This window comes from Homalodisca vitripennis, chromosome 8 (genome assembly GCF_021130785.1).
Source record: "Homalodisca vitripennis isolate AUS2020 chromosome 8, UT_GWSS_2.1, whole genome shotgun sequence".
NCBI lineage: Eukaryota > Metazoa > Arthropoda > Insecta > Hemiptera > Cicadellidae > Homalodisca > Homalodisca vitripennis.
In genome coordinates, this window is record NC_060214.1 from 39,219,988 (window position 1) to 39,283,832 (window position 63,845).

General features: G+C 32.1%; 3 protein-coding genes across 7 annotated transcripts; 2 read left to right on the forward strand and 1 right to left on the reverse strand.

Moving 5' to 3' along the window:
• Positions 1-1,221: 1,221 nt before the first annotated feature.
• Positions 1,222-31,396, reverse strand: LOC124367577 (glyoxalase domain-containing protein 4). Of its 4 annotated transcripts, none has more exons than XM_046824517.1 (6): positions 31,249-31,396; positions 21,149-21,198; positions 15,980-16,245; positions 5,160-5,315; positions 3,267-3,442; positions 1,222-1,596 (listed from the first exon to the last, which is right to left on the reverse strand). In XM_046824517.1, the coding sequence occupies exons 1-6, from the start codon at positions 31,321-31,323 to the stop codon at positions 1,474-1,476; spliced, it is 846 nt and encodes a 281-aa protein (XP_046680473.1). In that variant the 5' UTR covers positions 31,324-31,396; the 3' UTR covers positions 1,222-1,473. The 4 variants fall into 4 exon arrangements, with proteins under 4 accessions (XP_046680473.1, XP_046680476.1, XP_046680472.1 ...); XM_046824520.1 differs by having other exon boundaries at positions 15,980-16,258; positions 31,249-31,366; XM_046824516.1 differs by lacking the exon at positions 31,249-31,396 and adding an exon at positions 25,497-25,955.
• LOC124367575 (rRNA methyltransferase 3, mitochondrial) lies at positions 26,102-43,038 on the forward strand. 2 transcript variants are annotated; one of them, XM_046824514.1, is made up of 5 exons: positions 26,102-26,252; positions 31,742-32,195; positions 34,963-35,207; positions 37,279-37,431; positions 42,449-43,038. In XM_046824514.1, exons 2-5 carry the CDS (start codon positions 31,792-31,794, stop codon positions 42,934-42,936), a joined length of 1,290 nt encoding a protein of 429 aa, XP_046680470.1. In that variant the 5' UTR covers positions 26,102-26,252; positions 31,742-31,791; the 3' UTR covers positions 42,937-43,038. The 2 variants fall into 2 exon arrangements, with proteins under 2 accessions (XP_046680470.1, XP_046680471.1); XM_046824515.1 differs by lacking the exons at positions 26,102-26,252; positions 31,742-32,195 and adding an exon at positions 33,054-33,331.
• Positions 43,039-51,367: 8,329 nt separating this feature from the next.
• On the forward strand, positions 51,368-60,484 carry LOC124367130 (neuroglobin-1-like). Its single transcript, XM_046823784.1, has 4 exons — positions 51,368-51,646; positions 54,705-54,799; positions 57,511-57,742; positions 60,327-60,484. Exons 1-4 carry the CDS (start codon positions 51,599-51,601, stop codon positions 60,465-60,467), a joined length of 516 nt encoding a protein of 171 aa, XP_046679740.1. The 5' UTR covers positions 51,368-51,598; the 3' UTR covers positions 60,468-60,484.
• Positions 60,485-63,845: the final 3,361 nt, after the last annotated feature.

Below are 63,845 nucleotides of genomic sequence, written 5' to 3' on the forward strand. Positions count from 1 at the left end.
ATCAGCAAATAAAATAGGCCTAATCAAAATGGCAAACTACCCAATTGGGGATGATAATATCCCCAAAATTAAAAGTTGTAGATAATAAAAAAACAACATCCTAGCAAATTTTGTAAGTAAAGTTTTAATTTTACATACCTTAAAAAACACAAAAAACCAAAATAAAGAAATGTATAGCCACAACTCTAGTAGTTTGCCATTAATAAGTACAAACATATGTTAACAATGAAATTTGAACTGGTCCTATAGAACTTGAATCTTATGTTTGGAATTTAATTAACAGAAATATTCTACACAGTGATGTAGCTCATGTCAATTTCAAATTAAATTTACTGCACTGAAATGAGAGGATAAACCTCCCTTATACATATGTTCTGTCGATGAGGACGAGTAGTGACGACAATCTAATGCTTGTATCTCAATTTAATATATTTGTGGCATAGTTATTACCTATTATTAAATAATATATATATATATATATATATATATATATATATATAATATTATATATGAAATTAAACTGTGGAACAATCTTGATTAATCTGATATAAAGTGTTATAATTTAAATGTAGTTCTAGACTGGTAGTTTTCTGCGTTTTGTAGAATTGCTGAAACTGTTAACGGATAGGCCTCATGGATATACTTCTGGGGTGCACAATGGACCCTTGAGGCTTAAGTGCATAGTAATAGGCTGCTCTTTAGAAGATGGGCGGGTGCTTTTATTTCTCATTACGAAGACGAAGACGATCTTGCTCACACTATTTTTAAAACAATGACCTTGATAAAACTGATATCAGTGTTCTTGTGTCAGCTTTTGAATGTGCATTGGGGGCCTTGCTGAAGTGGTAGGTTATAGGTATATAGTTGAGTTTATAGAATGAACTTCTTTTGTATAGTCAATATTAGAGAAAAAACATCTTTTGTACAGTAAAGTTGATAACATTCAACAGTGTTTGTGTAATATTCAACGTTTTCATAATCACTAATGCCTTTAAAAAATAAATTGTAGCATTTGTAGTGCATTTGGTATAAATAACATGATATTACATTCTTCATATCACAATTCCATACCCAGCTTAGGCCGCATATGACAAGTTTTGCTGTATATAACATAAAACAAGCACTATGACATTAATTAATCTTTCCTATTTTACAATGGGTCTTAATTGCTATTGAATTGAATTTGAAAAATGAGCAAAAATCGGGTAAGTGATAAAATTATTTTTATAAAACTAATAATATTTATTATTTATGTGCAAATAACAATAACGTGCATATCATTGATAGTGACATATTACGGTTCATAACATAATAGTAATAATATAGTAGACATTGCACCAGTTTTCTTATTTTCTTATAAAATAACATCTTACAGTAAAGGCAATCCCATCCTGTCACAGTAAAGATCACATAAAGTTATTCTATCTCTCCATCACCATAAGGGATAAGTTTAATTCATCCAAACTTTTAACATTAAACCTTTTTTCTGTTCTCATCTTTCTCAATGTATTTGAAAAGCGATGGCTCTGCTTTCGGGTCCACTTCCGACAATATTCTGAAGCTTTCGTCATCCACGAAGCAAATCTCATGATCATCCTAAAACAAAAATTTAAAAAAATGAATTGGTTAAATTTTCTAAACTTATTTTTTACAATACTTTAGTCACTAGGTCATTTGATTACATAATGGATAACATTAGTAACAATACTTTAGCTCATATAATTAGACGTTTGTTGTCAAAAATAAATATTGTCAGATTTTTTAAAATAATAGCTGTAACTAAACGAAAACAATAATGCATGTATGTATATATACAGGAATTTGTCTACATGTAATTAAGGCATGTAAATAACATTTTTAGATTAACATCACAAAAGATTACCTACGAGTCAAAAGTTACACTAACTTACAGTTAACTATATTCTTAGTTAAAAAATAAAAAGTTATCTGTAAGTCATCTTCCAGCAGTTTTCTTAAGTATAGAAATAATTTATATCATACATAGAACAATGAAAATTAACCTGCCAAATTTTATTGGTATTGATATCCATCATATTATCTTTTTCAACAATATTACAATGCTATATCATTGATAAAAATAAAAACATTTTTCACAATCAAAAAGCCATTTCATGTAGCTTTCTGTTGTTGCTTTGTTAGAATTTAGGTGGATCTTAAGATGGTGGCAATGTCTCCTGTCTTCACAAACATAGAACTAGTATGCATCTTTTCCAATTTGTGTCAGGAGTTAAATGCTTTGTACGTAGACGTAGTTCATCTATATATTATATAAATGCCGCGAAATTTTGCACATTCATCCATGTTATCTCTAAGGTGCTCATTAAGAAATTTTCTGCGTTGTATTCTTGATGGAAGTGAGCAGGTTTTAATAAAAAAGACATTTTTTATTCTTCCACATTTAATTTGTTTTAAAAGCGCTTTATGCCGGTTTAGGCATCATCAGTTTCCGGTATTTAAGCACTGAGACAATTGTCAAGGGTTTATAGTTTACAAACTTTACGATCCGTATATTTTTCTCTAGTGCATTCACACTTATCATATGGAATAAGCATATATGGCGTAATAACAAAAAATAATCTGGATAGGCTACTAGTACAACAAAAGAGAGCTCTACGGGTTATCCTTAGACTTAAAAAGACTGACTCTGTTAAGAAATTATTTACAGAAAATGGAATTTTAATGGTATACAGTTTATATATTTATAAAACAGGTCTTTATGCGAAACAAGAAGCAAACATCACTCCACTTCTAGTTAGTCACCAATACAACACAAGGCATAACAGAAATGTCCCACAACATAATCTTGAATATTTCAAAAAGAAAACTGATTTTATGGGACATAAGTTCTTTAAAATCCTACCAAGAGAGGTAAGTAATTAACAAAACTTAAAAAAAAATGAAAATGAAATGAAAATCTTACCTGCTGAACCTAACACTATTCATTTGAGGAATTTTTGGAAAGAAGGTAAATGTTTTTATTTGACAGTATTCTTATTACGTTTTACTTGACACTATTCTTGTAGATGATGTGCATTTTACGAATAAAGACATCTTGAATCTTGAATTAATCATCTAACTGATGATGCCTTAACCGGCGAAAGCGCTTTTTAAATAAATTTAATGTGGAAGAATAAGAAATGTCTTTTGCATTAAGAAATTGTTTTATTTTTTGAACAGTGAATTACGATAGCACATGATAGTGAAACACTCGATCATAAATAGTAGAGTTAGGCACTACAACTCACCGGGTCGGCCAGTATGATGACTGTGACAGAAGCCTTGCCAGGGGTGTCCAGCGTGATAAGAGGAGTCAGTATCTTGTTGTTAGTGTCCTTGATGACCTGATGTATTGCGGGCTGCTCAGCTGCCGGCACTGAGTAGGCTATACGTCCGTACGCCGTCGCGTGCTCCACCGGTTTACCTGTCATCATAAACATTCCATCTAGGATCAAATGGACAAAGAAGAAGAAACTTATATAAATTATATTGCTACGTAAAAATAAACAATACACTGCTTCATTAATACATAAATAAACAAAATATTTTCTACAAGATTATTTACGTATTAATTCATACAGTGAGAAATTATCACTCTTCTCAAGTGAACATGCTCAAGCAAGGCGAAGTGTGTATTGTGGTGAGGCGTCTTGTGTATTGTAGGAACAGAATATCGAGTTCTGTACATTTATGGGTAAGTACAGTAGTGGTTACAGATAGACAAACCCTAATATAATATAAATATGTATATAGTTAAGTTATGTAATAAACTATGGAGCCACATTGTGCATTTTTCTTGTGCAAACCCTTGTTCACGTTTTTTCAATCACCTTACTGTTACATTAGTAGTAGACTGTCAAATACTGATACAATGGTAAAAAAAGTGATAAGAAGATTCCAAGGTCCAAAACATAAGGCCGAAGGCAACAATCCAACAATCCTTTACCCCTCCTCTTCCTAACCATCACCTTCCTGTCTCACTGTTTCAGATGACGCACCAAAATACCACAGGAAATGCTGACATAGTGTTCTAGTTTGTGTTCCACTTTCGCAGGTGTGAGTGTAACATGTTTGTTGTGCTCTTGATTTCTGTGGAGTGACAATGCCTGGGTTTATTTTCTCCAGTCTGGACTTGAAGCTGTTCCTGTACAAGTCAGGTATGATACAATTGTAGATTTAAGTACATGTTTATGTATTACGGTTTTCACACCTGATAAAGAGGGTAGATTTGCTCGAAACGTAGTGTTATACATTTTGTAAACACATAACAATGGCAAATGTCTGAAATCCTACATTCTTTTTAAAATATCCATTGTCAATAACAAACTGTAAACAATGAAAATAAGATTTCATCGTACAAAAATACACATTGAATTTGTAGAATAAGTCCAAATACGTTTTCTGAGAACATTGTATTTCACAACATTTAGAAAATACACCAACCATATTTGGCTTCTAAAATATAGGTTTTTTGTCTCAAGTAGCGTATGTATTTTATGAACTGGTTTTATATATAGTCTCTTAGAGCAGTTTCAAAAGAAAACTACAATTTTTTGATGTACAATATTTCGTTGTAATTAACAACTTTTTCAAGTACACTTTTAAAACATACACAGAATAAAATATATATATTCTTTTACTAAATAGCTCCCCCTATAAAAGCATTCTGTCTGTTGGTGCAGGTGGTTGCAGTGTTACTTGCAGTACAAGGAGTTTTCTTTATAGTTTTTGTTATTTTGACTTTACTGTTTAAGTTTATAATGTATTGAAAGTTGATATTAGTTAATTGACATACATAATAAATTATAATTCATCTTTGTTTATAGAGCCGTTATAATTAATATGGTTGTGAAGTTATTTTAAATGTTGTGCTCAAATTTGATTAATTAAATTAATTTTTGGTAAATGCGCCACAATAAAAGTTGTTCTATTCCATTCAACTTGAGTTTAAAGAGAAACAAAAATTGCCTGAGTGTCACTGTTGTCATTGTTTGTTCTTCCCAATTATTTATGAATTATTTTAGAATATTTTAACCAATATCTGTATATTATAAAATACAGATGAGTAAATACTGTATTTTATTTTCATATTACTGATTAGCTTCGGACAGAACTGTAATCACTCCAAATTAAGCACTCACCAATATCTTTGAACTCCAGTTTGGCCTGAGATTCAGCAAATCCAAGTACAGCCTTGTCCTTGTCCTGCGAGAAGATCTTCAGTCCAAGAATTCCATTCCAGTAGGCAAGAGTACGAGCCAGGTTGGAGCTCGAGAGAGTCACTTTCTCAACAGGATCTGGAACCAATCATTGTTGTACATCGTTCAGTTATCGATATAAACCTTTTAAACAATTGTTTTACATTCTAGTGACAATGTTACAGTTTCGGTGACAAATGTGATATAATCATGAAAACTAATTTATGAGATTTAATATATTTTGGTAAAAGTATTAAATTATTTCCAAGAACCAATGTTTTAGGCTAACAAGAAAGTAATTCCTAGTAGATTGATATTTAGTAATTAAAATCTCACTCTTGCAGTTAACAAAAAAATAAATTTTATTAGTGAATGTATTTAAACACCTTTAAAATTATATTGATTGCTTTAGTTGATGACATTATTTATAGTTGATTTTATAGTTTGGAGATTTTAAGTTTTAACCACCTGATTTATACATTTTAAATATTTATATTGTTACATTTTTCATTGGGTTTTAATTGTATACGTTCTTTGTGTTTTTTGTTCAATTTGTGTTTTTAAATTTATTTTACCCTGCAATGCTTTTATTATTTCTTAAATAATTTTGTAAAACCACTCTCTATTTATACCAGTTATTAGTTTTGTAAGTTCTTATGTCTTTTGTAACGTTCCTGTTAATTTTAAAATAAGTCTCCAATTATAAAATTTTTATTTTTTAAGTATTACTGCCCAATAGTTTGACGAAGTCTATTGTAACCTATTATGTTGCTTAATGACTAATAAAGACATCTTGAATCTTGACATAAAAATTGTTTCCAATGTCCAAATTTTGTACTTTTCCACTTTTGTACAATATTTAAAAAGTAAATTATTAAGTATTCATAATGTTTTATAGCTACCAGATTGAAACTGTATAGGATATTGAATGACTTGTAAGAAAAAAATGTTCTGGATATACTATATTGAATCTAAGCTTACGTCTAAATACTAGTCTATGGCTGAGATCTGGATACAATTGTAGATTTTCTGAAACTCTCAAGAGCTGCCATAGAGAAAACTCACTTTATGTTAATCAGGAAACACGTTATATTTAAAATATTTCTTCATGACACTCCACAACACGAGATATGATTTTATCACTTTAATTGGTACCATTTTGAAGCCTTTCGCTAAAAGAGACAAAATAGTGTGGCATGATTCAATTTTTCAACTATAAAACTCATTAGTTTAATTAGGTAATTTTATCACATGTGAATAGGTGAACATTTTGTAGATTTTCAAACCCACTCAATAGATCTGCTTCTCCCTCACTTGCCATGCATAGAACACTCTGTCTTAAGCTATTGGATATATTTTAACATAAAATAAACTAATCCAGATTTTCTCTTTCCTGACTGATGCCTTAGGGTACATCCAAGATGCAAGCTCATAAAAGCAGGTAGCGAGATTCAGACTCGGCACCGAGCGACTCTAGGTGACAGGAACAATATGGCCATTATGCAAGCAGTTTATCAGTGCAGAAGAGATGCCACCAAACATATCAGTATATCATGGAATTTACCATAGAATAGGCTGCAGCAGCTTTGTTACTGCATGAACCAAAGATATGCTAAATACATCTCATTAATAAATTAAAATCTATTTATAAGGAGTACAAAAACCTTTTTCAGCAATTACTTGCAGAGAAAAACAGATTTGTTAGCCAACAGAATGCAGCAAAACAAATTAGAAACACTGACAATTTTCATAGAAAATACTCACTCACATACCAAAATAATTAAATAAATATTGAGAATTTTGTATTTTACTTTTTCCACAATGCAAAAATATACCTCACTCTTTGAAAATGATTGATCTAATACTATTTTATTTATTAAAATGGATATCTCAACATTACTTTTTTTATTTAATACTTTGTGTTCAGTTGTAGAGAAACGACCTTGAGTTAGCCCATGAGTACAATTTCAAAACTCAAACTTTTACCCTCTTATTTGAAGTTGTACATGGGAGTTGTTGTATTTTTGAGACATAATAAATACACATGAAAATGCTTTTTAGTTTTTTGTGTATATATTTTTGTGTATTTAAACAAAAAAGCTTAAAATATTTTCTGAAAAACTAATATAAAAAACGTTTGGGTGCATATTAACTATTCTTAAGATTATATGACCAAAAAAAGGGCGTAGAAGTGTTTGAGATTTTAAGATTAATTAATTATTCCTATGGTTAACATCATTACAATCATCTCTTAGTCTATAAATTCAATCACTTTGTAAAATATTGTTAGTAATTATTTCACTATTTAGATTTTTATTGGTTAACTAGTTTTATTTTATCACGTGCACAGATTATAATCTTTTAGTACGTATTTAGCTTAACAATTTATTGCAAATAACAAATTAAGGAATAATTTTAGATTTTAAACTTGTTTCAAACGCGAGGTTTGACGTTTTACAATTCTAGACATAACATAGTTACATCACTCTTCATTTCTGAAGAAATGTTTCTTCAAAAGGCATCGGCGGTGTTCGGGCAAAGAAATTATGAATTTTGCTTCCAAGTATGATACTTATTAAAAATAGGTCTAAATTAAACTGAGGCAGTACAATTACTGTGTTTTTAGCCCTTGTGTTATAATTATGAACATCGCTACGTACTTTAATAATCCTACAATGGTTTTGACATAAATTAAATACACTTTATAAACACAATTAACATTTGAAGAAAAATAAAAACGATCCTTAACAAAATCATTAGTCTTGAAATTATAATAATTCTTATTGTGTTTTCTGTACAACTAAAAAAGTCTATTAAGGTTTTGGGTACAAGTGCCTCCATAAACAAAGATACAGAATACAGTATGTGATGGTACATGAGCATAAAATAGTTTTTAAAACTGAGTTACATTTTTTTTACATTGAAATAGATCCACGGTTAAAATGTTAAAATATCAGTTGGCTTAAATAATGTCAAGGAAGTTTAAGAATAGGTTGACATTGGACATTGTTTTGAATAGGTGCAATTACTCATGACAAGATAAGAAAACCATTTCAAGTGACTACATGATCTAATTTTCTGCTTCAATTGTCCACAAGGATTACACGTTGAAGGACTGTAAAAATAAATTTTCTCAAGTATTAATTAACCCACAACACACAATACCAGTTCCAAATGCATGGCCCACTAGTCAGAATAACACTTTACAACATTTATTTTTAGACTCAATCCTGGAAACTAGTTAAAGCAAAACTAGTTCCAATAAAAAAACTAGACAGTTACAAACGTGTTAATACATGCATTACAACAAACAGTACTGCATTATATTTTTGTTATATTTATATATTTGTCATAAAAAATAACAAGCTTTACCTGATTGAGCAGCACCTAAAATAAAAATAAAATATTGTATATTTGGTTACAGAGACCTACCTAAAGTAAATTACATACTCAATCAAACCTGAATTGGATTGTCAAATGTTAACAAAGACAATTAATCCTTATACCAGACATTATTTTACAGAACTAGTATGATCGAGTTTTTCTTAAAATAAAAACGAAATACAATGCCATTCTTAGCAATATTATGTATACAGTAATTATTAATAAACATCAAATCTTTGTTATTTATTGTTGCTTTTTGTTACAAAACTTTAATTCTAAGGTTTATTTACAAGACAGCTTTAAAAAAATCAAAATCTTACTTAATTTTTTTTAAATTTTCATAGTTAAAGCTCAAAGAAGTACTCAAATCAAAATTCGACACAATATCAAACGCAGACACACTAAAAACATTTTTATTTTCAACATATCTATCCATTTTTATTTTGTTATTTCCAATAATAAGAATAAAAAGATTTTTGTTTAAAAAAGTGACGTTCTGCCTTATTTTTGGCACTACTGTGACTGCTACTGATTGATCAACTGTGTTTGTGCAGTATAATATAACTAAATATGTTATATAACATATTTAATAGGAAACACATTTATTTGTAATGTACACTGAAAACTATAATCTTAAAAATATAAAATATTACATATTTAGTATTTGTTTCTAAAGATACAGTAAATTAGACTTTAGTACTTTACCCAAGTTCTAAAAATGTCCAACTATTCAGACATTGGTACTGAAAGGATTAAGTTATAAGGTAAAGTACATTTACAATTTTATCATTGCTGTTTTAATTTCTTTTTAATAATTATAATTTGTTTGAACACGTAATTCATACATTCTTTGAAAAGATGTGTTTATAGTTTGCTCTAGTATGACCACGAGTGTATATAGTAAAACCTCGGTTATAACATTTTACAATTTGAAAAAAAAAATCACAAGAGAAATCAATTTACAGTAGATTATTTCCACAATGAACTTTACCGAGATGGTGTAAATATTTTTATATTTCATTATTTACTTTCCTTTTATTCAATGTTAAGTGTATTCAATTGTTATTTATATTTATCTGTCCACTACGTTATCCAACATCTCAAAAAGACCACAATACATGTTTGGATGTTATGAATAAGGATGGTACACACTTGGTCTGATATGATTCACTATTACACTATTTACATACATAAAAAAAGCTTGTCTAGGAGGTAAGCGACTGATAAATGGCACTATTACACCAACATAATTGGAATTGATAATTGCTAGTTATAGAGCTTGATACCCAGTAGGGTCACATCTGGTTTGATACTACTAACGATTCTTTAGATTACTGGGGTTCTCAACACTGAAACTGTGATCAAAATTACATATGATAATCCTTTGTAGAATTTTTAAGTTTTAAAAAAGGTTTGTTTGGTGGATTTACAAATTAATCTAATGAATGATCACGATCTTCTCAAAAATTGAAAGTTCTAAGTAGTCGTGCACAGCACCAAACTCAAATAAATTGAAAACTTGCAGTTTAGAGTTTACTGATATGGATGCAAGATTATTTCCAGTATAAAAGAAGCTCAGAATAACAGAATTGTTTGTGAAACAAGTTTTTTATGAGTAAGAATATTTAAATCAGTCTATAATAAAACTGATTTGGCAGACTCAAAACTAAAATGTAGGCCGGAAAAGATCGCAGAGTATTGAGGGTATTTTCCACTATTGTATGGCAAAAATACTTACACAACATTTGAAAATTAGTATATACTGTCTTCTTACTCTAAAAAAAAATATTGAGCATGTACAGAAGAAGTCACCTAATGAAGAAACATGGTGTTATACATGCCAGAATCAAACTTCAGAACATCAGAAAAGACATATACGAGTATTTCAAAATCTAAACATAAATCTAACAGCCCAGCTGCTTGTCAACTCCTTATTAAAGTCAGATTAATTTAGGTACCAATATAAAAAATGAATTACTGACAAAACCTAGTAAAAAACTTTCATAAACACTGGAAGAGCCACAAAACTTTGGAATAAAAAAGAAGAGATAGGATTAAAAAGAAAGGCTGAAGGTGTTCACCTACTCTTCACGCCATCTTACCTTTTGCCTGTTTACAGAAACTGTTGTACAATGGTGTTTCGTTTGCATTTTTTTTCTTCAAGTTAGGTTTAGATTTTTTTCAAGGTAATGATTCTGACACACAACTTTTCCGATGTTCTGAATTTCGATTCTAGCATGTAAAACATCATATTTCTTGATTATATAAAGACTAATTGCTTAATTTTAAAAAGAATGGAAGGTGAAGAATGATTAATGATCAGTCTTCCACCATCGCTAATATGTGTGAAGTGTTGTTTAGTGCTCTGACATCACTTAAGTTTTTGAGTTGGAATGTATGTATTGGGGTTTCTTAACATCTGAAGAAGAGTGTATATTTCAATGCTAAAAATGTAGCATTATATTTGTTGTATCATATAAAAGTGGGCAATATCTAAAACGCTATTATCTATTTATTTTAGTAAAATCTTTCCTAAATTAAACAACGTAACAAAATAGAAATACTTTGTTATCTAATTGTTGTTGACATGTTAAACTACTCAGATACAGTTATAGCACATTTTTATTTGCAACACAAGATGGCAACAAAGTATATGTGCTAATCCGGTTGTTAAAACACGCTTATCTTCCTCTTAAGAAAGGTGTACTTTGAAAGGTAATCACAGGCAATCTTATCACAGAATCCATTCTACTCGAACAGGTGTAATTAAAAATGAATGTATAATGAAACCAAAATAAAACAAAGATAAAATTTGGGAATTTTTATTTACAAGTTACATAAATTAATTTTTATTTACCAACTCAAAATCCTCTGAGCTCAAAAACACATTAACCAAGAAGCAATTGATAATCAAAAAAAGTAATTAAGAGAGATGACTATTATAAAGTTTTGGATTCTGTGTTACGTAAGTAAGTCAGCCCCATGGCACGAAGACACGAAGATGACAAGTGATTATTACAAGGTTATCACTGCCAAGATCGTTTAGAGGACAGTGCTGATAACAAGTGAGATATAACAAATCAGCAATTTATTTATCTTTACAATGTACCAAAAATAATGAGTGATGATTACCCTACTTAAAAAAATATAAAGAACATTCCAGTTTTAAGAACCAGACTACTACGCTTATAAAATGAATATCTCTAAACTCACCTTTTAGTAAACAAATTAAACCATTTCTATCTTTTCAACAAATATATTTTAAATTGGTATAGCCTATTGTAGATCAAAACACGAAGCATTCCTTGCTTGTGCACTAGTGTGTTTTGCAAGCGTGTTCTTTGTATAATTAATCGCAAAGTCAATTTCGCACTACTAATAACCCTGTTTTTCACTATGTGTGGTTTAGTAAAATTTTTACTGATTGTGATATACTGCCTATCATTTCTTTACCAAAGAATATTAATTGAAAACACTGGCAAATTGTATCTGATTTGGTACGTTTATTAAAAATCATTGTGTAAGGTAACATTTAAAACCCTATACATGCAGTACAAGTAATGTTTTACAAAACAAAGAGTGGATTTAACAATTTTTGTGTAATAAAAATTCCCCACTAAAAGGTAAAAAAAATTATTGACTTTTGTGAAAAAAATCTACAAAACATTTCCTTATTGAAAGTTTTTCAAGTTAAAGCATGTGTATTACTTTTGAACCATTGCCGTTGTACAGGTAATATATATTTACTTATCAAGTTATTTAATAGTATTTTTTACAGCAAAACAGGAAAAGTTTGCAATGAGCGCAAGTTTGAGTTGCAATGATCATTTAAACATGTATAGAGTTTACATATTTTGGATCCAATAGTTTACAATTAGATACATTAGTCACGTAATGTCCACTGATAAAAGATTTACGTGTTGTGCACACTACCACACTACATTATAATCAGTATGAATCAGTGTGTAAGCGCTAATTCTAGAATGTGATAACCATTATGCCAGTTCTACTGTTCAATTCTGAGAACCATTTAACATCAAGAGCCCTCTGACGTTCTAAGGTTCAATTAGTCTCAAGTGGCTTGTCGTACATGTGACATGATAACATTGTTTAGAACATGTGTTTGTTGGTAGTAAAGATAATATCAATGTTATGGGGTACTTTTAGGATGAACTTATAACAAAAGTATTTCCATTCTAAACAACTCTGTCAATTACGGTTCAGATTTTAATTGAAATAAAGTAAAAGACTCTAATTGTCGTCTAATGAAAGGCGATACCACATTCCATTCATCATTAAATATTTTAGTACATACGAGATGAAAAAGGTATCTTTTGCCATTAATCCTTTAACTCTCGAACTGGTAATCAGCATTAAAATTTTGATCTAAATCGTTTTGCAAGTGGCAATCGACATTATATCAATCTGACACACACGTGTTTTGACACTTTATATAGTACATAAATCAACACTACCACCACTACTTATATACCATTTCAAAGAGAAAGAATTACTGATTTCAATGGTGAAATGTGTTTTGCTATTTTGGCAACAGTGACGTCATAAATCTTGCCAGAAAGATTGTCTTCATCTAGCCATTTTGAAAATTAATGATATACTATTATGGGTATGGTTTATAATGTTGGTTTTATAGCTTGTTATAGCTTTGTTTCAGGCTATATTATACTAAATTTTGGTATATTTTGAAAATATTTAGTGTAAAAGTTATATTTTTTGTTAATTTTTTTAAACAATCCCATCCATGGCAACAAATTTTGTTATGTCCCACCACTTTTCAAAAATAAAAAATTTAGAAATTGATTACCAATTTATTTGTTAAAAAAACGGGGTAATTTTGTATGGTTTATGCATAAAATGTTTATAACATAATTCCACATTTTCCTGAAAAGAATAATGTATTACAAATATAGGTTTCTAGTAAAAATGTATTTCGTGAATACAGACTACAATGTCCACAACAATTGTTCTCTTGCCAGCTGTGCAGTGTGTGCTGTGATAACATTTATAGAAAGATTATGAAGACTTACTTGATATATAGGATCCTCGTAGTCCGTGGAAGAAAACTATTGATTTTGGGGTCAAAATGCCTCAGGGCAGCTAGTCTGTCTGTCCATCTGTCTGTTAGAGTGATAACTCTTGATAGAAAGGTCGTGGAGACTTTAAAGTTGGTAAACAGGTGCTCTTGGCCCAAGGAAGAACCCTATTGATTTTGGAATCAAAAGATCAATGGGTAGTCTGTCTACCCATCTGTGTGGTAACGGTTGATAGAAAGGTCGTAGAGACTTTAAAGTTGGTAAACAGGTGCTCTTGCCCAAGGAAGAACCCTATTGATTTTGGAATCAAAAGATCAATGGGTAGTCTGTCTACCCATCTGTGTGGTAACGGTTGATAGAAAGGTCGTAGAGACTTTAAAGTTGGTAAACAGGTGCTCTTGGCCCAAGGAAAAACCCTATTGATTTTGGAATCAAAAGATCAATGGGTAGTCTGTCTACCCATCTGTGTGGTAACGGTTGATAGAAAGGTCGAAGAGACTTTAACCCTCTCCCGGGCAAACGCCTCGAAACGCCTCGGCAGGGCGCCTGGCGCTAAAGTCCAAACGCCTCCAATCGCCTCCATCAACGCTCTCTGCTTTGTGCTGCTTTCTTACGATTGTTTGGGGAACTAATAATGGAAATATCTATTGGCAGTATCATTGTTGCCTTGTTTATTCATAGTTTTATGACTAGGGACGCTATCTAGGATTAATAATTTGAAACGGTTTATTCACTACTTCATTGACGGTGCTCTAGTTGTTTAGTAGTACAATTCTTTCTGACTTGTGCTGCTATCTTACGTAATTTGATAAACTATTTGGGACTTTTTATAACCACTTATTTACTTAAATCATTTCGTTGGTTGTATTCGCAGTCTTTTCACTTGGTTCTGTACTTTATAGATGGCAGGTTCAAGGTCGTTGCGTGATAGCGAAATTGATCGCGTTTTTGACAATGAAGTGGTTGATGAAGGTGATTGTTTCAGTGACGATGAAAGTTCCATGAATAGCGATGTATTTAGTGATGAGGAAATTCACCATTCTAACCAAGAAGATAGGAACACTGATGACTCGCCACGTAATCCGGCGCTGCCTCGCGCCGCCGACACCGCGACTCGTGTCCAGCCATTGCCTCGCGCCTCTGGTACCGCCACTCGGGTCCCGCCTGTCTGGTCTAGACAAAGATACCACTAGACAAAGTCTTAGTGTTATCTTAATTTTTATATTTATAACCCTTTATATATGATAATTTATACAACAATTAAAACAAGATTTTTCATGTAAGTTTGACTTTTTGTTTGATTTTAATTTAGGTACCATAAGGTTGATATTTTTTTTTTTAATAAATACAACGTTATTATAGAGGATTTAATCATCTTTGTAACGATGTACTATAAATAATAGTTTTATTAAAATAAAGTTCTTAGTACGTAGTAAAAACGCGAATAAGTGTGCCCTCGCGGCAGAGCGGGCGATTTAATTCAGCCCAGTAGCGCCAAAAGCGCGTCGCGGTAATTCGACCGGGAGAGGGTTAAAGTTGGTAAACAGGTGCTCTTGGCCCAAGGAAGAATCCTATTGATTTTGGAATCAAAAGATCAATGGGTAGTTGATCTATCCATCTGTGTGGTAACGGTTGAAAGAAAGGTCCTTGAGACTTTATACTTGATACACAGGTCCTATGTAGTCCATGGAAGAATGTTACTTATTTTAAGGACATAGGGCAGTCCATTTGTCTATCTGTCTGCTTGTCTGTGTGATAACACTTACTAGAAAGGTCCTAGAGATTTGAAATTTGTAGCATACGTTTCTCTTGGTTTAATGAAGAACCTAATTTTGATTTTGGAATATTTGAAATATCTGTTCAATACAGTGATATCCAAAAAATGAAAGAATAGTTTCTTTGCAAGTACAAAACAAAGTAAACAATTTTGATTAGTTTTTTGTGCAAAATACAACCTTTTAAGAAATAAACAAAAAACATTTAGCATGAAAAGGTTAGTTCGTTTAGGAAATACATAATAAAGAACAAAGCACTACAGCGCGGGACAGCAGGTGTCCCGCGCGCTACTTGGCCACTCATCACAAGTGGGACAGATGCTGTCCCGGCCGACCTCAAAGGGTTAACAAAGAAAGGTTGACTCAAAGCTCACCTCTATCCATTGGCTTAACAAGGAATCGTTGATTCAAAGCTCAACTCTATTCATTAGCTTAACAAAGAATGGTTGAATCAAAGCTCACCTCTATCCATTGGCTTAACAAAGAATGGCTGACTCAAAACTCACTTCTATCCATTGACCTAACAAGGAATGGTTGACTCAAAGCTCACCTCTATCTGTTGGCTGAGGTTCGTCAACCAAGAAATACTTGTAGCCGCCCGGTGCCTCCACAACATTCAGTCCATTCTCCTCTCTGATAGGCCAGCCAGCAGCCTTGGCTCTGGCGATGGCTTCACGTGACCGGATTGTGATGCCCTGGTAGTCGTTGCCCTGCTCGTACTTGTTCACGTTGTAATTGTACGTGAGCTCCACTACAAAGTGGTTATCCTCCGGTCCATATCCTACCATGGTTTTGCTCCAGCGGTTGTCGTATGGCCTGAAACCACCAGCTTCAGTGAACAACGTAGCTTATTTCCATTCTTCAGTAAAAATCTACCTTACAACCCGCTATGAAGGGTGTTCAAAAATCTTATTTCAACTACATATACCATCAAGAAATATTTATTTTGGTTGAACTAGAATGTAAGGCAGTGCTTAGCCAAAAGGCAAGTATTTTACTAATAACTATTCCTCATATTAAATCAAGTAAACACCTGGATATTGATGCAATTTCTAAACAGCTTAATATTAAAAACAAAGATTCTCATCCTTCTAAACAAAACTGTTTCAAATGAAAATACCCCAATTACCAACCTATTGCACTAAAATAAAAAAAACCACATTACTACAAACATTATAGTCTTCCCTTATACATCAAATACACACTGCTTTCAAACTACACCTCATGTTTTGTACATAAAGTAAACATGACAGTATAATAAAATGGTGCATCTAGTTCACACTAGAGGCAGAGTTGTAAAACAATCACTGAATTATCTTCAGTGAGTAGAGAAGTATATTTAATTGTACATACTTATATAATTAAATACAATTGAATAAGTAATATTTAATCATATAAAATTATTACATAAATATTATTGCACCAAAATCGTAAATTTCTTATTAGTCGCTAATCTATGGACTAGATGATTAAGAATTTTATTTCTTTTTTGACGAATTTCTATCAAATACTTAATAATAAATATAATATTAATAATTTTTAGAAATACTTGAACAAAAAGGTTATACTGGTATATAAATAAAGCAGAAGTCATCATAAATTACTCAATTCTCAACCAAGATAATTATTTATAACACTGATTATTGCAGTGTCTTTATTTGATCGTTTTGTAACAAAAATACTAATGTTTGTACAATTAAGGTTTTATACGGCCGTCTCGGAACTGTAAAAGTATTGTTTCAAACTAAGAGTACAAAGGCGACAATTGTTATCTAATTGGCGAGAAACATGTAAGCTAAATTTGTGAAAGTAAATTCTTATATTGTGTAAAAATTATCCACATGAAGAATGAGATGTTGAAGAATAGGTAACTAGGTATCCTTCATGATAGAACTGAAGTTCTATAACAAGTCGATTTAGAATCGGTCACATATGCCAAGGTGTGGACAAACAAACAAATATTTCATACGGTATATAAAATATATACTCTGTTACAGAATTAAAAATTGAATAAACATTAAGAACATCACCATGATTAATAATAAAAATAAAAAAGTTCAAGAACTACCAAATTTCTGCTTCTCTTTTGCCTATGATTTTAATAATCATTAAACATTTTAGAAAATGATTAAAGAAAATTCAATAAGTTCCTAATTGCTGATGTAATCATTTATACAAGTAGGTGGTCTTGTAACGCACAGAGGTCTGGTTGGTTGCTGATATACTCACTGCCTTACTTCCGTACCAGACACAGGTTCAGAATTAGGATGGTTTTGTTCTTCTTTAATTAGCATGAAGTCACCAGTTTCAACTAGTTTGCCGGATGATGAGTCTATATGGTAATTCTGAACAGTAAAATGGACAAGATTCATCTCGCGTTAGTATATTTCAGTTTCGGTCCTTTGCTGAGTTAATCCTAATAAGAAAACAGAGAAAGTCCTCTAGGAGCAAGCTGCTGCAGAGATACTGTGGATTCACAACCATCTTTTCAGAGAATCAAAGCATAGTGAGGTTTAATCAACTCAACTTCTTCCGTAAGGGCCTCACCATATTTCCTAGTTTTCACACTGGGCTTATCAAGCACTGGTCCAGGAGTTTACCAAAGTAGTAAAGCTATACCAAGCACAGTTTGTCTTGAATGAATGAAGAATCTTTGCACGGTACAATTGATAGATGTGCACAACAGCGATCACACTGCATGCAGATATTTGTACAGTATGTCCTCCCAGTCTTGTACTTGAAGACCTCGTGTCTTCAGGCCTCAATTAATGAATGGTTTTCCACAGTGTAACATTAAGGCGTTCAACTTGGCCATTTACTGGGGGGTTGTAAGGAGATGTTCAGCTAGTCACAATTCCGTCAGAATGCAGGAACAATTTGACTTCTTCTGACATAAACGATGCTCCACGATCAGAATGTATGTATGCGGGAGTCCCAAAGGTGTAGAAAAGATTTGTGAGGCAACTCATAACAGTAGTTGAAGACACATCTTGTCAAAGTATATGTAAATGGAAAACAAGAGAATTCATCTATTATTGGTAGTAGATACATATTTCTCAATGTTGGTAGAAGCAGACCTGTGAAGTCGATGTTGAGGCGTTAAGAGGGGGAAGTTTTACTTTCACAAACGTTGCGCTAGATTTAAGAAATCTGGGCTTGCCTTCAGCACATATCGAGCAATTTGCCATGAGTTTCCAGATGTCATCAAATTCCTCTCTTAATCCATCTTTATCTGAGCATAAGTTCTTTGCTCTATCAAATAACGAGTAGGCCACTCCTTTGACAGATTTTTGATGGTTTGATTGATAATTTAAATATTTTCCCGTGTGTGTTTTCTTTTGAAAAACAGTTGTCTTAAGAACATCCCTATATCTTAATACACACACATTTAAAAAAGAAAGCTTGTTTTGGACTTCCACTTCCATTGTGAGGAGGATGGAAGGAGAAATATTATTAATGTGATTCAAAAACTTACTCAATTCAGTGTCCCCATGAGGAAAAATAACAAAGGTATACCTCCACCAAATCTTCGGTTTGGACTAAGCTGAAGCCAAAGTTTTTTGCTCAAATTCTTACATAAAGATATTGGCGAAAATAGGAGACAGTGGGGAATCCATTGCCATCCCCTCATCTTGAAGGTAAATTTGACCCTCTAACTCAAAATAATTGCATTGAGTGCATAGTTCTAACAGTTTCATAATTACTGGCACGGGAAGTTTAGTTCTTTCCTTTAATGTTTGGTCTTCTTTGAGACGTGATTCAATAATTCGGAGAGTTTCTGGAACTGGTACATTTGTGAATAGACTTTCAACATCAAAACTTACTAGTTTGTCAGTTTCAGTCAACTTTAGGGATTTTGACTTCTCTACAAAATCCCTGGAATTTTTGATAAAAGAGTAAGTTTTTCCTACCAATGGCATTAAAATGTCCAAGAGCACTTTAGACAATTCCCTGCAAGGTGAATCACTAGAACTAATGATGGGCCGGAGGGGGATGGAGGCCAAACATATGGGGGATTTTAGAATAATGAGGAGTTAATTTAGTTCTAAATTTATCTGAAAAATATGCTTTGTGTATTCTTAAGGTGTTTGCTACTTTGCCTTCAAATGAATCAGTTGTGTCTATTTAAAACTGTATAGTTGACAGTATTTAAAGTTTCTGTAATCTTTTCTTTATACGCTACTGAGTCAAGTACAACAGTAGCATTGCCTTTATCGGCTGGTAGTATTTTGATCCTTTCCCAAGGATCGACATGGCATTTTTCTCCTCTATTATCAAATTGTGCTTTGTGGGAAGAATTTTCCTGAGCAAAAGACTGGCCTCACAACGAAACCAGTTACCCTGTTCCTCAGATAACTGTGAAAAAACCAACTCTATTCCAGTTATGAAATCCAGTGCCTTTACTGATTTTTGTGCCACAGTAAAGATTAAAACCTTAGATAAAACTGATATTTCCGCTTCATTGAGGATTTTTTAAGAGACGTTGATTACATTTTTATTATTTGCATCCGTACTCACCTTGCCATCTTTAGGCAAATCACATTGTCTGGGCCTAATTTTTTTAAGTTTTGAAATTTTCTTTTTCTTGTCTATTACAGAATTTTTTTTACATCTATTTTGGATGCTTTCGAGAATGTTGTTAAATTCTGTACTGATCAGGGTTTTTAATTCAGTTTTTTTACATTCAATACTATTTTTTAGGAGGCATCTTCCAAGATGATGATATGCAATTTTTTCTTTAACTAAAGATTTAGAAGCAGAAGACAAAATTTTACTGGCTTTCCTACTACGAAAAGGAGTTTTTAGAGTTAACCCTATAGGCATAAGGTTTTCAACTTTACATTTATGCAAAAAAGTTAAATGATGTGTGTTTAGTCAACTTAAGATGCAAGCTCTTTGATTTGTTTACTGGTACCAGGTCCGTACAGAGAATAAATTCTTTATTTGAAGTTTATTTTTTATGATGGAAGGATTGTGAAGGAAATAACATTTTTCCAGACATTTGCCATTGTTCAGTGATACAAAAAAATCAGTAACACTACGTTTCGAGGTCTGCAATCTGATTTATTCTTCAGGTAAATATCTAACACAACACATAATTACAAACTAGGTTAAAATAAACAAATCATACCAGAGCGTTGTAGCACGCCTATGTCAGGAATCACAACCGCCATGTTGTGTGTCAACTTCACTAACTCTAAAACATGCACTTAATAAAAACCAAACGCAACACTAATTGTTAAAACTGAACTATAGAATACAGGTTACAATATGTCTGCATTCGTCAAAAATAAACTTCAAACAACGAATACCATACGTTATACTTTGTTTCGCATTCAGTTTATTAAAATAGTACAATTCGTTTTCAGTTGCTTTATTTCTGAGCTAACCCATCTGAAACTAAAAACAATTTATTTGTGACTGAAATTTGAAAAATAGAAACTAATCTAGAAACTGATTGCACCACCTTACAAACTTTCAATAAACTATTTTTCAACTACATCTTTTTAAAAACAGATAACTACAGTTCTAAGTAAATAAATCCTAAAACCCACATCAAATATAACTATTTTATTTGTTTTGCTTTATTAAACTTATTTCACCAAAATGGACAGTAACTTTAAGAATTCTTCTGAAGATAATAACATTAAAAAACTCTGTCAGTAGATGAAGTAATTAATATATTTTTAGGTTTGTAAAATATAATTTTATACCGTACCCATTGCAAGCAGCATCACATCCTTCTTGAAACTCTTCATGTCTCAATGCCTAAAAAAATCAAACACAAATTATTAATCTTAATGCTACATATATGCAACCTATAAACAGTATGCAACCTTTTGATGACACCAACAACAGAATTTGGTTTTAAATTGTGATAGTTGAAGATCTTTTTAGGTATTTGCATGACTATCTTCCTTATGAAAAGAAACTCTCTTGTCAATTAACTCCAATATAAACAGCTTCTTAAGCACAAAGACAATAACAGATATACCTACTTTGTTATTATGTAAAATATGAGGAAGAGTTTAAACAAATAATTATTTAATTCAGAAATAAATGAGCTAGTTTTTATGAGCATTGGTTTGAGAGACATGGAGAAGAACACTAATATACCTAATACTGAGATTTAATTAAATAGCTTTTGCCTACTACTATTTCGTTTCATAGTGCTCCAAAGCTTTCTACTGTCTTAAGTATAGCACTGGTTGCCAGGTCTAAAAGGTCTTCATTATGGTTGATGGTAAAATGCACAAAACCCATTCACTCAAACCAAAAATGCCTTACACATGTCTGTGGCTATGGTTGTTCCGGGTTTTACTTGCTTGAATGCAAAAGGAATTAGGGCTTCTGCATCCAGTTTGTTTTCAGGACTCAGCTCAATTCTGTATCTACCACTATGTTTTTCACCTTCAGGTATGGCTTTGATTAAACCTATTACCAATGTTCCTTCTACCAACTTCCCTTTGTTATATTTTCATTTTCCTATCTTACATTAATCTATTTTCTCCACCACTCTAGGACCTCCAAGCTTTTCTTTCCTGTTAAATTGATCATAATCCATATAAAAAAACTCCCTTAAAAAAAGGCAGTCATATATCAATCAGACCAAGCGTATTAGACTCTTAGAAAAACTGTTTTTACAATGCATTTGTACTAAAATTAAGTCCACCATTACCTTTATTTAAACATGAACATGTTTGCTCCACTCACAATGACTGCATCTTTCCCACAATTGGGAGAGACTTTAATAAACAGTCTACACTCGTTATTTGGTTGTTTTTATTGGACAGTTCGATATATTATCCAACTTCGATATGTACAAATCGTACACAATAAGTTTTAATAAAATACAGCAACAAGAAGAATCTTGTACATTATAATTTTAAAAACATAAAGGTACTTTGGGATTATACCGACCACATCAGTATGAAGAACACAAAAATATAAATTTATAGAAACAAACATGATAAAACGAAAAAACAACTGTTTAATTACAAAATTACAAACTTACAAGCATTTCCAGGTATTGTGATCGGTATTGTCGTCGCTGTTATCTTATCTTTCTCGAGAATCCCGGTTACGGCAGGCCGCGCGGCATCACATGATTTGCACGGTACATAATTGCCTTTCCATTACAATTCAATTTATATTTCTGATCAGCCTCACTAGAATTTGATATTTTACTGATAGGTACTATCTCGAGGGATGTTTTTCTTTCGTCGACATCAGCGCGGAGCAGCACCGAAGGTGCTGCCGAAGCCTGCGCTGATGGCCGGAGGCACTCGCATTTTGGGTGTGGAGTGTGATTAAGAATAAAAACAAGTTTTGAGTGTTATTTCAATAAAGAGTTTAGTTTTAGTTTGGTAATGTTTGTTTTTGTTAATTTTTGTGTTTGGAGAAATGTAGAGGTAAAACACGGAAGTACAACAAAGCGACGCATCAGCTGAACGGGCGGCGAGACTCTGGAATCACGTTATCTACTAGACTGCTCGACTTTCACCTCTGTCTGGGGATGAGGAGGGGTTTGCGATAAGAAAATTCCTGTTTTATATTGACGAAATATTGTTCTACACTAATCTAGTAATCAGTAGAAGCAAAATGTCAAATAACGATTCTTGTCTGGGTGTGGTCGGTATAATCCCAAAGTACCAACATAAATTTAACACTAACATTACAAAACAACAAACCAACTACATATAGCCTAAGACTTACATATAAAAGAAACCTTACAATATTAATAACTTGCCCAGCTAGATATCAATGAGTAACTTTTGTGAAATGGAGGAAAGAATTCTCCGCATGGGTTGGAACCAGGAGCCAAACCCACATTTTGAAGCCACTTAAACAAATCTCGTCACTTGTGACGGGTACGGTCCAATAAGCGGACCCGGTTTTTTATATCGAAGAATATAATCATCGATACCTAATATTCGCATATCGAATCATAGACTATCAATCGATATAAAAGTAATAACAATAATATGTTTAAATTAAAATGTGAATTTAATGATAACAAATAATAAATGAACATAACCAAAATCAGGGAAACTCATAACTTTAACTAAATGAAACAGAACGAAAACGTTTTTACTAAAGTTGTGTCCACCATTACCTTCTTTTTTTGCATCTGAAGACGACCATGTTAGCTCCTCTGACAGTTACATTTGTTACTTTTCCACAAATATCACATAATGGATTCTTAGGTACTAACCCAACATCCTGAAGCCATAAAAAAAAATTATGGTTGCCTGTAAAGTCGGTTTTACGGGCGAAGATTTTACGTGACAACGTCTTTTTCTCGGTAGAATATTTATTGATATGAATATTATTAAATTGCACAATAGGAACAAGGAATTGAATGAAAATAAGAATTGCACAAATTTTAACTATAGAAATATATTTTGTTTACTAAAACATTGTACATAATTTGAAATTAATTAAAATTTGTTATTGTAAATGGTAAAGTTGAATAAAAACATTTACTAAAATTGGAATTTGAAATTCTTGCTAAACACAGTTAAATTCTAACTCCGCGCGTGGTGATTGGTCGGTTTAGTTCGTTTGTTTGGTCGCACTGTTATGACAGGTTAGAGGTTATAATTTGTTATTTTAAATGTTTGACTAGCAATATGCGCTGTTTCTTCTCAATCGACTGAATTACGATTGATTGCAGAGTGATTTAAACTAATAATTTACTTAACACTATCAACATTTGTCAATAGTATGACATAACCTATAAACTCAGTTTCTCAACTTTTGTGTCAATCTAACAATTAATCAATCAATCATAGTTTACGATAATGAAATATCAGTGTACAATTATTTACCTTTATTGTTGTAGTTGTTGTAAATGACGAATCTAAGCACTCCACATTTTCACGAATAAACATAGTTATCTGCTTTATTCCTGTGCGGCGGACCCACAGTTATCTGCTTTATCCCGTGCGGCGGACCCACTGGACGGGCATCGTAACGTTACCGGGCGTTACACTTTTTCATGAGTGACTCCGAGCCGCAACCTAATTTAAGACGTTGTCACGTCAAAACATATTTTATCGTCTTTTAAAGCAATTTCGTGAAGCTTCCTAAGATTGACGGCCATTTTAATACACAATGTTACGTGAAATTTAAAATATTACCTTAATTGTATTATTTGAAAGTGTTTACAGCTGTTCATATAGATTATTTAAGTTGTTAAAAATAATTCATCAGTATCGATTGATTATATCGATGGTTATGATTAAGTAATATCGTTTGCCAATTTCGATATAAAAAAACCGGGTCCGCTTATTGGACCGTACCCCTTGTGACAAATATCTCACATATTTTCCTCATTCATTGCCATTTTCAGTCTCAAAATATTAGTTACTTCTTACTGTTTATTGCTTACATTAAAATTACCGTACTGTAACTAATAAGTTAAATAAATCGTAATATTGAATTATTCCTTCGGATAAAAGCATTGAACTGTTCGATAAAAACAACTGAATAATGAGTGTAGACTGCTTATTAAAGGCTACCCCACAATTATCATAAACTAATGGTTTTTTTTTTGGAACTGCAGTACAAGTGGTCACAACCACAATCATCGATATTTATGATTATCTCAACTTCCAAAACCAATATTTAAACTGAATTATAGGGTAGAGTACGATAAGCGGACCTAGTTTCTTACATAGAAATTATCAAACGATATTTACCTACACATTGATTTAAAATCCACTCAATCGTAATTAATCTGAACAATAAATAAATCATCTGTACCAACTGTATACAGATTTTCACATTCTAAACACAATTTTTATCTATAAGTAATAAATACAAAAATACAGTTAACATTAGAAAACTAAACAAAATAACACTTAAAGATGATTTATTGTCTTTCTCAGTTTACAATACTGCAAAGAAAATCATATTTTCTTCTTTTACAGTAATTTCATTAAACATATGGCCAACATAGACAGATTGCATTTAATCAAAAGGTAAAACATAACTTAGCTATTATATAATCTATGTGTAGACCATTGCTACAAATTTTTGTATGAAAGAAAATAAAAACTTACCTTCATTCCTAATATTGAAAAATAAAACTTTGCTGTGGCTGCACGGTCTGCAATCTTGAAAACAAAATGTAATGCTCTTCCATTTTTAACAACCATTTTCGCTTACTAGCTCAAACCTATTCAGTAAAGAAATTAAAGAAAATAACACCCAAACTGACGAGCCGGCAACAGAGTTTTACCTAAGAACTAATACACTCCGCCTCTATTGCAACATCCTGTACTACCTAGTAATTGTGACTGGTTCACCTTCGGGAAATTCCTTGGTAACACCACATATACACTATACAACTACCTCTGAACAACTTCGCCACCAATCACAATTTCAGAAGACGGCGACGGCAAAAAGAAACAAACCAGGAACGCGAGGTAGTTAATAATCACAAAAGAAATAAGATAAGATGATAAGTTGTTGACTATTACAAGTTATGTAATAACGTGCTATCCGGCATTGATTGGACTGTTACGTGTCAGCTGTCAAGTCAAGTAAAACTCACCAAAGCTCACTTACACTGTCACTGAGTACTTTCAATCAAAAAAAGTCTAATCATCTGTATTGTTTCGTTGAAGCATGAGTTAATTACAAACAGCTGTTGCCACAGCATTGCAGACGATGCTCTAGAATTACTAGAATCTAATTTTGATTTGTGAAGAGGACGCTGAATACAGTAATTATTGTGTTGTAGTTATAAAAGCAAGAAAAGGTTTCAACAAACTGTAAACGTCCGCCGAAATAAGAAAAGAGTTCAAGTTCTAATGGTAAAAAACTAGATATAACGCATAATGTTACCCAAACCTCTTTAGTTTAAGGTTATTTTGATGAGTGAATATTGAAACCCATGTGTGAAATTAAGGTTAATGTTTACAAGTCCCATTTCGTATGATTTGTTTATATTTTTGGAGGTATATGTCTTATATAACTCCAGCCATACAATACTGTTTATTATACTGCAGCCATATAAAGAAAATCTCTACATTGGGGAATTACTCCTTTATGTGGGTATTTTTATTTGTTCTTTCCTCTCTTTTTCGGCTGCAGTATAATAAGAGGCCATCACAACAATAGAAGGGTAGGGTACAATAAGCAGACCCGGTTTTATTTATATCGAAGAATGTAATCATCAATACCTAATATTCACATCTCAAATCCTAGACTATCAATCGATATTAAATTATCTATAGTCCTCAATAAGTTTTAAATTTAAATATGAATTTAATATTTATGTTACAGTGATTAAAAAATTATTGTAATCAAAATTATGAAAACTGAAGACGACCATATTTGCTCCTCTCACAGTTACAGTTGTTTCTTTCCCACAAGTTTCACATAAGGTAAATGTACCAAAAGCTGACAGTACAAGAACCTTGCAACCAAAAGAAAATTCAATTTTTATGTTGAAATTAAGATAGGTTAATATTAATGGATTTAAAAGAACACTTGGTTATTTAGGGTGTTAAATAAAGTCACCTTATGTACATTTTTTCAAATTTTACTATAATAATAATTAAAAACAAATAACATGTCAATGTTCCTAAACCTGACATCTGAATTTTGTATGCATACCAAAAGTTAACAGGTATCTGTACTGAAAGCTGACACTAATGGTTTTATTACTCAAGTTTTAAGCACAACTAAACAAAATTAAAAGATAAAAAAACTATATACAAAAGCTGTTAATAATATTAGTAGTGTCAATTATATTTTAATAAGGACCATAGTAGGAAATAAATAGCCTATGTGGGTATGACTTGTAATTTGACGGAGGCTCTAATTTATCACACAAAGTTTATAATTCTTCATCCTCATCACAATTCTCACACAAGAAGTCACAGTCAGAATCACCGTAAGAGGGATCATCCAGGTTGAATTTGGAAAGATGATTCTTCGAAAAACATTTTAAATGTACACTTTTGTTGCACGAGTCACAATCTATCCATGTGTTTTTAATATTTTGTTTCTTTTCATTATTCCAAGAAGCATTGCATTTCATGCAGATGTAGTCTGTCACTTTGGATTTCTTTGTTGTGGTTTTTCTTTCATTGTCTTCTTTTTTAATTTGCCTTTTCAGCATTCTTTCTTTCTTCATCCTTTTTCTTGTCTTCTTTTTTTTTGTGATATGCAACCCATTGTGACGAGGTGGCAACACTCGGGATCTTTTCCTTTCTTCTTACTTTATTGACCTCTTTACTTGGTTCTGGCCAAAACAATGTTTTTTTGAATGGAGAGGGAATTAATTCCCCAGATGGTAGCAAAACTTGATTTTCTTTTTGTGGCGTACTCAGACTTGGGTTTGAATTGTCTTGGCGAACCACATCATTTTCATTTGTCCCAGTTGAGGTTGATGGTTCAGTATAAAGGAGGATGCCTCCTTCTTTTAAAATAGTGTTAACACTCTCTATGTCTTCAACTACTGTGATGTCTACGTTTTCATTTTCAATGGTAACCTCTTCTAAATTTTTGTTTTCTACTTGTGGCTTGGCGTCAGAGATTTCTAAGTACGCTGTCTCGTGATTGCTCATTTGTGAATCATCGTGGTTTTCATTTATGTCTTGAACAAGTATTTCTTCAGTTGTCTCACCTTTGTGTAACTCAGCTGTGATGTTTGTTGTTGTTGGCAAGTCAATATGAATTTGTTCATTGTTTATTTGCTTCCAAATGTTAAACAATGATAAATCCTTTTCTTGTCCGATCCATTCATCACACATCTTGAATGCCTGTACCTTTTCATACCCTATGTAGTGTTCTAATACTTCCAATCCATTTTTTAGATCTAGCTTCTTTTCTGTTGGAAACAATTCTCTTGTGTGCTGAGTTTCTCTTTGTTGATTTGTTGTAATTTTAGCCTTCTCGATCTTTGAATAATCAACAGCACTAGCATCCCAAGGATGAAGTCCACATTTTCTAAATCCATTCTGTAAAACTTCACCCCTCACTCTGTCATCAATGCATTTTTTCAGCAAAGGACTGAAATGTCTTTTTTTGAGAACAGGGTTACTCATGTTTTCAATTCTCCAGTTTTTAACAGCTTCTTTCCACCCAGATTTCAAGGTTCTGAAAACGGCTACGTCCATTGGCTGCAACAAGTGAGTAGCATTGGGAAGCAGAGATACAAGAATAATGTTATTGTCGGCACAGAGTTGACTAGTGTGGAGTGTGAGATGAGAAGTGTGCCCATCAATGAAGAGTATGACAGGTCTTGATATGTTGTTATTGTCAAGCCAAGGATGGAAGATATTGGTTATGTACTCATAAAAGATTTCTCCTGTCATCCATCCTGACTCTGATTTACCTAGTGCCCAATCAGGAGATGTGCTGTCTGCGATGTCTGCAGGAATTCTTGCATAACTGTGAACCACCATTGTTGGACCAACAACACCAGAAGCACTGCCCATGACAAGAGCCGTTATGCACTCTTTCTCATCACTGTTGACACGTTGATACACACACTCTTTTGTCCCTTTTCTACAAGCACTTTATTGCCAGCAGGATTTAAAAAAAAGCAGGCTCATCTGCATTGAAAATACATTCAGGATGTTCTAGTACACTTTCCATGTTATTGTTTTTTAGGTAGTCATACACTTCGGCAAACCATGCTTTAATATTTGCATCTGTAACATCAGCTCTACTCTTAGTGAGATTTTGAGCCATTCTTTCGGCAAGTTGTGGATTCTGTGACAAAAATCCATTGTACCATTTACGGCCAGGTCTTCCATTAGTAAATGGATTTTCTCTCTTCAGTTCAACTAAAATGCGTTGAACACTGTCAATCAATTGCTCCTTTGTGATCGGGAACCCCGATTTTGCCATACTAAAAATCCAATCTACAAGTAAATATTCTTCTTCCTTATGTAAAATAGAACTTCTGCCCATCCGGCAGGATAAAGGTGATTGCCCTTTCAGTTTACTTATCAGTGTAGGTCGTGGAACGTTATTGATTTTTGCTGCTTGTGATTTTGAAAGACCTCTTTGAACATCTTCAACAGCCTTCCACATTTGCTCCTCTGAATATTGCAAAATCTTCTTTGGTGCCATTTCAACCTGAAACAGAACAAATAAATGGAGACCTAACTTTATGGTATATCAATTTCAAACTTTAAATACCACTTGAAAGTCAAATTTTGAATTTAAGTTTAGTAGTGCTCAATAATAAAATATTGAATTAGAGCAAAGAATTTGACAATTTTTATTGCAGGCAGAAACATACCCTGATAAAACTTATTTCTGTAAAAAAAATCTTTAAAAAATATCAAATTTTAAATATCAAAACTAAGAAAGTCTGCTATAGCTTAAGTTTTAATACTAATATTCAATTAAGTTATTAGGAACTGTTTAGTAAAAAAACATTTTGTTTTTCCTAAACCTGACACCAGATTTGCCTAAAGCTGACATAGGTACATATGGATGTCAGCCTTTGGTCCCAACCATTTGAGAGTTATTTAGAGCCACAACCAATGGACAGTTTGTATTAAATCAGACCTTATGTCAATGAAAATGTGAAGTAAAAAAAACTTACATGTTCCTAAAGATAACACCCCCCCCGTCAGCTTTAGAAACATCACATATATTGTGTACCGATGCCTGACACCTCTTAAAATAAAAAATGTAGGACTATAAACTTACAAATATTGTTAATAAAGTAATCATTAGTATATGTTTTACTCCCACTTTAGTTAAAACACTAAGTGCATACAAATTATTACAATAAAAATGAGAAATTCACACTTACCTCATTAGCAAAAACTGTAGCAGAAATCCTTCAAAGACACTCCTACCTGTAGAGCTCTTCTGAGTTTCCCTCCATTCCAACAAGAAACAATGAACAGCTGATTGACGGTAATAAAAAAAAACACGAATAACCAAGGTTTTTTTTCATGTCATAGTCACAGAATATGCTGCACAGTAGGCCTTATTATTTAAAAGAGAAATTAAATTTGTCAGCTTTTGGTACATTTACCTTAATGGGTTGATTATTCGGTACGAGTCCAACATATTGAAGCCATTAAAAACACGTTTTATCATCTTTCAAAGCAATGTCGTGTAGTTTTCTAAAATTGACTGCCATTTTTAATAATAAATGTTACTAAATGTAAAATTGAAATTACTGTACGTGTATTATTTGAAAGTGTTTACAGCTGTTGATATAGATTTTTAAACTTAATTGTTCAAAATAATTAATCAGTATCGATTGATTATATCGATGGTTGTGATTAAGTAATATCGTTTGCTAATTTCGATATAAACAACCGGGTCCGCTTATCGTACCCTACCCCAATAGAATCATAGTATATCCTTAAAAACAGTAAAAAGTAACTAAATGTTAAACTGTTTTGTTTGTTAAATTTTATAGATACACATAACATAGATAGTCTTTATATAATGGAATTCATGTTAAGATTTAGATAATCATAAATATGATTCTATTGTGGTGGTGGCCTCTTATTATACTGCAGCCGAAAAAGAGAGGAGAGACCAAATAAAAATACCCACATGAAGGAGTAATTCCCCAATGTAGAGATTTTCTTTATATGGCTGCAGTATAATAAACGGTCACCAACACAATCGGATTATGATTATCGAATGATTTGAATCATCGATATTCATGACCATCCAAAAGACTGGAAGCAAAATGTCAGATCAAATAACGTAATAGATATTTCAAAGAACAATATGGTTTTGCTAGTTTTCAATTTTAGAAATTAATTTATAAATATTAATATAGTTGACAAATTATATTTCAAAACAACATTTACTTACTTTATGTATTTTCAAGGATAAACATGACTGCTTGTGAAACAAAGAAGACACGTATGTCACTGTTCTGGCTGCCATTAGTTAATAACAAAATACATCATTTTAATTTTCAATTTATTTCTGAACATGGTTTTACTTTGAACTAATTTTGAGTGATAATGTCAAACTGAATTAAGTTTTATGCTTTTAAAATCGTATAATAGTGAAGCTATAATTGTATATGTAAAATGAATGTATTTGTTTCAGATTACATAAAAAACATAACTTTATTTAAACAACGTTTGAGCAGCGTAGTAATTACAATAGCCTAACTTTAGCCATACAATATGTACTATCATATCTAAGCTTTAAATTATTAATAAACAATTTTTCATACTTGTATTACACAAAAAAACTAAACCAAATAGAGACAAGGAAGAGTGGTAAGTTACAAAGAAAAATGTTTCTTTCTCTAGTTATAAAAAGATCAATGTGTAACATGATAAACTTTTTACAGGACGATTGCTGTTAATTCTCGTCCCTCTGATGATTTAGAGTCTTCAAACAATGTTTACAAAGCTTTTATCCAAGCCCATTTTTCGTTTGTCTGTTGTGATTTTGGTGAATGAAAATATTTTACGAGCTACTCCTGTACTGGCTAAAGATGTAAAACCAAGAAATTTCGCAAGATGGTCTGCAAGAAAACCCTCAAAGGTTTTTACAACAGATGAAATTTCATCGGCTGGCGTTGACACTGATGAATTTTTTAAATCAGAATTTGGTAATACTGACAACCAAGATAAAGATTCTTCCCAGCAGCACAAAGGTGGGCTAGATAAAGGAGCTGACAAAAATCCCAAGAAGGGTTTTGAAAAAGTGAAAGAAAAACAACTCTATCCACCTTGGAAGACCGTGCACTCTGCAGAAGGTACCGACTATGTGGTGCTAGAAGAACATGATTTCACTTTCAGGTAAAAATACATATTTCATTGTTTTTACTAAAGTGTCGGATTTTTAAACACTTCCACCTCATATGTGGTAACCAAAAAATTGTGTTAATCTTTCTGCCAGTCTTTCAATTACGAATAATAATCAAACTATTTTTGTGTAGCTAAATAATAAAACCCAAGTTAAATCCCATAACTAAAAAGGGGACTTTAGGTGCTTGTAGCTGCACTAAATTCAGGATTATTTTTAAAATGTTCCAAGATTAAAAGTATTGTCAAGCTTGAAAAATTTAAATTTACCTGCAATATTGGAAAGCATGTAAATTTTTTAAGTTAAAGTATTTGGTTTAATTTGTCGAGTGTGCTTATTGGTCTGTGGACAGCTTAGCGTAGTATGTTGTGGGAGTAATGCAATGCTTTGTTAGAAATTGTAAGTGACAGCATGTGGAACTGGGAAATATTTAGGGCACAACTCATGACACCTCACAAGGACTTTTAAAACCCTTTGTCTAAATGTAAACTTCAAAATGTTTTGTCTTTAGACATTAGGGTGGGCTGAAAAAAAAAATTATTTTTTTTTTCAAGTGCTATACCGCGGAAAACTTGCATATATACTTCATAAATAAAATGCAACTGGGAAAAACATTATTTTTTCAATATCACGGTAGCGCAATGCAATTAAAATAGTTCGTTTTTTGAAAAAAAACTTGGATTTCTATAATTTTTTCTCCGGTGTAAAAACTTTAAATAATCGCTATAGTGAAAAAAACTGTATAATTTGACTTAGAAAACAGAAATACACAATGAACCAGTTAAAAAAACAATGTTTACGGTAGCGCAAACAGCTTTAAATAACGGATAATTACGCTAAAAGGCGCAGTTTACAACACTGCCGTCCCGCGCGGAATGATTCGTTTTGTATGTGACTGTACCGTGTCCCCCACCACTCGTACCCAACCCACAATTCCTTGCGTTGTGTACGCTTGCTTCGCCATTTTGTGAGCTCGCGTCAGTGACTCGGCAGCTTTTGTCAGTGTCAACTGTCAAAGCTTCTTTTGTGTTACTTAGTTGAGTGTGTGTTGAGTGTCATGGCTTTGTCCAAGAAAATTACGCGTAGTGAGTTTTATTGTCCGATATTCGGTTACCCAAAGGAACTACCTGTAAGTAAACTGCCTTCCTATGAAGACGTTTTAAAGTGCTTCTTTCTTGAACATTACAATTTAGCTGTGGAAACCAACAACAAATTGTTGAACAACAACAGTTTTTCACAAATTTCTAATATTGTTGCACCGAAAGTTAAGCAATTATTTGATAAATCCTCAATACCAACAGTCTCCCTTTACAGAATTGTTCAAATGATCAATGCCTACAATAACAGTTACAGAGGTCTTATGAAGTCCTACAAACGAGATAAGGAAAAAGACTCGTTCAAAAAAAAAGTTGAAGAAATCAAGCAAAAGTCTTTGCGACTGTTTGATATCTCCGCATGCAAATGCACAATAACATTAGATTGCAATTGCCGAAAGGCCGTTGACTTGTGTGAGTGTCCGGTATCGATTGTTTGTACATGTGAGAAGTCAAAAAAAGTACCAGTCATTGAACTTAAGTTTTTGTACCTTCAAAGAAAACATAGTTTAGGCAAAATTGGTAACGTAGATGTGAAGGAGTCAAAAAAAATTATTCAAAGACAAAAAAGAAAAAACACTGAGTACAGCAGATGTCAGTCGAACGTTGACTCATTGTCACAGCCATCGTGCTCAAAAACTATGGATTAGACATTTACAGAAGGTTAAATCGACATACTTAATACAGTATAAAGTATTCCATTATTGTATATAATATGTCCACATACCAACAGTACTTGACTTATAAAATTAACACATACAAAACACCACATACACTATTCATCATGCTCACATTTAGTTTAAAATTGTATATAGATATATAAATAAAAATAGACAATCAAGCAATATGTACAGATAACAGTAACTCGGTGCAATAAAAATATTAAAACTTTAAGAAACTAATGTTACAGATCAAATAATCATTAATGGAATAGAAAGCATGAGCTTTCAGCCATATCTCTAGTCTAGTTTTAAATCTCATAAGAGACGTAAAAACTGTTGTTTTCTCCAACCGAATAGAGGTTATTACAAGCAAATATTTTTTCAAGTTCTATGCAAATGAATTTCTTGTCTAACTGTAAAGATGTCTTAAGTTTTCTTTTACTTGAATGAGGCAACAATAGATAAATACACTGGAAATGGTAAAAATATTTACGTCTTTAAAAATGTAGAAACATTCATGGTCTGAAACATTTTTTATAACTCTTAATGCTTTTTCCTGCAGATGAAAACACTTTATGAGTTCGTACTATTTCTTCAAAGCGTTATTCCATAACTCAAATGAGAAAGAAAATATACATAATGGTGTTGCATTCTAAACTTTACAAATCATGTCATGTTTTTGGCAGAGTATTGTTGCTTTAAAAATACAGACAATTGAAAGTCATTATGAACAATATAAATTTAGAAATTAAAATTAAAAATATTAGACAATCTTAAGTAAGTCCATTTAATTAACTACAAATATCAAGCTTAAGTTTAAAATACATAGAATTGATCTAAAGTAGTATATTATATTTCATTATTTATAATTTTTCTTTCACTAAATATGATCTTACTTTATAAAAAAAACACTATATCCTTGTTTTAATAAGCTTTTTGTTCCCTGATTCCTATATTCATTGGTATAATATTTTCACTATAACAAAATACTTATGCCATGATAGCAAGATGATGACCCATGTCGGGAACCGGAACATGCGAAGAAAACATGACCTAATGATGCTGGAAGGCAAACGACTCAATAACGATGCTTTAAAAGCGGGATTGGTGCCAAAGAAAATATTTTTCACACAGAAAAACTACCTTCAAGAACTAAATTTGCCATCTGGTTTAAACATACCACTGTTTAAGCTGCCTTATAAAACTGTCAAATTGTGGTCAAAACTTGACATGCCTCCAGGAATAATAGGTAAGTAATTGAAAGTTATTTGTATTTTAGTTAATCTTATTTAAGAAACTTTTTCAGCTACCCAAACCTCACTCTCTCTTTTTGGTGCTAAATAATTTCAACCATCTGTCAAGGTTCAGATAGTAACAACTGTGAATATTGAGTTAAGCTCCATTTCACTTTCCACCTAGTCCAGCATCTGTAATCTGACCCTGGTACACATTGACTCCTGGAATCTAGAGTCTATGTCTGTCTGAAGAGATCCATAAAAAGTTGGTGAAAAAGACTCGCAAAACGAACTCTTTGCATTGTTTTGACATCGGACACATATAGGCTACAAAGGATCTCTGTCTGGTTACCCACCAGCTATCTGGTGTATTCTAGAGGATTCTCATTATCTTACCAGGTGCACAATTGAGTGCACTACAATGTTTTACACATGATCGCACAGCAGAGCAACAAAGTGTACATCACTGACACTTAATATGCACATCTAGTGATGAAACGATGCAGAGTTCGTTTTAAAGTCTTCATCGCCGAATTAATCAAGACTAACTGTAATAAAGCTAATATCAGATGAAAGATGTGTCTTTTATATGACTTGTTATTTCTGTTCAAGTAAGTTCTTAATTTTTTTGGCTTGTTTTGATTAGTGTATATTCAAATCTGAGAGATTTTTTGACATGTATTGTCAAACCATACTATTTAGTCAGATTTTATTGGTAGGGAGCTTATGGTGAAAGCTAGGGTTTTAAGAGATTTGTGTTGGGGCCCTGTCTCTAAGATTTTGGTCTTTGATATCAATGGTAATTTTACTATCAAAGTGAGACTTGTTCTTGATAATTAAGAACTTGATTTAAATCTTTGAACATTTTCCTTGGTTTGGTTTCACTGGATCATTTTCTTCGATCAAGAACTTGAATATGTAGTTGACAGTTTTATAAACCGGGACAAAGCAATTGTTTAGGGTTATAGACACAAGTTAATTTCTTATAACATTAGCAAAACAAAGTGAATGAACTTAAAATACATAATACGAATTTCTTCTAAATTGATTGTACATTTCCTGATTCAATTTTTAATAAATAAATAAATTCAGTAAAAGCTTAAGGTACTTTGGGATTATACCGACCACACCAGTATGAAGAACACAAAAATAGAAATTTATAGAAACAAACATGATAGAACGAAAAAACAACTCTTCAATTACAAAATTACAAACTTACAAGCATTTCCAGGTATTGTGATCGGTATTGTTGTCGCTGTTATCTTATCTTTCTCGAGAATCCTGATTACGGCAGGCCGCGCGGCATCACGTGATTTGCACGGTACATCATTGCCTTTCCATTACAATTCAATTTATATTTCTGATTAGCCCCTCTAGAATTTGATATTTTACTGATAGGTACTATCTCGAGGGATGTTTTTCTTTCGTCGACATCAGCGCGGGGCAGCACCGAAGGTGCTGTCGAAGCCCGCGCTGATGGCCGGAGGCACTCGCATTTTGGGTGGCGGAATGTGATCAAGAATAAAAACAAGTTTTGAGTGTTTTTTTAATAAAAAGTTTAGTTTGGTAAATGTTTGTTTTTGTTGAATTTTTGTGTTTGGAGAAATGTAGAGGTAAAACACGGAAGTACAACAAAGCGATGCACCAGCTGAACGGGCGGCGAGACTCTGCAATCACGTTATCTACTAGACGCTCGACTTTGACCTCTGTCTGAGGATGGGGAGGTGTTTGCGATAAGACAATTCCTGTTTTATATTGACGAAATATTGTTCTACGCTAATCTAGTAATCAGTAGAAACGAAATGTGAAATAACGATTCATGTCTGGGTGTGGTCGGTATAATCCCAAAGTACCAAGCTTAATATTCAAAGTTGGCTCAATTTAAACACTCAGGTTTTAACAATGTAAAATGTATTTATGCTGTTCAGAAACATTAAAACCAATCAAATAATAATGAACAACTCTCGTAATATTTATTTGTGTTTGAATCCATGGATGGTAGCAAATTTCATTGTTTTGTTCTTGTAACCATTTAAGTAAAACTTATTCCAGTAAATCATTTCCCTCTGTTATTTGTTGGATTAGGTTTCTATGGAATCCCGAAGGAGGAGGACATCAACACTTCGGACACAATTCCTGTGAAAGTGTTGTGCGACAATGTGCGAGACCCCGGCAACATGGGATCCATCATCCGAGTGGCTGCTAGTGTGGGCTGTACTCAAGTCATCCTCATGAAAGGTCAGCTTCAGAGACTTGTGATGGTAGTTTTGTTTCATATCCAATAGAGATTTGCAAACAGTTCAGTAAAATGAAGAGTGAAATAGTTAACATTCTTGAAGAAGTCAAAGGTTTGGTTCTCATGAGAATCAGCTCTGGTGGTTAAAACAGAAAGAAAAATGAAAAGATTGGTGCATTTAGACTTCCAGGCATAAAGTTTTTTTTGTCTCAAGGAAAAGAGACTGTCGCCTCCGCACGTAATCCTAAAAAGACCTTTGCATCCCCCTAACTTATGTATATGCCCTCAGAATCTGAGGCTTTTACAGAAGCCAATCAAATTTGAGGGCTCCTATTCTCTAATATCCTTGGGGCTGAGAAGATACTCTTCTAGGAATTTGTTTCTACTTTTAAATATGGCAGGATAGTTTAGCCATAGTCGTTCCGCTGATTCTTCTGCTTCTCTGTAGAATCTGCTTTCATCAGTCTGATTAAGTCCCATCTTCATCAGATGTTTCCTAAGGGGGCCATGTTCTGTATATTCTGTATCTAATATCAATCTTTATCCTTCTTACTTTGTTCTAGGAGAGATTCCCACCCTTTAGCATAAGGAGAGATATACATATTAGATCGTCTTATTCCTGAGGCCCTACTCCAGTTTAAGGATCTAGACCTCTTTTTCCCAGTCTTTTACAAGAGCTTTGCTGTAGGAGTAAGCTACTCCGCAGCTTAGAACAGACCCTTTCATAAGGGATTCTGTACCTATTTTGGCAAGTACCTATTATCAGCTTTTTATTTTCAATTAATGCTCTTGTGGCCTGGCACCCACCCAAGTGTAACTCTGTTCTTATTTGCCAGTTCCATTAGAACAATCTTACATTCTCATACTAAGTTAAACAAGTAGGCATCAAGTGCCTTAAGTGTAGCATGGCTATCAGAGAGGATTAAGTATTCTGCTCCTTTTGGCCTCATTTGTATGAGTCTTCTGGCTCATGATTCTATTGGCATGGCATATTTTTGCCAGAGGCACTGCTAAGTTTACTCCTGGTCTGTATATACCAAATCCTGCCCTAGAGTTAAGGCGTGATCCATCTTTGTAAAACTTCTGGACTCCTTTAGTAGGGTAGGCTTCATTATTTCTCCATTTTTCCCGATCTTTAATTGAGACTAGTTATGGTTTTTCAAAGGAGTATTTCTTAACCATTCTTTCTGAAACATAGGTTATCATTTCAGCCTCAGGAAATTCCTGAGTTATTTTCATGTGCCCTACTGAGTAGGTAGGATTAATCACTTCTTTGACTCAGAAGCTTCATTGCACTTAATGTGGCTTTCTTCTTCCTCCTGTAACCAGAACCGCTTCAAGTGCCAGAGTTGGACAGGAGCTCATTGTCCCTGTGATGCTTACACAAGCTAACCTTTGAAGAATCTGTAGTCTCTTGGCAGCTATGTTTTGTTCTACTTTCGGCCACCACACTAAAGCAGTATATGTGACCATTGGTTTTATTATGACTTTGTCAGTCCAATAAATCATTTTGGGTTTCAGTCTCAATCTTTTACAAGCCCTGAAGGCCTTTGTCACTTTGGATAATATGTTTCTGATATGTGGGTTCAAAGTTAGCCTTTTATTTAGAACTACTCCTAGATACTTGACTGCATCAGAATGTTTTATACTGAAACCTTCCATAACAGGTTATACAAGCTGGAACTTTCTTTTCATGGTAAAGGTTATTATACTTGTTTTTGATGGATTAATCCGTGACCTTGCCCATGAAGCCATGAAAGTTGCTTATAAAGTTTAGGGCTTCTTGAGTGAGGTACTCCAGAGTGTCTTTATTTTTCTCTTGACCATGAGCACCATGACGTCAGCATAGCATTGTAGACTTATTCCCCTTTCTTCTGCTTTTATTAAAAGGTCGTCAACCACCATTGCTCAAAAAGGGGAGAGAGAATTCCTCCCTGCGGGCAACCTTACCGGGCCGTGATTGTGGCTGATTCATCCCCGAACTTTGCTGTTACTTGTCGACTTTTTAGGAGAACTACTATCCACTTGATAGCATCTGGAGGAACTTCAAACCGTTCCAGAGCTGCTTCCATGGATTGATGTGCTACTCGGTCGAAAGCTCCTTCATATCCATCAAGATGCTGACTAGGCCTTCCTTTTCTTTGACGGTGTCCCTGATTCGACTATGCCGTGGAAGTTGACACCCAGTTTAGGGATTCCTGGGGCTAGCCTTCCGACCTGTGCTCCCTGTACCCTTTGGTGGTCGTCTTCCAGTATGGCCTCTTCAGAAGTGTCGACTCAGAACTGAGTCAATCTAGGACTTCTGCTTGGAAGTCTGCCTGTTTCATTTGCCTGTTCTATTTGTTTGGGATAGCAAGGATCTGGTACATCCATTACTAGTTCCTCTGTTTTTTGTGCACTTTCATCCAATTTTTGAGAATTACTGGAGTTCTCTGGTTTGGTTTGGTTTTTGGTTGTTTTATTCATAATCAGTGTGTTCCCACGAGTAGCGGAGATCTGAAGGTCACCCCAAGCAATGCGTGCTTTCCTTGGAGAAGGCTGTTTAAACTGGAGGTCTTCAGGTATCCAGAGTTTACATATTAGAGATCAAATTCTCCCTTGACCACACAGCCTTGGCATATGCTGTTTCACCGTGGCTTGGAAAGACAGAGAAAATAAATCAGTTATAGAAAAGTATATTAGAAGTCATATTTTCGGGAGAAAATTTTCCGATCCCTGAGGCTAAACTGAAACAAAATGAGAGCGTGATAGATGATAGAAAAGAAGCCCATTAGTTGAGCTCAGCCTGATCGGAGTTTGTTAGAAGACAAGAAGTGGATCAAGTAGTTCCTGGGTGCGCGTGCAACGACGTCCAGAACCACATGAAGAGAGAAGGTGGCTGCGATGTACTTTGGGGACGCACTGACTTATCTCATGTGTAGGGGTATAAAAACCCCGCCACTGCACCCAGCCATAAAGTTACAACCCTGGTTCTCCCCTGAAGTAGTAATATTTTTTAAATAATATTAAGATGTTTAGTTCAAGGATTTCTACACCAACTACAAGCCTATTCTTTAGTTCACTTTTTATTTAATGTTTCACATTAAATAAAAACCTTTTGAATAAAGAAATATTCTGTATCCAAACATCTTGCAGCTTTTGTTTATGTAGATGAACACGAGTTTACGTGTAAAATTGTTATTTAACACATATAAGCTGTGTAATTATATAGTAAACATTTTAAAAATGTTTTGCAAAAATATATGTAACTATTTTGAACAAACAAATAATTCAATAATAATTCAGTTTTATTTCTGTGAGACTTTTTGTTTTCAATGAAAACATTATCTGACCTACATCACTGAGATAAAAATAGTTAACATTTTTGGATCTACAATGAAAAAATATAGTTGTTTCAGAAACCCCAAAATTTCCGCTAGGCGCTACTACGTCATACCCGCTTGAGGCTTTTGTTTATCCACTGACGTGGCCTGGCGCGTCGTCAGTCTGTCTACAACAACAATAATTTTTTTAGCATTTGAAATTTTTTTGGCAATTAAAATTATTTGTAAATATGTATATAGTAAATGCCTTTAAAAACATTGAAATTACTTGTTTTATTTATTCAAAAGTTAGTTTTCAAGTAACACAAGACATGCGGGAGTTTTAATTTTTCTTCAAAAAAGAAAACTTTTGGAATTAAAAAAAAAAATAATTAGATTTTATAGGAATACAGTTTTGCATATCAATTTAAAGAGGAAAGATAGAACTTTCAATAAAATATAATATCATATACATAATATTTAACAGTTTTCTAAAAAAAAAATCTGAAAACCAATGAATTTATGCAGACCAGGCTATAAAAACAGCAAATTGCAAGCCAGACTCCAATGTGTTAATATTAATAAAATTGTATATAAATATATTTAGTTCATCAATGTGGACCAAGTTTATGAAGTTTACAGAAAATCTGTAGGCTTTAGTTTATAACAAAGGAAGCAATTACAATGGGGTTTGAGTTATTAATATTTTGCTGTAACATTTTTTTAAAACCTTTTCTGTACCAAACGTAATATTTGTTGACTATTTGAGTTTTATGGTGATCTAAACTTAATTTATTTTACATGCACAACAATTGTTACATTTTTAATGACATGTTCTGACAGCTAAGTCGTCGTATAACTTGTAACCTATCAGTTTTAAAACATTATAATTACAAAAACTATAACTCATATATCGAATTAAGCTACTTTGATGATTTAAAGTTATTTAAAAATGTCCCCAACATATGGGTTTGAAACTGTACAATAATATACCTAATTACTATAAAGAAATTTCTAATGAGCAATTTAAATTAAAAGTAAAAGTATAATCAATATAAAAATCTTACTACTCTTTCAGGAATATTTTGAAGATCTATTTATTTAGTAACCGTACAATAAACGTAATTTATTTCACTTGCTTCAATGATTCAATTGTCCACTGAACTATGTATTTTGCTTTATATGTAAAATAATATTTGGTTTTGTTTGATAAATGAATGAAAATTTTGTTATATATTCTGTTGACTTGATTTTTACTATTATTATTGTTAAAGTTGATTAAGAAAATGCTTTTTATGTAATAAGTGTTATATAATAGTATATAAATGTGATGACATTTGCATCAGTTCTGTATTACATTGTTATTATTGAAAAAACTTTACGTTCAATAAATAAAAAAAAATATCGGGCAGTGATAACTCCTATGTTTTTTGTCTTAAAAGAGTATTAAATTTAGTAAAACAATTCTTGTAATTATATGTTTGTGCAATTAAATTTTTAAAAGTAATATTTTATTAATTTCATAGTTCTTTATAATTTTGGTCTAACAGTTCTAATGATTAAACTTGGAACTTGCTGTATTTGTTAAAAGTTGGTAGTTCTAATTGATTTTCGAGATATTATCAATGGAAATATATGCTAATTGACAGTTAAGAAACACAAATTGGGTATTATTAAGCTGAACTTTCTTACTGAATTATTATATTATTGTTTTCAGGTTGCACAGACCCATGGGACTCTAAGGTTCTGAGGTCGGCTGCTGGCGGTCACTTCCATATCCCGATCCTGATGGACATGACGTGGAAGGAGAAAGAAGAATTTCTTCATCCCTCCGACCTTGTCTTTCTAGCAGACAGTAACACAGAACAGAAACATCCCGCGGGTGGCAAACTGCCTCATCACATGTATTACGATGTGGACTATGCCAGTAACTCTTCAATAGTGGTGGTCATTGGAGGAGAGACGGAGGGTCTGAGCTACGATGCGTTCTCCCTGGCAGCCCATCACAAAGGGTCCAGGGTGTCCATCCCCATGTCAAACTGTGTGGAAAGTCTCAACAGTGGGTGTGCTCTCAGTGTTATCTTGTTTGAGATCAAGAAACAGTTTTTGACGGGAATGACAAACAGAATAACCGGGCAGATGATAGAATCTGAGGAAGAGATGGGAGATCCAGAAGAATCTAGAAGTTCGAGGTCGATTGGTTGATTACGTACTTGTGTGGGCTTTAGATTTGAAACTAATTTTCAAAACTATTGTTTCACAGTTAGTTTTGTAAGTTGCATATAATAAATATTTCTACAGAAAACATTTCATTTAGTAGCCTTGATTTATTTCCCTGGATAATTAATTTTTCTTAATCACTAAGTATCTTATCCTTTCTTTGTATCTTTCTTCTTAATCTAATTAATTACTTATCACCCACAAAACTGTTCATTAACCCTTCACGAGCAGATGAGGATATATCCGCTAATGACTGTTGTTTTTAGCAGACAGTTTACGAATATATCCAGTTAAGATCTTCACGAACGGTTTGTGGATATGTCCACAAAATCAGAACAAACTCATATCAATCTACCTTTTATGTAGATCTATTTTAAATCCAATTTTATTAGAGATAACTGAAACAATATAAATACAAATTCTCTAAACACGAAATTAAGGATTATTTTGATGGGAAATGTGTCTTATGTGTTGGCAACACTGCAAAAGAATTTATATATCATGAAACTATTTAGTGAGAATTTGATGTCACACACCAAGATTTAAATCACAATTTGTCAGTAAAATGTGTTTCTTTACAAAGTTTTTTAGTCCTGAGCATAGAAATCTGTGTATATACTGATTTTCAGCCATCCAGGAAGGTTTTTGATATAAATCAATTGAATTAAACGAATCAACATCTTAAAACAAAATAATTTTATGGTTTTAAACGTAGATAAAAAATAAATCATTTGAACCATCATGTCAGTGAGAATCTATAACAAATCATCTGTACTATCAAACTACCAATGAACTGTGCTGTTTCACAAAGATCGATCTTAGACCCTGTATTGTTTATTTTATTTACAAATGCTCTGCCAAATATTCTAATTCCTACAGCAGAACAAGAGTTATTAGGACCAATAGAGCCACAATAAAAGCACATTTCGCTTTATTCTAAAGCCATTTGAGGTAAGGGATTGTTTGGGATCGATCAACAAAAGAAAATCTTCAGCAGGTGCTCGTTCTTCAGAAGAGGGCTGTGAGGATTATAGCTGGCCTGGATTATAGGAAGAACTGTAGGGAAGTGTTCAGAGAGTGGAAGATATTAACAGCTGTAAGCATTTTACATTATGGAATGCATCATAATAGCTAAATATCGCAATGCAACAACACCGATATATTAATCTAGACAACACGAGGCATGCTAGGGACTTCATTTTACCAATACATAGATTGGCTCTCTCTGAAACCAAGCCTACATATGCAGATTACATAACATTCTTCCAAACAAACTGAAGACTATGGAATGCAGGAAGCTGAAATCATGGTTTGAGGAAAGACCCTTCTACTCATTACAAGAATTCCTGACCTAGAGACTTAAATCACAAGATACATATATCAATGTAAAATATTGGTACACAGCAACTTAGCTATTCAGCCACTATGGACTTGGACTTGATTATACTGTTTTGGTTTTATATTTAATTGTAATTGTATCTGACACTGTACTGATCTTGAGGATCATATAATAAAATATAATTAATTACTCACCCTCACTTGTACTTTTTTACTCTAAAGAGGTGTAATTTATGTACAGTTTTCTCATATAATGATTAAAAATGTAAATTTATAAGACAAATGCATTGATTATGGCATTTAAGGGTACCGGACTAACAATTTTCTATACTGAAACAGCTCATTTGATTTTAATTTTACTATGTGATTTATTTGCAACTGGTATATTTAATTGATAAGTTTCAAATTTAGTGTAATAAATGTGTATATGAAGCAGTAATGAAAATGAGCTAGATTTCCTCAAATAATTTCTTGAAGTGGAAACTCAAAATAATGTTTAAATTACCTAATTAGTTTGTATTTATGATTTTTTTACATTAACATAATTTACTACTAACCGCTTTCTTTTCAGAAAATATGTCTTAAGTTTGTTGTGTTTAGGAATACTTCAGTACTCTGCATGGTTCTTTTAAGCCATGCATCTAAAAATATTAATGTAAATGATAATTTTAAAACCCTATACTATTTTCTGGTTAGAATTGTCAGATCAAGTGAAATAATTACAAATTTCTTAATATAAAGGGTTGTGAATATTATACTGCAATTAATTATATCCCTGCAGACAAAGAAATAAATGTGGTTTGTACTGTACAGAGAACTGTCATCAGTTCTGTTTAGTGCTGGCTTTACAAGATTGATTTAGAACAGTAGAATTTCATTGTTTTTGAAGTTATTTATACTTTGATTGTTGGGAAGGGGAAAAGGAGAAGGCAATTAACAGTTGTAATTCCAATGTAGTGCTTTCTTATCAAATCTTAAAGAAATGTATACACTTATCTCTTAACAGCATTACAGCTAAAAATAGAGACTAAAAGCAATACAAAGATGAGTTCCTTTTATTGTAGAACTAAACTAATATATTACTGTGTGATTTAGTGTAACATTAGATTTTATGTACAAAATAATATATTTATATAATATAAATAAACTGCTATATTATATCAAGGGCAATATTTATAAGTGTAATAAATATCTTTTATTTAATAAAACTGGAATTAGAAAAACATGATTGATAGACTAGAGACAGTTGGATTTAGATCTATAGAAAGCATGTGTATGGAATGTAAAAAATAATTAATGGAAAATAGAGAGAACAAATACATGAAATACAGACAAAATTGAAAAATGATGAGCAATTTTGGTGTGAAAAGGATATAAGAACTAAAATTGTTTATTAATATATGATGGTCATTTTTAATTAGTAAGCATTTTGTATTGGAGCAAGAGAAACTTTTGAATGTAAATAATATCAGAAACTAAACTATTAATATTTTTCATCTATAAACTTAGTTGCTATTAATATCCAAAGATTTCTTAAGCAATGGCATCAGCTTTAGGATTTCCTCATTTAAAACTCTGCCATGTGGTATCTTTTCTAACGACAAATTCCCCAAGTTTTGGAAAAAGATGAAAGTCTGATGGTGCTAAGCCCACGCTGAATGGGATAGATATGGAGAGTACACTTCTGGTTGGTTTATACCTTCCAGTTGAACCTACACTGGATACAGCACAAAAATGATGTGTCACTTAAATCTGGGCAACTTTATGGATGTTCAGGAACGGCACATCACTAACCGCAAATGTTGAGATTCTAGGGTGCAAGGGTAAATCGATAGGTCTAGTCTACTGTGGGAGATAACTTTTGGAGTTGGTGGGGCTCCTTAGTGTGAAAGGTTCTTACTAGCCCAGACATAAGGGTATGTCACCACGTTCCTGCTTTGTCTGGAGAGGCATGTTCAGAGCTGGCTTACCCTTCTTCCAAGGAGACATGACTAAGATTAATACTCTAAATTCTTCTTCATGGATCTTGGCAGGAGGTGGCCCCTACCTCCAAATTTTCCCATCCAGAAAATCCTGTCACTCTGGAAGCAGTGCTAAGATCCTTGTAGGACCATGTGCAATTTCTATGCTTCTTATCATAAGAGAACAAAAAAAATGGTATAGATGAGTCTAACAATTTCCAATGAAAGTGCCTGCCGCAACTTGAAACCTAGTGCTATAATGAACAATTAATCAAGTATCCTTACCTCTGTCAAATTTAGAAACAACTGGTCTCCATCATCAGAATACGGTATAAAAAAATCATGAAGCAGGACACTACTAAGGAGCAGTTTTCGCAGGTGGTTTTAAATGGTGTATCCAAGCTTTAATATAGTTTCACAATACCTCACAGAATTTACTCCTTTTAGCAGAAAATCTGTCAGGAAAAATCCCAGAATAAACTGCATTCATGATAACGCAGACTATTATTCATCATGAACATTAGTCCTTATTTCATTAAAAAAACCTATACCATTTACATCATTAATTACTTCGTCACTGTCGACTTCAAGAAGCTGCCGGTAATTTCTGCATTTTGTGCGTTTTTCAAACTGAATAAAAGAGGACAATTCATAATATTAGCAGAGTTATTGTTTGACATAACGACAGACAAAGCGATATGACCACACAACCAATACCAGCAGAACCATGAAATCTGATGGTGGTCTAGTAGACTGTGCTTAGACTTGTATGGATATCTTGTGCAGATGAGTACAAAGAGGACTGAAATAACATAATTTGTTGTATAGGCTTGATATTTATTTTTCCGTTTCCATTCATTCAATGAGTTATTAACAGAATTCATTCAGGTTTTTAAATTCAATTGAACTAAAATGTAATCAAAGAGTAATGATTAATTTGGTTTGTAATTATGATTGATGGTATAAAAACAATAAAAATGTTTTATTTTCTCAAATATGTATAGTTGTTTTTATATTTATATAAATACTTACATATAAAACATTAATCAAATCCTCTAAAAGTTGTGGACATAACAGTAAATAAAAAAACTAATATAAGTATAAAAATAAAAACTTATTGAATTTAAGTTCAGATATCTCGTTTTTGACTCTTGTACTTGCAATTTTCTGGATAAGGATTCAAGATTCAAACATTCTTTATTCATATTATGTACAAAGGTACAATAAATAGCGTCAAATTACAAATGGTCAAGACGTAATACTAGATAGGACTTTAATATAGATTTTATTTATATTAAAATATATTATGTTATACCAAACATAGAATGGCCCCTCCTAGATTCCTTACAACAGTTAGGTCAGAATTGCTTAATTCTAGCTGAGAAAATATTCATCTAGCGAATAAAGAGATAAATTTATTAAATAATCTTTCGCTTTAGATTTGAATTTAGATAAATTATTTTCCAGTAAAATATGCCTTGGTAGCATATACAAAAACTTTGTTCCCATATATTTAGTTTTTTTCTTAAAAAAATCTAAATGATGTCTTTCAACCTGTCTATTTAATCGAGTGTTGTGAATATGATTATTTTCAGATAAAATCGGGTCAAAGTTCTGTTTTACGTAAGTCATAGTTTCTAAAATATAGAGCCCATATACAGTTAATATTTTTAGATTAGCAAAAAGATGTTTAACTGAGTCTTCTCTTTTTAATTTGCACATAATTCTTAATGATTTCTTTTGTTGTATTAAAATTCTATCTAAATTTCCCTTTTTTGTTGCTCCATATATGCTTATCCCATAAGCAAGATGTGAGTGAACTAAAGAAAAATATATTATTTTTAATGTTTCCAAGCTACAGTACTTTGCCAATTGTCTCAGAGCAAATAAGCCTGTTGACATTTTGCCTACCACATGATCAGTGTGCTTATCCCAACTTAGGTTTTCGTCAATTAAAAGCCCTAAAAATTTTGTTACTTCAACTTGTTCTATTATTTCATTATTTATAGCTACTTGTGGGTTTATTTTATTCCTTGTTTGTTTTGTACTAAATGATATAAAATTAGATTTACTTGAGTTTAGTAGGAGATTTTTATGATCCAAAAATTCTTTGACAATTGACAAAGTAATAAATGATGAAACTTCAACATTTTCTTTAGTGTCTCCTGATATTGTTATATTCGAATCGTCAGCAAACAAACAAATAGTACTACCAACAGGGATCGCTCCAGGTAAACCCTTCAAGTAGCAAAGAAACAAGAGAGGTCCCAGGACAGACCCCTGCGGCACACCATGTTTAATTATTCGTCTCTGGGAATTGAACTTGTGGATGTAATTGTATTTTTCTGAAAATTCTGATATTGAATGTTCAATCTCAACATACTGCTGTCTATTTTTGAGATAAGATTCAAACCATTCCAATTGTTTTCCAGTAATCCCTAGTTTTTCTAATGACTTTAAAAGTTTTTTATGAGACACACTGTCAAAGGCTCTAGTCATATCTAAAAATACACCTAAAACTTTTTCCCCTTTATCAACTGATTCGATTATTGTTTGGATGAACTCAATTCCTGCAGTAATTGTTGATCGACCTGACTGAAAACCGTGTTGTTCTTTATCTAGGAGTTGGTGTTCTACTAAATAATCTACTAACTGAAAGTGAACAACTCTTTCAAGTATTTTTGAAAAGATGGGTAGCAATGACACAGGACGATAGCATGACACATCATTAGGATTTCCTTTTTTAAAAATGGGAACTACTCTAGCAATGTTTAATGATTCAGGGAATATTCCAGAGATAATAGAAGAGTTTATCACATGCAATAAGGGTTTCAATATAACAGGGAGGACTTTTTTTACAATATCAATGGAAATATCATCATTGCCAGCAGAAAATTTATTTTCAAAGGAGTTAACTATTTTTTTAAGATTTTCTTCTGTTATGGTTTTAAACTTAAACCTAGATTGGGTTGAAAAATTGTCTTCTAACAGTAAGTTACTATTACCCTGAGGAATCTTTGGTAAAACAGATTTTTCAACTACTGATACAAAGAAATCATTGAATAAATTTGCTATCTGAATAGGGTTCTTTACTAAAATTCCATCTTGTTCAATGTTAATATTATGCTTTGCAGTTGATTCTTTATTTATCTCAGTTTTAATCAGATTCCAAGTCATTTTAGATTTGTTTTTAGAATTACTTAATTTATTATAAAAAAAATGTTTCTTATTCCTATTTATACAGTTTTTTAATTCTTGTTTGGAATGTTTGATTAAAACTTTAGAATGTTCATCCTTATTTTTTCTAAATTCTTTTTCAAGTTGATGGATTTCGTTTTTCTTACATTTTATTTCGTCAGTGATCCATTGATCAATTTTTTTATCTTTGATATCTACCATAAGTTTTGGGAAACTATTACAAAAATGGTACATAAAAATATTTAAAAAGGTTTCATACTTAGTGTTAATTGTTGACTGATATACCTCCATAAAGGATTCCTGAGATAAACATTTACTAAAGGTAACAATATTATTTGGATTAAAATTCCTGCAATATTTTTTTGAAATTTTCTTTTTTATATGTAAGTTAAAAATCTCAAGTAATTGAGCATCATGGTCTGAGATGTGTGTTATGAGTGCTGTTACTTGCTGTTCATAATCTTTAATATTACTAATTATATTATCTATAGCTGTCTCTGATTGTAATGTTACTCTTGTCGGAAAGTCAACTTTATATTCTAAATTGTGTGATTTAAGTACACTCACAAAGTCTTTGTAATAATTATCTCTTTTTAAAACATTAATGTTCAGGTCCCCAGTTAATATTACATTTTTGTATTTGTTAGTTAAAATAGAACATAAAACTTCAAAATTTGACATAAAATTGTGGAAAAACATTGGTATTGGGGATCTGTAGATACAGCATAATACACAGTTAAAATTTTCTAGTAATACCTCAACCAGACAGCATTCAAATATTTTGTCAATCAACAAATTTTGAACTGAAGGAATTATTAATTTTTTAGTATTGAGATGTGTTTTGGATAATATCATTACTCCTCCGCCCACTGAAGATCTAGAATAATAAGAACATATATTATAACCCGGAACTTGTAATATATTTAGTTCGTTTTCACTCATTTTGTGCTCAGAAATTGCCATGATGTCTGGCTTTAATTCGTCCAAATTAATTCTTAAAATTTCCAACCGTGAGGGTAAATGTTGCACGTTTTGATGCATAATTGTAAAATTAATCTGAATGTTGTCTTGGTTGTTACAATTTAACAACCAAGCAGTTTAACGACCAAGCAGTTGGGGGGGATCCTCAAACCCCCCAACTTCCTGACAAAATTCTTGTTGCATCACTGGACAAGTCAATCAAGTTTCAGGTTTGCGTTTGGTCCCCTTAGAAATATGACATTATGAATTACTTTAGCCTTGGTTGACCCATGTATGAATATGGTGACCTTTACCATGATTAATTTGTTCTTCTATGGCTACGGGTACTAGATATTACTACACCGAAAGCAGTGCTAGTTGCAGTACCTCGTTTGTGATTGGCTGAATGTGTTTCATTCTCAATGCCAAAGAAATAGCTGAGATGAATGAAGAAGATTAATCATAATTGTACATTATTTATGATGTTCATCATTAAACAGCTATCAGTATGATTTATTCACAATGTGACAGTTAATTACTCATATGTTTATTTCATTTATCTATGTTTATATTACATAAATGATTTGAATCAGTCATGTTATCTTATGAGACTATTTACATTGTTTGGCAATGAATAACAGTGTAATCAATTGACAATTTTATCATAAATGTCTAGAAACACGGTGTATACAAAATGTATAAAGTTTTAGTTCAGCAACGTAATTATTGATGAATTAGACTTTGGTGCCATGTAGTAAATAATGGGGACTAACAACGTTTGTTTCCAGTGAGCTAGATATGATGCCACTATATAAGAAAACATATATCAAATATCATATATGTGATATTTAATCTTTGGAAATGATTATTAACATTGACTTTTAACTCTGTATTTTGTAGTCTTACCAGTATGACTTATTTTTCATTTTTAACTTCCATTATTTTAAGAAAAAATATTGATCAGCTGGTTTATTACTTAGTATTGTGATAAATCTTGTGTTTACAAACAATAGGACATATCACCAAATCAAAAACGTAGCACTGACTGTAATAGATATCAAAGTCAGAATTTTTAATTCAGTAATAAATGACAGACTAACAAGTATGATATGTATAACTCTGTGAGAAATATAATATATACACAACACTAGCTGCACACATTTTTGTCGACTTCAAGATGGAATAATACAATGGCTGAAGGGACATCTGGTATGAAACTATCCTCCATTAGAAGAATTGTAAGTTTTGTTTATTTTTAACTTGTGATTAAGATTTTCTTATATTTAATATGTGTTGTATATGGAATTATTGTAATGATATCCATAAATTCAAGTGTTTTTATGAAAATGTCCATTTTAAGATTCCTCTCCACCATTTATAACGTGTTTTTATATACGTATTGCCATTGAACAAGTATTGTTACAATGGTATTGGATCTCAAGTAATCTCATGATTCCAAAAATATTTCATCCTCATAATTTTATAGCATCTATGCTGTAATTCCATACATAAGGCCACCTTCCATTTCTTGGTACTTTGGGATTATACCGACCACACCCAGACATGAATCGTTATTTCACATTTCGTTTCTACTGATTACTAGATTAGCGTAGAACAATATTTCGTCAATATAAAACAGGAATTGTCTTATCGCAAACCCCTCCCCATCCTCAGACAGAGGTCAAAGTCGAGCGTCTAGTAGATAACGTGATTGCAGAGTCTCGCCGCCCGTTCAGCTGGTGCATCGCTTTGTTGTACTTCCGTGTTTTACCTCTACATTTCTCCAAACACAAAAATTCAACAAAAACAAACATTTACCAAACTAAACTCTTTATTTAAAAAACACTCAAAACTTGTTTTTATTCTTGATCACATTCCGCCACCCAAAATGCGAGTGCCTCCGGCCATCAGCGCGGGCTTCGGCAGCACCTTCGGTGCTGCCCCGCGCTGATGTCGACGAAAGAAAAACATCCCTCGAGATAGTACCTATCAGTAAAATATCAAATTCTAGAGGGGCTAATCAGAAATATAAATTGAATTGTAATGGAAAGGTAATTATGTACCGTGCAAATCACGTGATGCCGCGCGGCCTGCCGTAATCAGGATTCTCGAGAAAGATAAGATAACAGCGACAACAATACCGATCACAATACCTGGAAATGCTTGTAAGTTTGTAATTTTGTAATTGAAGAGTTGTTTTTTCGTTCTATCATGTTTGTTTCTATAAATTTCTATTTTTGTGTTCTTCATACTGGTGTGGTCGGTATAATCCCAAAGTACCCATTTCTTTGTGTACAACAGATAATTATAATACAAGAAATATTTCAGTGCCAGTCCATAGACTGAAGTTTAATAATGAAAACTATGAATTTCTATATTCTATAATATTTTGCCTAATGTTTTAAAAATAAAGTTGGTTTAGTAAATAAAAAACTATCTATTCCAGTAGATGCATTTTTCCCATCAACATTTCTATGGTATAGATTTTTAATGTCAAATTTCACTCTATTTCACAAGATACAATTATTATAATAGCACTGTAAAGATGAATGAATGAATAACGTTTATTCCAGCAATTTATATATACATATATACAATTTTTCTTACCATTAACATTACAATGATTAGTTTCACACAGTCATTATAAGTTACTTCTAAGTGACTATTTGTCTTTCAACATAATCTAAAACACATAGAAGTTGAATGAGCATGATCTTTATAGAAGGTAGGATGTGGGGGGAGGGAGGAGGTACTCAGTATTATGAATAAAAGCACTCATCATATCATGTTCTTCATTACTTAATTAGGTTCTTGATCTTTTTGTTTCATGGTCTGGAGACTATGGCACCCAGTTAATAACAGGTCAAAATTCATTTGAAACAATAAAAAGTTTGTCTTAATTATCATTCTAGTGGTTTCAGTCCAGTTTTGTTTCATCCTTAGAGTGGAAATCTGGGTGAAATCCTTCGCTAGCCTTATCTCACTAACAAAACATTTCTAGGCATATATTTATATTAACTTTTTGTCTGTTTTTAGGTTTACAATCACTTGTTGAAATGTTTTCCTTTCCTCCTGGACTACCCTGTATATATATATATATATATATATATATATATATATATATATATATATACAACAAATAATTTAAGAATAAGGACAGGTCAACGTTATGATTTTAAGCATAATGATGAATCAAAACCATTAGTAATTCATCGTAAAATACACAAAGAATCTTTTGAACATTTATATACAGTAAAACCAACACGATCAATAAAGAATAATTCAAATACATCCAAATTAAGAAATTTAGAACAAGCATGTTAAATTGTCACAAAATCTAAATTTCCCTATGGATTAAATCTTCGATAGTAAATTTAAATCATCTGAACACTCATCACATCTTTACACCCACAGTTTGAACGTACGTTTATCATTTCAAGAATATTACGCTTATTAATTTATTTATCTGTTTACATGCATGTTTTTAATTATTTTATGTGTTTTGTTATGTTGTTAGTTTTGACCTGAAGAAGCGTATAGTTAATTAATATTAATATGTTGACCTTTTTCTACACACACACACACACACACATATATATACATATATGTTATAAGAGTTTTATGTTTATATATGTGTCTATGTTTGTGTACAGAATACATAAATATATATATATATATATATATATATATATATATATATATATTTGTGTATTTGGTCTTCCGATCATATGTTAGTTTGCTTATTTAAACGCATATGTGACAGATACGGCCAAATACAAAATAATTGAATCGGAAAAAGTAAGCGCTCTGTAGTGTAATGGTAGCACATTCACCTGGCAAGTGAGAGATCCGGGTTCGACTCCCGGCGGAGCAAGTACTTTTTGCGATTCAATGTTTATTGAAATGAAATAAGGCTATTGCCATTTATACAATTTAATGTAAATAAAAGTCGTTTGACAGGTATTTGGTCTTCCGATCATATGTTAGTTTGCTTATTTAAACGCATATGTGACAGATACGGCCAAATACAAAATAATTGATTCGGAAAAAGTAAGCGCTCTGTGGTGTAATGGTAGCACATTCACCTGGCAAGTGAGAGATCCGGGTTCGACTCCCGGCGGAGCAAGTACTTTTTGCGATTCAATGTTTATTGAAATTAAATAAGGCTATTGCCATTTATACAATTTAATTTCATATATATATATATATATATATATATATATATATATATACATATATATATGTATATATAAATATTTTGACTTTACTCCAAAAGAAGATCATCATTTGTTTCAGAGAAGAGTAACAGAAAGAGAAAAGGAGTGTGCAAAGATCGCGTGGAAAGAGGTGGAAAAGGATTACTCGACCTATGGACGAAATGTGTTTATTAGGTAAGAGAACTTGTCTCATCGATCAGGAGTTCTCTATAAGAAGCAGAGCTTTGTCCTTACAATGTAATTTTGTATTAAGTTTATATCAACGTTTCTCTTGAGGATATGTGCACATATCTCTTCCTGTTTTGATTGGTAGTATATGTACAAGAAATATGCTAGCTTTGAAGGTGATAGGTAGTCAAATTAAAAAGTATTTTCTGTTTCCCCGAAAAGGTGGAAGCAAGAAATATGATTTTACTTATTTATCATTATATTTTGCCCTTTTGCATTATTTTGGAATGCTAAGGATTGGTCAATAAATATTTAGATTAAAAATGTTTTAATTCATTCAGCAATCATTTTTTATTTCCCAATCACTTGTTTACAAACTCAATTCTGAGCTTAATTTCATACTACCAAGAAAATCCTATTATTCTTTATTCCCTACGGAATTTGCCAATTTAACAAAACAATATATCAAAGAATAATAACAATATTAAAATACAATAAAATTACAAAATGCAAGGCAAACACTTGCAACAGCAACAAAAAATAACAACTGATAAATATTAATAAATTAACAATAAATCAAAACAAGGGCTTAGTTTTGTAATAACAAGAAAACAATAACAAATGAGGATTGAGGAAAACAACAAAGGATTAATAATTAATAGTGGAAAATGTTTATTTAGATATGTGGCACATGTATGTGGATGTGCGTGTGTGATAGTATTTAATGAAGGAGCGTCAGTAGACAATTCCTGAAGGGGCCACTTTTCACATGGAAGAGGTCCAAGTCCTCGGAGATAGAGTTCGCCCACTTCGCATCCTTAGCAAATCTTTTATACAGGTTGAAGTTTTTGTGGAATGTAATGTATCCACACATGGGTAGTATGTATATTGTGTGTATATTTTTAACAAGCCACTGTTTTTGGAGTTAATTGAGAGGAAACAATTATTGTATTTTCACTGTTTAATAGTAGGTACGTATACATACAAATTTTTATAATGGTCTGTATAATATTTTGCGATTCCATAAAGGACAAACACACAAACATTCATTTTTATATATATAGATAAAGTCATAAGTATAGCGTATTGTGTTCCAAATTTAAACTTTATAGCTTTAATAGTTACATAAAAATATATATAAAACATAAAAAATACAAACAGACAAATTTAATGTAAAATTAAACATTGTAGGAAATGTTTTTTTAGACATCTTTGTTTTATTTTAATAAGTTGAGTCAATTCCCTAAGTTTGGTACTCCATTTTAGAATATATAGAGGATATCCCATAAGTCAACGATAATATTTCAGGGGGTGATAGGCCACCAGCTAGTCCACTAGTCCATATAACAAAACATGACCTAGAGGTAGGGTAGAGGTTGTTTTGTTTTAGAGATATCGACACTTTGTGAAAATTACAAAAACTTCTACTCTAATAAGTATTTTGTATACTATAGCTACAAAACTAGGAGTTTTGTTATACTCGTATTAAAAAAAATTGAATTAAAGTGAAAATTCAAGGGAATTGGTGCAAATGAAAAACATTTGTGGGAGATGAATAACTGTGTTCTTTAAGTATTAAAAGGCTTTTTGTCCTACATTTTAATACCTACGGTTTCTTCTCATTCCTGGAAGAGAAGTATTTATTTTATTTATTGTGTGATATCTTGAAACTTCTCATCATGAAATATATCAAGAATAAGAAACACAAAAAATATTAGTTTGAATAAAAACAAGCTGTTATGTTAAAATTTTTAATTTTCAGCGGGGTGTGTTCCCCAACACTTTCAAGTCCGCTTTTGATTTGAACTCCTAAAGGTAATTCGCAAAGTTTATACATGCACCTTGTAGTGCAATTCAATGTAACATTAGTAACTGAAAGGCTAACTGGTCATGTAATAATAACACACCTGTCACCCTTCCCATTTTCTTGTCATGCACTGTGATGATCATGGCACTTCATCCAAACATTTTGTCTATACAGTCTAGGAGCCGAGAAGTAAACTTGTATAACTACACGGCCCGTATTCCTTGAAATCGAAAGGGAAATTTCTCCTACAATAATCATCAGCCATGCTAATTTTGGTGATGATCGAAATGTGAAAAGGTATCAAAAGGGTTAAAACTATGTAATGAAATGTTTTCCCAGATAATATTTTTGTTGGTTTGGCACACATAAATTCAACATCCAGACATGTAAATATATGTTAAATATGCGTCAGCTAACCTTGTACAGACCGTTAAAGTAGCGACGTACACAGTGTCGTTTCCTAGTTGTCTGACGACGATATAACTATTATTTATGTGTCTGAGATATTTAAGTGTATCAAGCTAAGAAAAATGTGATAAAATAATCATCATTCACATTTTTAACTCTGATGATACCCTACTGTTTCGACCTCCAGCAGAATTAGTGTGGTTAATGAACAATTTCCTTCTTAGACAAACTTCCTCTGCTGGTTTCAAGAAAAGCTATGTTATGTGCTTATGCAGTACAAATTTTTCTCAGCTCCTAGGCTAATATAGGATCTATATTGACACATAGTCGTTTCTGTATGTTTTTTTTTAAATCCACAAAGCCTTGAAATCAAAAGCTCACTAATACTGTAAATCGAAACAGGCTGATGAAATGATCTCATAATTTGATTGAATATTGATTCAACACTCATGCATCCCAGAATATGATTGTTTGTGTTCATTTGAATATCTTGGCCTTTCAGATTGTTTGAACAGCATCCAGAGATCAAGAACTATTTTCTCGGAATGTTGGGAAAAAATGAAGACCTTTTCTCAAGTCCGAAATTCCAAGAGCACATGCTCCAAATTTTAATTCCAACGCTGAGTGGGTTGATTTTAAACTGGGACTCTTCGGAAGGAATTCTTGAAGCTATTCGCTTGCTCGCTATTTATCACAAGAAAAATGTTACAACTCTACGTGAAGACCATGTTCTTGTAAGTAATGGTTTTGCATAGACATTAGGGCTGAATGCATATATTCTGCAAATATGAGTTTCTCTGTACTAGCAAAATCATTTTCACCTTGAGAGGTACTGGAGTGTTGAGTTGAATTGAATTAAATTTATTCACTTATTTATGTTACAATCAGTTGACAAAATATGTACAGATTGAAAAGTCCCCACGAAGACTATATGATCTGTGAGTGGGGAGAGTACCTTTATCTTAATTATCCATAAATAACTGTACATCACCATTACACAAATAACAAATATATATATATATATATATATATATATATATATAATATATATACATATATATAATATATATACACCTAAAAATTATGTTAGGACTAGAAATAAATGATTCTGTGAAAGAATATTTTAGGGAATTCCAAATTTTAACTGTCTACGGTCAATATATAATGGATACAATTATGTGTTCTAAAATTAAAAACTTAAATACTGGTATGACCAACGTAATTCATTTGTATAATACACGTAATAAAAATGATATTTTAATACCTCACCATAGGCTAAATTTTTACACAAAAAAACCAACATACATTGGATCCAAATTTCTTAAATCCATTCCACTTGCTACCAAACAAGAAACAGAACATAAAATATTTAAAAGAAAGCTTAAGGCATACTTGATAGACAAGGCTTTATATTCATTAGATGAATATTTTGATTTGCAAATCAGGTAGTTTTATTTTAGTTTTATTATAGGCTTGTTTGTATTAGTTTTTAGCTAGTTTAAACTAATACTATTCAAATGTTACATCATTGTAACATAACGAATAAAGATTTTTTGACTTATATATATATATATATATATATATATAATACAACTTGATTTGGCTATTAGATAATAGTAGTGATGTGAATGTGTTAATACAATTATTCACTTTCTAATGATTTAAAGAGGTCAGTTTTTTATAAATGTTATAATTGTGGCTGATTTATTCCATAGTAATTCAATCTATTTATAATTTATAATTAACGATCTTTTGACTCAGATTAAATAGTTAATTATTTATCCAAATCAATCTAATAATGATTCTTATACATTTCTTATTTATAATTTGGGAGTCTCAAACCTATGGAGAATGTAAGTGATTGTGGAAGCTTCAGTATTAACTAAGACAGAATTTAAATCAGACAAAGTTATTTTAAATGTTCATGACACCAAAAGCCTATATGGTTGTCAGTGTGTATCTCATTCATATACATTGTATATGTACATATAATGCACACACACAAAACACACACACACACACACACACACACACACACATTCGATAATGGAACTTGCCTCTCCTCTGGTGAACATCCAAAACATTTCTTAAGACTATACAAGACTCAAAAATTAAAATTTAACATTTAAAATATATTTTAACATACTTTGATGGTTTCAAATAAACATACTTGATGTCATTCCTTATCTTAAAGAAAATCTATATAAACATTTATTTTACTATCACTGGTAAAATTAATAAAACATTTTCCAATATAACTTTTATTTTTGCACAAGGCAATCATTGATTCCGAAAGGCCTTGTGAAAAAATAAAAGTTATATTGGAAAATGTTTGATTCATTTATACCAGTGATACAAGATTCTTCATATAGAAACATTGTTGTTGATCTATGTAATTAATTCTAAAATATTATTCCTACTTTTAGTGCATCACATAAACACTAGATACTATTGTAATATAAACTAAAGTAAAGGGTTATGCGATTACAATGTTAAAAACTAAACAGAATATGGTCTACAGTTGCTAAAAATGTATGTTAAGATATATTGAAAAACTCATCCAGTAAATAAAACGGCATATCTAGAAGCCCGTTGTAAAATTTAGTTTTAAAAGTTGTTATATGGGTATTTAGCTATTAAGGTTATTAACTTACTGTAGATTTTAACAGATATGACAATAAGGACTATTTTAAGTTTTATCAATAAAAATCAATTAAAGCATCATATTTTTCCTGGTGTTATATTCATATGATTTAAGTTTTTATTGTAGATTTTAACAGATATGACAATAAGACTATTTAAAGTTTTATCAATAAAATTCAATTAAAGCATCATATTTTTCCTAGTATTATATTCATATTATTTAAGTTTGATAAGATGAAAATTTCTTAATACATATACTGTGCCACTAAATCGTGTATTTAAATATTAAATACAGTTTGTAATTGCAGTTTTTTAAACAGGGGCTTAAATTAATCCATCCTTGCCCTCCAAAAGGGAGTTGTGAAAGTTGTTATGGTATTTATTACCAAGATTCCACAAAAATTAATTATTCTATAATTTTTTTAAGGTATGAAACAAATATTTATCTACAATGCTACACTGGATTATACATACCCCTTGATGAGGCTGTTGTGATCGTTCAGCAGTTTTATGCCAACAATTTGTTTTTATTTTGCGATTCTGTCCTCCTAAAGGTAGTATTCTTTTTTATAGCTTCACCATCAAATATTTTAATAAGGTATAAAAGTGTTTGGCCGTTTTCCCTATTTTACTACGCTATCCTATGGTTTTGTTTCACAAACTTTCTTATTTCAGATGTTAGCACAAGTCATCTTGTTCGTGCTCAAAAGAGACCTGGGATCTAGTTACACGGAAGACCAGGAAAAAGCTGTAGAAAAGATGATATTAATTATTTTTGAAGAGTTTAACAATTTCTTTTTAGGTAGATCTTGGTGAATAAAAGTCTAAACCAATTAAATGTGTTTTTGTTTTCTATTTATCTAATTAATCTTGCTAGACTGTAATGTACAATGGATTAACCGAAATAGACTGTCAATTGTAGTTAAATGTGTTATCATTAGGCTGTTTTTAAGCACCGCTAAGTCTTAAAATGGAAATGCACTAATTTTATATGTCAATACTTTAGTACTTAAATAGCTATTGTTTATGAAGTTAATAATTAATAATAATTCTATACCAAGCAATGCAGTATTTGATATTAGGATTCATTTAATAGTGTTTTAAGATGGGAAGTAAAGTATTAACAGAGTTCTGACCTTTGTCAGGCAGGAAGAAGATTAACTAATATTTTAAAAACTGTATTCATTTTTAATAAATTACAAAATACAATTATTGCTGGAACCAAGAGATTAAATTTCCAGTTATCATCATTATTCTGACAGCTATTTTAGTAAAGGGTAAACTTTAAATAATTATTATATGGGTTGAGTCCAAAGTCAAGACATAATTCAATCAACATGGATAAAAGGAGCTATGACCTAGCATGGAAGCGGTGAATCAAGACTCGTCTAGGCGTTTTATTATTGGTTGGATCTTGTCCAATTTGGCATGGATAATGTATAGCTTTCTTCATCCAAGATCGATACTTGAACTTAGGGAGCAGATCCATATGGTGAAAATTATTATCAAAATCACTGTTCAAGAACAGTCAACCCAAGGAGCCAAAAAGTTTTCCTAATGAAAAATTAACCATCGTTCAGTGTAACAAGAAATCAGTAACACTACGAATTTTTTATTTTTTGTTTCACTGAACGATGGCAAATGTCCGGAAAAATCCTGCTTCCTTCACAATCCTTCCATCACCAAAAATTAACATAGTGAATTTGCAGTTAAATCGCAAGTTCAAGGACCAACTTCATTGTACTTTAATAAAGATGTGAAATCTCAGGATGGGAACAGTAATTTAAGTGACAGTCTGGGCTTCTTATGTAGAACTCAGCTTTGGTAATGAAGTTTGGAGTCTAGAGGGTAGGACCTCAGAACTCAGAGTGTTTAAAACGTTTAACAAAACTTTTGTGAGAATCCTTTATAAACTTGACTGAATCCAGTTGAACCTATACTGGTGCAGCAAAAACCAATGTCACTTTTGGCCACCCTATAGATGTCCAGGAGTCCTAGGCATGATCACTAACCGCAAATGTCAAGATATTTGGTTGCATGGGTGGATTGACAGGTGCGGAGTTAATCTACTGTGGAGGATGACTGTTGAAGTGGTTGGAGCTCCTTTAGTGTTAAAAGCTGTTTCTGGGCTAAACACAAGATAGTACTGTTTCTTACCCGTTTTATCTGGAAGAGGCTGGAACATAAATGAATCTCCTTTCCTCAAAGGTTACATTACGGAGATTGCCCGCTATCCCTCTTGATGGAATCTCGACAGGAGGTGGCCGCTACCACCAAGCTTATCCATTCAGAATATCCTGCCACTTCAGAATCTAACGGCAAGGTCCTTTTAGGACTAAGTGCAATAAGAGGTTTTTCAGGTTCTTGTCCTAAGTGAACAACAAGAAAGGTAAGCTATGATTTAAAACAAGTTTTTCACCTAGCCTTTTATGAAATATATTAATGCATATCTAAAGTTGTATATGGCAAACGATTTTATAGAGATTAAATAAAACATGAGTAATTTATTCATTCCCAAACAACTATTAACTAACTATATCTCAATTTCATGATAGACGAGAGAAAAAGAGAACTTGACAACTTGTTTATTTATCCTGTGAAGGTTTAGACCAAACGTCCACTCCACCATCTTCACAGGCAACAATTACACAAATAACAATCAGTTTTGGTTTAAACTTAATTCTACTCAGTGATTACAGAAGACACTTAATAAATTGTTTTACATTGTCACTATCGTCTATTTGTTATTGGTACAAAAGAAAATATTTTCTTACAATAAGCAAAATACTATAAAATGGGTTTTTGAATATCAGAATTTTGTTACAACTTTTTAGTCTTTATTTTCAAATTAACTACCACAGTATTATACACAAAGGTGTAATTGTTTACATATATCGCTCTAATAAGGGGTAGGGGAGGGGGAGTGGGAGAGGGAGGGAGGATTTGACAATTTCTTTATTTTACCTGCCCCGGCTTAGACCAAAGGTCTACTCTGCCGGGACAGGCTCCAAGCATTTTACAATTTATCAATCATTACTGTCGTTGTGGCAAAAACACACGTTACTTATACACAAGCAATTTTCCATTATAACTAACTTTTCTGTCTATGCATTTACATTACATGCTTGTTACAATTGATTCCTGCAGTACACAATTATATGAGAAATGATAAATATTATTAATAATCCAAATATTTTCCTAATTTTTTTACTATCATTGCACAATCAAAATTACATATTACAGATAAAATTCATGTATTACATACAATAAATACTCCTCTCAAACTAACTTAAACATCGCAAACATTGTACAAAATCACATGCATTTACACATAGTACATATAATAGAGCATAATAAATATTCATTATAATTCATGCACATTGAGCATCTTAGCTCACAAAATGAAAACAAAACAACACAGAACAAGATTATTTACATGTTTCTCTAAGTTAAATTGAATTAATCACAAATATTATGTTTACAGAATGATGCAGTAGTTACTCATATCTAGGCAAAAAATGATTCTTTAGCCTTTTTTTAAGACAGCTACACTAGGAGCATATTTAATATTGTCATCCAAGTTGTTTAATAATCTTATACATGATAAGATTTATTATAAGTTATTGTTCTATGAATTGGGAATTGTAAAGTCATGTTACCAAATCTTGTTTCCCTACCTTGCACACGGTTCATCATTATATAGTGATGGAATAAATAATCTGGTTTTCTCGATCATCAAAATGTTATACATTTGTAACAAAACACTGTACTCAATTCTTTAATTTATCTTCAGTCAACATAGCTTTTTAAAATAAACAGTAATATGCGCCTCTATTGGTAAATCAAAAATATAACGAAAACATGCATTTTGTGCCCTTTGTAGCCCCTGCAGTTGTTCATTGTTCACATAACAAAATACGGCATTAGAATAGTTAAAATATGGAAAAATAAGTGTAAATACAAGCATTTTTTTTATATGAACAGTTGGATTGAAACAGAGCCTGTTAAGCCTATACAAAATTGGTTATACTCTCTTATGAATATAATTATCTTGCTCCGACCATGACAGCGTATTACATATTCTAATACCTAGGTTGACAACAGCATGCTCATAATTAAGTGCAAACCCATTCATTGTTACATACAAAATCTCATTTAAGTTAACATTAGATAAAAGACGAGGTGTTCCTAATA

What these genes read in the sequence shown, in the direction of transcription:
- LOC124367577 (XM_046824516.1), bottom strand. Translation starts at nt 25,592, where the DNA reads ATGGTTGTTAAAAATGGAAGAGCATTACATTTTGTTTTCAAGATTGCA. An exon ending in TGTGATGCTGCTTGCAATGG is followed by an intron (nt 16,246 to 21,148) that starts GTACGGTATAAA and finishes TGGTGGTTTCAG; the next exon opens with GCCATACGACAACCGCTGGA. An exon ending in TCATCATACTGGCCGACCCG is followed by an intron (nt 1,597 to 3,266) that starts GTGAGTTGTAGT and finishes TTTTTGTTTTAG; the next exon opens with GATGATCATGAGATTTGCTT.
- LOC124367575 (XM_046824514.1), top strand. Translation starts at nt 31,792, where the DNA reads ATGTTTACAAAGCTTTTATCCAAGCCCATTTTTCGTTTGTCTGTTGTG. An exon ending in GAACATGATTTCACTTTCAG is followed by an intron (nt 32,196 to 34,962) that starts GTAAAAATACAT and finishes ATGCCATGATAG; the next exon opens with CAAGATGATGACCCATGTCG. An exon ending in TCAAGTCATCCTCATGAAAG is followed by an intron (nt 37,432 to 42,448) that starts GTCAGCTTCAGA and finishes TATTGTTTTCAG; the next exon opens with GTTGCACAGACCCATGGGAC.
- LOC124367130 (XM_046823784.1), top strand. Translation starts at nt 51,599, where the DNA reads ATGGCTGAAGGGACATCTGGTATGAAACTATCCTCCATTAGAAGAATT. An exon ending in TATCCTCCATTAGAAGAATT is followed by an intron (nt 51,647 to 54,704) that starts GTAAGTTTTGTT and finishes CATTTGTTTCAG; the next exon opens with AGAAGAGTAACAGAAAGAGA. An exon ending in TACGTGAAGACCATGTTCTT is followed by an intron (nt 57,743 to 60,326) that starts GTAAGTAATGGT and finishes TTCTTATTTCAG; the next exon opens with ATGTTAGCACAAGTCATCTT.